This window comes from Cupressus sempervirens, chromosome 1 (assembly GCF_028749045.1).
Source record: "Cupressus sempervirens isolate cs-2001-9-10 chromosome 1, ASM2874904v1, whole genome shotgun sequence".
Classification (NCBI taxonomy): Eukaryota; Viridiplantae; Streptophyta; class Pinopsida; order Cupressales; family Cupressaceae; genus Cupressus; species Cupressus sempervirens.
Genome location: NC_143118.1, coordinates 526,181,996 through 526,242,943, shown reverse-complemented (window position 1 = coordinate 526,242,943; position 60,948 = coordinate 526,181,996). Strand labels below are relative to the sequence as shown.

The window sequence follows — 60,948 nt, the reverse complement described above, 5'->3', positions numbered from 1 at the left end:
CCCTGTGAAATTGCCTCGCCTTAGAATATCCCAAACCTTCGTCTTATTCCTCCACTCCGAGCAGCTTGTTGGATCCACACTTTTCCTTTTTCCTCCCATATTCTCTACATCAAATTCATTGGTTTTTGTTCTCTAAAAACCCCAAATCGCTCTGCAACTAAATGCCACACCACAAATGAAAAGAGGAATGGCGAAAATGGCCTGGAATCCTTGTGAAATGCTCAACTTTCTAAAAATCATAACCCAGCACACTCCAAATGAGTTCGTCTCATAATTACAAATCACTGACACCATCATACTTAAAATATTTTTGCTTAGATCTCCATTTATCATTCTTGATAAGTTGGCGACCATCTGGAGGTAAGGACTCATAAAAATCCCAAATGATTTTATGATCACTGATACAAGCCACATTAGCAGCCCAATAAATAGTATGGTTGGCTTCTCTAAAATTATGAGTTACAATGCAAGTTTGAAAAGAATTTATAATGTTAATAGCCTTGAAGATAATATTGCTGATAGTCCACGATGGATTAGTAATTTTATGTAAACAATTAATAATGTTGAGGGAGTCACCTTCCACCCATATGTTCCTCAAATTCATACTTTTGGCATATATAAGACCATGACGAGCAGTAGAGGCTTTTGCAACATGATTAGTTTGATCCCCTATTGGAATAGCCATACATCCCACATAGTCACCACTAGAGTTTCTAATAACAACTCCACATCCTGCTTTGCCCGAGTCCCCTTTCGAGGCCTTGTCAAAGTTTATCTTAAACCAATTCGCTGGAGGATAGTCTCATCTAGCATTATCCCTTGGATTAGGACCCTTAATATTCATTCCCAAACTCCTTATACTCTAGCTATTAAGCACCCCTTCTTCCCATTCATTACAAGGTTGCTGTCCAGAACCAATAATTTTACTATTTTCAATCATAAGGACCTTAATTTTATAGAACACCTGATCAGGGCTAGATTTTACTCCTCTAAATATCCTATCATTGTGCTCCTTCCAAATGCCCCAACACATATAAGAAGGGATGAAGTCCCACAAGTTGACAATCAAAGCATTCCTAGAAGGAGCCATCCAACTAGTGAAGAACAATTGGATGGTAGCATTGAAAACTCAATCCACTTTCAATAAGCTACAAACATTTTCCTAAAGCTTCTTGGTAAAAGGACAATACAACATAATATGATCCACCGATTCTTCATCATTCTTGCAAAGAACACATCAATTAATAACGATAAACCCTCTCTTCTTAAGATTATCAAGAGTCAAAATTTTATTCTACAGAAGAATCCAAAAGAAGATATTAACTTTGGGTGTCATGCCTTTCACCCAAGCCTTAGCCCAACAGGGTTCATCATGATCATCAAAAGAGTTAGCATAGGCTGAGGCAATGGAGTAATACCATTGTTGTTAGTTTTCCATATCAAAGCATCCTCTTCATGGTTTAAAAAGAATGCATTCAAACACTTTCCAAGCTCAACCAAGTTAAGTTCCACACTGTGAAGATCCACCCACATATCATCCTTCCAATGATCACCCAAAAAAGTACCAAACTAATTCGTGCATTGCTCCATATACCTATTCCACCTTGGATCATCATAAAGAGGGTGGTCCAAGATCCATATGTCTTCCCAAAAAAGAACTTTTCTACCATTACACACCTTCCATTTAACCCCTTTCCTTAAAATACATTTGAATTTCTGAGCATTCTTCTAAATTAGAGATCCCCCTTGTTCTAAATCACTATTAAGGAAATGATGAAAATCAAAGTGGTCCCTATTATACTTATCAACCCAAATATTCTTCCATTCCCCCTCTTCCTTGTACCATCTTAATAATAATTTAGTCAATAAGAATTCATTCATTATGGTAATCCTTCGCAAGCCAAGCCCTCCCTTCCCTTAGGGAATACAATCATTTTCCCAAGCAATCAGAGAGAGTCTTTTTTTAGTCTCCATACCAGTCCACAAGAAAATATTCTAAATTTTCTCAATAGCAAGAGAAAACTTTCTCAGAATTTTAAAAACACTCAAGACATAAAGTGGAACACTTTGCATGATAGACTTCAAAACAATAACCTTACCAGTCTAACTGAGGAGAGAACCTTTCCAACCTGCAAGTTTCAAGTGGATTTTATCAATCAGTGAGTTCCAAAAGCTATTAGGAGGGGCTAAACCCAAAGGTAAACCCAAATAGGTTCTAGGCAGAGAATCGCTCTCACAACCAATAATCTTTTTAATCTTATTTTGTCTTGCCTCACTAACATTAGTAAAGTAGATCACACTTTTACTCTAGTTAATGATTTGATCAGTGACCATCCCATAGTCATCCAAAGCCTTCTTAATGTTCCTAGAATTTCTCACCGAAGCCTCCCCCATAACAATATAATCATCTACAAATTGTTGATGAGAGCACACTAGAGCAAAAGATGAGGGATTAAGGCCCACAAAGTCCCCTTTCACCACCATATTATCTACAAATCTCCCCAAGCATTCAACCAAAATAACAAAAAGAATGGGAGAGATTGGGTCCTCTTGTCTAAGATCACTGAAAGCCTTAAAGAAAGAGGTAGGGGAACCATTAACAAGCACCAAGAAGGAGGCCGACGAAACTAACATGAAGATAAGGTCCCAAAATCTCTTATTAAAGCCAAATGCTTCCAATCTATGGAGGAGGAAATTCCAATCCACTCTGTCATAAGCTTTTGAGAGATCAAGCTTAAGAAGAAACCCTTCCTTCTTCGACACCACAAGAGAATGAATATTTTCATGAACATAAATAATGGAATCCAAGATTTGTCTACCAGGAACAAACCCATTTTGCTGCCTTGAGATGATAGTCGAAAGAAGGTATAAAATTATGAGAGTAAGAACTTTAGAAATAATCTTATAAAAAGAATTGCACAAGCTAATAGGTCTAAATTGATCCAATCTATCCCCACTCGACTTCTTTGGGATAAGGGCAATAAAGGTGCCATTTAACTCTCTAAGAATGTTTCTAGAACCAAAAAATTCCTTCACTCTATTACAAATATCGACACCAATGATATTCCAATATTTATGAAAGAACAAAAAAGGAAACCCATCAGGACCAGGGGCTTTGTCACCCTCAAAAGAGAAAATAGCCTTATAAATCTCATCCATGGATGAAATGGAAGTGAGGGACAAATTTTTAGCCTCAGATATACAAGTTGGGATGCACTCAAGAAACATATTATGCTTATCCAAATTCAAATCAGGGTCACCTTGAAGCAATCTGCTAATGAACTCCATAGCCTCCCTTTTGATAATCTCTTTATTATTAGTCAAACCTTCATCTGCATTAAGTCTAGAAATTCTATTAGCCATCCTATTCTTTAAAGTAGTCAAATGAAAGAACTTAGTATTTTGGTCACCTTCCTTCAAAAAGACCTTTCTAGAACACTGTCTCCAGAACATCTCCTCCTTGGTAATAAGGTCATGAAGTTCAACCAATTTGCTACTTTCCTCCTCCCTTGGGACCACCTCATAACCATCGGTCTAAATCCTATCTTGAATATCTTTAAGTTCCTCCAAAATCTTTTTTTTTTATTCTCAAAAATGTTGCCAAAGGTATGTTTAATCCATTTCTTAATATTCTTCTTTACATTTTTCAATTTGGCAACCACTCTAAACATTGTTGTACCTTCCATATTGATATCCCACCACTCCTTAATGAGGTTCTCCAAGTCCAGATGAAGAGTCCACATTTTCTCAAATTTGAAGGGGAAATTCTTATGAAAGTTAAGCTTATCAGCAATTGGGAAAATAGGGTAATGATCTTATCCCACACGAACTTGAGCATTAAGTGCACTTTTATAATTCAGGAACTAGTCATTACTAATAAGAGCACGATCCAACCTGACCTGAATATGATCCTTTCTAGCTCTTCTATTAGTCCAGTGTACTCAATCCCATGCAAGTCAAGATCATGGAGAAGATGAATATCAATAAAGTTCATTAAATCTAATCTGTGATCTAGATTGGTCTAACTGCCTCCCCATTTTTCAAAATCTTTTAAAGGGGTATTGAAGTCCCCCATCACCAACTAGTTATCCTCGGGAAAAAGCTTTCTTTGATTAGAAATTTCTTTTTATAGGGCCTTCCTTCCCCATTTGGAATTAGGGGCATAAACATTAGTAAGGACCTAGCTAAAATCATCTTTTGAATTAAAGAATCTAACATTCATCATATTTCTATTTTGAGAGATGAGCTCCCCTTGAATCCATCTATTAATCCAAAAAACCACCATCTCACTTGACGCTCCTTCTGAATCATTACCAATAATCCTCCCTCCTTTGAAAATAGGAAGACATTCACCTTATCCTTTAGCATCTTGGTTTCTTGAATAACAAAAATGTTTGGCCTATTGCCCCTAATCATATTTTTCAAAATGTCATGTTTATGAGGGTTATTTAACCCTCAGATATTCCAAGAGATAATATTCATAATTTATGAATTTTTTTTGATTCAAGGATGGTTCTTTGACTACTATTAGCAATGCCTCTATTTGCCTCAGCTGTTCTTTTCTGCAAATTGGATGGTCTTCCAACCGATGATGGAGAAGACCCAACATCACCATTCTTGAGGGTTGAACCAACATTCTTAGAAGAAGAACATCCATGTCTACCCTTAAAAGTTTTAAACTCCCCATTTTTAGAGTCCGCTTTGGGCCCTTTCTTATTATTTTTCAATGGAGCAGTCTCCTCATCTTTTTTACCACCTTTCTTCCTACCTTTAGACTATTTACCAATCAAAATCCAATTGGCATCAGAATTGTCATCTTCCCAAACTACTTCCTCATCATGAGATACAGTTAGAAGGTCCTCAACTTCACCTCTAACAAAGTTTCCAGCCTTCACAGACTCCTAGACCCTATGTTCTGTAGGCAAAAACGTATCCCTTTGGGTCCCCTCTTTGACTATATCCCTCCCCTCCTTGGTCATGATCACCTTATCTTCTTGGTTCCTCTTTAAGCTTTCACTATTAGGGATCTCTAAAAGGACCTAGGTAGAGGCATTTGAACCACTCTCCTTCTCCATAGGTGAATCAAAACTAGGATGGGGAGCCCCCACATCATAGTTTGAGCTATCAAATTGATCACAAAGAGAAGCATCCTCCTCGCAAGGTTTTGGGAGAACCTCCACACCCTCAATCACACTACCCACCACAACACCATTTGAACTCTTAAACTATTCATTTGGGGATGCAGACTCATCTAAATCTACCCCCTTACCCTTAGAGAGTTCCTTTCTTAGCCACACTTTCTTGACCTTCTTAGCCTTTCCTTTCAGAGAAGGACATTTCTTAGCCCAGTGACTAGCTTTCTTGCAATGAAAGTAGGCAAAAGGAATAGATTCATACTCAATCCGTTGGTCCCAGGTACCAAGTTTAGATTTTAAAGAGATAGATTCGGGCAAATCCACACCTCTTGAAAGTCCAACACAAAATCTGGCAAAGTTCAGTCTCCTCCTAGAAATAGTCACAGGATCTAAAGAAAGGAGCTCCCCAAAAGTATTGGCAATGCCCTTGAACACATCTTCCACCCAGAACTCAAGAGGGAGACTAGGTAATCTAACCCAAATAGGGGCTTGAATAACAGAATCATCCAAAGAGTAAAGGTTGGGGGTCCATTTCTGTAACATCAGGGTATGCCTTCCCATAACCCAAGGACTACTACAGAGGATATCCTACTTATCCTCCTCACAAGAAAAACAAAAGGAGAGACACCCTTTAGCCATCGTTGAAATGTCAACTTGACCTTTCAAAATCTATTTTTTTATAGACAAAGGCCCACACATCTTCAATATTGGGTTTGGCCCCAATGAATCTCCCCACCAAAGTCATGTCCATATATTTTGAAATGTTTTTGTCAATAGTCTGATCAAGGATTTCGATTGAGTACATACCTTTATCCCTCGCAGATATATCCCCAACTGGTAGGAAAGTAGACTTGCTAGTAGGGCGTACCCCAAATAAGCTAAACCATTTTTTAATCTACTTGGGCCCCCCTCCTGAGTCCTCCAAAAGCCTACCATCATCAGCATCCCCAAATTCAACAAGGGAATCTCCAGTTGACACAGATCGCTCACTCGGTACAGAGGAATTCAAATTCAGAATCTCGCCTGAACACTTCCCCCCACTCCCACTTGCCATTCTTCAAGTTAAAAATCCCCCAACATTTGTGATGTGTTATAAAAATTTCCAAAAATAAATCCTCTATCCATTTATAACACTCGTGTTATCACAATAAAGTATCCTAGGTTCTGTGATTTCCTCCTTCATACCTTTGAGTAGTTGTTTGGTCCATATAATATTTTTACAATTTATTATAGCATCAACATATTCAACTTCAGCAGTAGATTGAGATATGCAGTTTTTTTTCTTGCTAGTCTATGTAACAAACCTTTTTCCTTAAAAAAATGCTCTTCTACTGATGCTCTTTCTGTCATCAATATTTCTAGCCCAATCAACATCAATGTAGGCTCTTAATTCAAAATTTTCATTTTTCTTGTAGTATAGACCATAGTCTTCTATTCCTTTCAAATATCTCACTATTCTCTTAACAACCATCAAATGATTCTCCCAGGGATTAGCATATAATCTTGTAACTATCCCAATAGATAGTGCAATATCAGACTTGCTATGTACTACATATTATAGTTTTACAATCATTGACTTGTACAGTGTTTGATTTACCATAGTTGAATCATCATTCTTTGACAATTTATGTTCTTTCACCATAGGTGTGCTTACTGGCTTGGAATCTTCTAATCCAAAAGTATTCAATATCTCCTTTACATATTTTAACTGAGTAATGTATATACAATGTTTCATCTGATGTACTTGCAAACCCACAAAGAACTTGATCTCTCCAAACATAGACATCTCAAATTCTTTCTTCATTTCATTTATGAAAGCTTTACATAAAGTATCTTGACCTCCATGGATGATATTATCAACAAAAATTTTAGATAGTAAAATATCTTTTCCTTACTTTGTCTTCAAGTACAAATTGTTGTTATCATTAGTCCTCTCAAATCCAGTCCTCACAAGATAATTGTGAAGCCTTTCATACCATGCTCGTGGTGCTTTTTTCAGACCATATAAAGCTTTGTGTAGTCTAAATACCATATTTTTGTTATTAGCATCAACAAATCCTTCTGGTTGTTCTATATAAACCTCTTCTTCCAATATGCCATTAAAAAATGTAGATTTAACATCCAATTGATAAACTTTGAAACCTTTTTATGTAGAGTAAGCAAGAAGAGTTCTTTCTCCTTCCAATCTTGTAATAGGAGCAAATGGTTCTCCATAGTCTATCCCTTCTTCTTGTGCATATCCCTTGCAAACTAATCTTTCCTTATTTATTGTGACTTCACCATTTTCATCTAACTTGTTTCGGTACACCCACTTGGTGCCAATAACATTTTAATCTTCTAGTCTAGGAACTATAGTCCATGTCTTATTTTTCTCAATCTTTTCAATCTCTTCTTTTATGGTCTTACTCTAGTCCACATCTTCTAAGGCATATTTCACTGTTTTAGGTTCACGCATGCTAAAAAAACATGTATCATTTCTCAACTCATTCCTTGTCATTGGTCTTGCATCTTTATCTCCAATGATTTCTGCAATAGGGTGATGTCTCTTGACATACTTTGAAAATCATGGTCTTGCTCTATTTTCCTCATTTGGTCTCTCAACTTCTGATTCATTATGTACATCTCTATTAGGTAGTTCAACATCTCTTTCACATACACTAATCTCAAAATTAGAATGTGCCTCAACTTTATTCTATAACTCGACACCTAATTATAGCTTGATTCTTGAATGCAACTCAACATTCATAGTATGTGACTTGACAGTCACTGAAACTTGCTATTGATTTGTAACTTGACTTACAATAGCTTCACTAGTAGGCATACCTTCATAAAAGTACACAAATGATTTGTATTCCTCTAGTTCCTTCATAGGTTCAGCCTCATGTACTTTTGTATATTCATCAAATTTCACATTTGCACTTTCCACAATTTTGTTAGTGTTAGTATTTAAATACTTATAAGATTTACTTCTTATGGAATAGCCAAGGAATATACCTTCTCCAAATTTTGCATTTAGTTTACCATTCCTTAAATCTTTGAGAATATAACACTTGCTTCCAAATACCTTAAAATATTTTACATTGGGTGAGTATCCATACCATAGTTCAAAAGGTGTTGAATGAGTACATTTCTAAATTGCACATGGTTCAATGTATAGACAATTGTACTTACAACCTCTCTTGAGTATTTCAAAGGAACATTCTTCTCTATTATGAGTGTCCTAGCACAATCCATTATAGATGTGTTCCTCCTTTCAACAATTCCATTTTTGGAGGGGTCCTAGGGGCATATGTTTTTCTTCTAATTCCTCTATCATTACCAAACATATCAAACTCATTTGATGTAAATTCTCCTCCTCAGTCAGATCTCAAACATTTTAGAATTTTTCCTATTTCCTTCTCAACTCTCGCTAAGTACCACTTAAACATTTGAAAAGCATCATATTTTTGTTTCAAAAACATAATTGTCATCATCCTATACTAGTCATCAATAAATAACATAATGTACTTATCACCTTTTATAGCTTTGCACATCAATTGGTCCACACAAGTCAGTATGAACAATCTCCAAAATACTTTTAGAGGTATGAGTCTTACTCTTAAAACTTGACTTAGTCATCTTCCCTAACTAAGATTATTTGCAAATTATATTGTCAGGTTTCTTCAACTTAAGAAAACCTCTTACTCCTCTCATGTTACTGATACTAACCAAATTATCAAAATTAAAATGACATAAGCTCTTGCACCATAACCATGCATCATCAAATTCTATAATTAGACAAGTAGCATCATCTATATCAAGATAGTATATATTACCTCTAGTTTGATCACCTTTTCCAATTAGTTTTCCATTTGTATCATATATCTTAGCAATCTTGTTCTCAAACTCAACTTTACAACCTAAACTATTCCGTTGTGGCACACTCAACAAATTATAGTTATCCTTCAAAATAATAAGCATTGTCACATAGAATCTTTTTTGTGAGTTTGATAGAACCTTTTCCTCTTATCAAACGGGGTGCATCATTACCAAACCTTACACTATTTCCATCACAATAATTCAAGGTAATGAACTTACTTTTATCTCCAGTCATGTGATGTGAACACCCACTATCAATGATCCATCTTTCATTCTTGTTCACACAAGACACTAGTGTAGTTGGCTCATCCTCATCATAATCATCCTTCATTGCAACATACACCACTTCATCATCATGAATGTCAGATCTATCTTTATTTTCCTCTTTAGCAATATATCAAAACTTCTTGCCTTTACCTTTGTAATCTTTGATGTATTCATCACTTCTACTTTCGTACTCATCTCCACCTCTAAAATTCTTCATCTCTGGACATCTAATAGCAATATGACCAACCTCATTGCAATTGAAACACATGATAGGTAGCTTACCTTTGAATTTTCATTTACCTCTATGAAATCTCCTTATCAATAGTGCTTCGAGTTGTTCTACATCGTCCTCATTTGTATCACTGTCATTGGAAACATATTTTACCTTTCTCTTCTTCTTCTCATTAGGTTCCTTCAATGACAACTTAGCTTTGAAAGTATGTTCAACATTGTTAGATTTTAAGTTATTAAAATTAGATAGCTCAAAAGAAGTGAGCCTAGCTACCAAACCTTCAAGAGTTGGATTAGAACTTGGTATACATCTAAGTTCTTGTATTGCAGAAACTCTAATAGCATATATGAGTAGTAGTATTCTAAAAAAATTGCTTAGTACAATCTCATCTTCTATCTTACCAGTAGCTCCTCTTATGGAATTAACAACATCTTTTATCCAAGAGAAATATTGAGCAACATTCTCACCTTCTTGCATTCTCATATCATCAAACTTACCTCTAAGACTTTCAGATTTGGCTCTTAGAACATTTCTGTCTCCTCCATAAATGGTCTGAAGAGAATCCCACATTTTCTTTGTCTTATCACAATCCTTTATGTCATCAAACTTGAGATAACTTAGGGTAGAAGCAATCTCCAACATTGCCTAGTTGTGTTCTTTCTTCTTTTTCAAATCTTCAACAATTAGGGCTCTAGTAGGATCAACATGCTCTGTAATGATGGTAGATTGTGCATGATCTCCAAGATCTCCTAGGTGTAGCTTCATCAAAGTTTTCCATGCAGAAAAGTTTTCTCTATTAAGCTTGGGTACTTCTCTTTTTGACATCTTGATCTATTGCTTCTAGGACCTTCAAACTAGTCCTCTTAAGAAGATGACTCTAATACTAATTGTTGGAATTCTTTAGAATAACTAAGAGGGAGGTGAATCAGTTATCCAAGGTCTAGATGTACAAATAAAACTTTTCACAACTTAGTGAACCCATATCAATAAAACATATTCATCATGCATTCATCCATTAGATCATACACTCACTTAAACTTGTAGGTTACTGTGAAATCAACTTTGCAAAAATGTAAGCATGAAACATAACATATTCAATAATACATTTGACATAATAATTTTATGTGGAAACCCAATTTTGAAAAAGCCACCAATAACATGCTACTCATTCTCACTCTTTTGAAGTGATGCCCTATGAAAGACCAACCTTATTAAAGGTTATAATGCACACTGTTAAATGTGAGTTGGTTAGAGGATTTCAATCACCCTATAAGGAGTGATCCTTGTTAGAGGACTTTATATTATTCACTTGTAATGTCACCTAGTTAAAGGATTTACAAATTACTCTTAGGTCAACCTCAAGCTAGAGGATTTACCCTAGACTGGTACAATGATTAGAAAGTAATAGTAAATCTTGATCTAATAACAACTTATAACTCACTTTGCAAATTATAGATCCTTGTTTCAGTCCTTCATTCTTCTTGGCTTTCACACACTTCAGCTCTGATAGCTTGTTCACCCTTCAAGCATCCATACCTTTAAACCTTCTTGCTTTGCTTTCCAATAGTAGTCTCTTCTATTTGGTTATTCAATGAAGAAAAACCTTAGACTCCTTGTATTCCTTAGGTTCTCACATATGACAACCATTGCTTTTGACCAGTCATCTCTATAAATAGAAAATTAAGATATTTTGTCATCCAACCTCTATCTCCATTTTAGGGTTAGGTAGGATTAAATGAATCTACCCATCTTTTCATTTTATTCCCTTCTAGAAACTTCTCCTTTAATCCTCTTTGAATTTTCCTTAAAATTGTTCATCTTGAATTCTATGCCTCCAACTCATCAAGCTTATCTTCCACATGGTTCACAAAATCCAAGAAATCAAACTTGTCAACTCATATTTATCAAATTCATGATCTTTCTCATAATGTTGTCACTCAGCATTAACTTGCTTCTGATGCTCAACACATAATACTTGCTCAACATCCACTATCAAATGACTTGGCATGAACTAAAGTTTACTAGTGCTTGACATCAACTAAACTTTATTCACTTACGTTGTATCACTTGACATATACTAAATTTTGACTTTGCTCGGCACCTACTATGCAGATTGTTAAGCTTAGTAGACTTAATTCATTTTACTTTTTCTTCTGAACTTAATCAATGTATCTATCCTTTGCAACCTTATGTAGATAAAAATGCACTATGATGTCATTGTCTTAACTAATCTTTGTACTCCTTTTTCATACCATAACTCAACATTTCCTCTAGGTGCTATTGTTATCTCATTTGATCAAAACATCCTCATCAATCAAACAAATGATAGTACTTAAATCATCTAAGTAATCGTCTTAATAGCAAGTAGCAGGTTTGACATCATTGACAAAACAATGAGTAAAAGGGATTCTCATACTTGTATCAATATATTTTCAACAGCTCTTTTTTTTCCTCTATTAGAATAAGTTGTTATAATTATCATACTTGAAAGTGTTTATCTATTAGTTCTTATATGTACCTGATATAGACTTGGTTTTAAATAACTTGTTGTCAAGTTACTTGGTCTTGTCATTAATCATTCCAATCAAGTTCCCAGTTCACTATTGGGGCATTCTAACCCTTTGACATTGAAACTTATCAATAATATTGTCCTATCTCACACTTTGAAACCATGGACAAGTACAATTTAACACCTTCATGCTTAATTTAAACCTTGGGAAACTTAGAAAATATTCTTTATCATGCTTTCATGGTTAACATAAGATCCAAATTATGTGAATTCAACCAAGATTTGCTAATCAAAACTCAAAAGAACTTCCCAAACTGATTACATTCCAACAAGAAGAGACATTAAGGAGAACTGCCATATTTGGATAACCAAATTAGTATACAAAAAAAAAAACTTCCCATATGACAAATATCTCACACCACCATTATGACTGGGATGAGAATAATAACCAAGATAATCAAGGTAATCAAGGAGAATATAATAATCAATTTGATAGTGATGAAGACCTAATGGAAGATGATTATAGGAAGTTCCAAACAAATAAAAGAATTGACAAAATTATGGAGAGAACTTTGAATGAAGACAAAAAGAACTACTTATTGAAGTTGAAATCCATGATAGTCAATCCCTAAAGACTTTGATGTTGATCAACTAAAATAAAGAGAGGTGGAGACACCTATCTCCATAGTGTCCAAATAGTTACACTCCAAACTAAAGTATAAGAACAAAAGAAAAAGAAGGACCCACTAGGACAACAATACTCTATGGAGCACATCTGTCCTTTCCATTTGAAAAAGACCTGCACATGGTTCTATTTCTACCTAATGTTTAAATCTCCAAGTATGACAAGTACATGGGAAACACAGATCCTCAAGACCATGTTAGAGAATTGTGCACTCTTAGCAGGGAATCTATGCATGAGAAAACTTACTTAATGAGATTGTTTCTACAAATCTTAGGAGGAAAATCATTGGAGTGACTCTTAAAGCTACCAACTAGGATCATAACATTTAAAAATTTGGTCATGATATGGTATAGAACCAACATATCATTCCAAAAATTAAAATCTTTCTTTAGCTTCTTCTTCATAATAACATCCTTGTGATCACCTTGGAGTATGAAGGGAGCGGGAGCGCAAGTTCAAATTTCAAATCTGGAGACAGGCGAGAATTCACAGGGAGGCAGACCTCGATCACCAGGCACGTAGGAGGGGATCCAGGCAGGCATCAGGGAGGAGTCAAGTGATGGGGACCCACGTGAAGACATTCCAGGGATTCTCCCAAAGCGTTGGGCCTCACTCTTTGGAGTCAAGCCATCAGGTAAATCCTCTTTCCCTCCGGTTAAGGTTGTGTCAGGTCTGGAAAAGGGATCTTGCACGATTGCTATTCCAGATGAGATTGTTGATCACAGCATTGCCTCTACGGCCTCAACACTTGTCAAAAAGTTTATTGGCCCTAGACCAAATATTGATGTGGTCCGAGCCTATACTCTGAAAAAATGGAGCTTGAAAGGTCAAGTCTCTGTCACTACAATGGCTAAGGGTTTCCTTTCTTTTGAGTTCTCCTGTCATGAGGATATGGTTGAGATTTTGTGTGATAGTCCCTGGAGCTTTGGAAGGGCCACCCTCATGCTTCAGAGATGGTCATCCCAATTGGAATTAAATGAATCTTTCCTCCAGCAAGCTCCGGTATGGGTCAGACTCCCAGAGCTACCTTTGGAGTTTTGGAATGAGGATGTCTTCAAGGGAGTGGCCAGCTCTTTCGAAGAGCTTCTCTCCATCGACCCAATCACTGCTTCGAAGAGTAGGATGACTTATGCGAGGATATGCGTTGGAGTAAGGGAAGGGGAGGATATGCCCGAAGTGGTTTGTTTTCAGTCCAAACTTGGTACCCATATCCAGCAGCTGGACTTTGAAAGTGTTCCTTTTGGGTGTTTTCACTGTCTAAAAACCAGTCATAAGGCATTTCGGTGCCCGAAAGCTAAGATGACTAGTAAGCAGAATCCCCCTTCTTATTCGCAATAGAGGTTGAAGAAAGTTTGGAAAAAAAGGACCACAACTCAAGGCCAGAAGGACCTATCTTTGGGGACCCAGGTTGTAGTAGAAGCCCCAAAGAGGTCAGACCAAGCTCCTAAGGGAAAGACTAGTGAGGAAGAAGAGTTTCCCAATTCCTCTCTACCTTTAACTAAAACCCAATCGTTAGTCGATGATCAAGTCAAGGAAAGGACCCTTAAGCCTGGAGAAGAGGAAGTTAAGGGTGTCTCGCAGAACGATCTTCAAGAGGATGGTTTAGACCTTCCCCCTAGAGAGGAGTAGTCGGTTCTGGGCTCCATGGAGGAGATCAAGGAAAGAGATAATAGGGAAATTATTGTCTTCCAGGATCTAGAGGAAAACTTGGTCTCCACCATTGATGCACCGATCCAAATAGGAAATAAGGAGGATAAGGAGATAGATCAAAACCAAAGGGTTGATCTTCATAGCACCCCAAGGAATGCTAATAAGGCTTCTAGATCCCTGAAGTTCACAAAGAAGGAAGAGATACTAAGGAAGAATCAAATCAGAGATCCATCCAAGGCTTCTCCAGTAGCGACCAGGAGCAGTTGCAAACTAGATGTGGGCTCTACAACCAAAGCAGGCAGGAGATCAGAAAGGGAGTCCAGAGAAGAAGAGACTAGAAGATGTTTGGTGAATGGGTGCCAAAGCACCCTGAAGGAATTTTCCAAGAGTAAAAAATGAAGATCATCTCATGGAATATCAGGGTCCTAAATGATGCCAATAAACAAGAAATCATTAGGAATTTGATCAGAGACCAAAGACCAGATATTTTGATGATCCAAGAAACAAAAATGAAAAAGGATTCTTTGAGAAACATAGAGTTCAGTAACATGATGAGTGGAGAGGCTACGGACTCAGATGGAGCCTCTGGGGGCTTGCTAACTTTATACAAGTCAAATCTTTTCAGGGTGGAATCGGTTTCCAATGCTAGTAACATTCTATTTTGTAAAGTGTACAATACTCATTCTAATGAATTTTGGTTCTTGCTCAACATTTATGCCCCCAACAACAAGAGAGAAAGAAATTCCTACTGGTCCAGAGTAGTAGGGATGGTTTAGAATAACAACTTGAAAAAAGGCATCATTATGGGAGACTTCAATACCCCTCTTCTGGATAAGGAGAAGAAGGGCGGTCTACCTCAGGACTGGGAAAACAAGCATGATCTTTCAAACTTCATCAATGATTTGGCCTTTTTGGATCTGGACCTCATGGGTGGTAACTTCACTTGGTCCAATAAACGCTTAGGTAAGGAGTGTATTCAGGTTAGACTAGATAGAGTCCTCATTTCTCCTGATTTGATGCAGTCCTCTTCCTGCAAATTAGCTCTTTTGCCTAGAATTGGGTCTGATCACTCCCCCATTTCCCTCTTGATTGTCCCTTTTGACCCCTGTAGACCTCCTCCTTTCCATTTTGAGAAAATGTGGACCTCCCACCCTGACCTTCTAGAGAGATTAAAGGGTTGGTGGAGCATAGATGTGGAAGGCACTGTTATGTTCAGGGTAGCAAGGAAACTCAGTAATGTTAAAAGGATGTTAAAAGCATGGAATAAGTCAGATTTTGGTCATTTATTCTCTATGAAAGAAGATCTTTCTTCTAATCTCTCTTCCATCCAAGCCTCCATTCAGGAAAATGGGTATGATGCCTCAAGTAGAGATGTAGAGCTGTCCATCCTGTCTGATTTACATGACATCATTAGTAAAGAGGAAAAGTTTTGGAGGCATAGATCTAGAATCAACTGGCTCAAGGAAGGAGACAAGAACACAAAGTTCTTCCATTTATCCACACTTAAAAATAGAGCTAACAACAGGATTTCTAGCCTGAAAAAAGACCAGGGTGTGTTGACTAAGGAAGATGATATTTCACTTGAAGCTATCTCGTTCTTCTCCTCCCTTCTTTCTTGGGATCCTTTTTTCTCTAAGGTGGATCAAGATGATATTGTCTCTTGCATCCCTCAGATCCTCCAACCGCACCATAATAATATGATCTGGGCCATTCCTTTTGATTCTGAAGTGAGAGAAGCTCTTTTTTCTCTTTCGACGGACAAGTCACCTAGACCTGATGGTTTTCCTACCTTCTTTTTCCAAATGTACTAGCCTGTCATTATGAAGGATGTTGGTAAGGCAGTTCAGGAGTTCTTTGGAGCCAGATGCATCCTGAAGGAAATCAACTCCACTTTCTTAATTCTTATTCCCAAAGTGCTAGGGGCTGACACTCTGGATAAGTTTAGACCCATCAGGTTATGCAACTCATTTTATAAGATCATCTCAAAGGTGCTCACTTTGAGGCTGCTTAAGCTCCTCCCCTTGATCATCTCTCAACAACAATCTGGTTTTGTCCTAGGCAGAAAGATTTTAGACTCGATTATCATGGTGCATGAAGTGATTCACTCTATGGAAGCTGGTAAGAGAGAAGGGATGTTACTCAAACTTGACATATCTAAAGCTTATGACTAGGTGGATTGGTCCTTTTTAGAGTTGGTGTTGAAGGCTTTTGGCTTTGATACCAAATCTTGCAAGCTAATTTCCCAGCTGGTCACCACCCCCTCGCTAGTTGTTTTAGTGAATGGATCCCCCTCTGATTTCTTCAAACCCACTAGAGGCCTTCATCAGGGAGATCCTCTATCACAGATTCTCTTCATCATCCTGGCAGAATGTATTGGCAGATTTATGGAGAAGAAAAAGAAATATGGGAGGATCAAAGGCTTTAAACCTTCTTCCAAATGCACTCCCTTCACGCATTAGCAATTTGTTGATGACACCATTATGGGAGGTGAGGCTTCGGTCAAGGAAGCCAAGGCTTTGAAAGACACTTTGGACACCTATTCCAGAGGGTCGGGGTAGCTTATAAATTGGGAAAAAAGCTCTGTTTTCTTTATCAACACTCCACAAGGAAGACAACAAAGAATCTTTAGAATCCTGGGTTGTCAGGTGGGGAAGCTTCCTTCTTCCTACCTTGGTCTCCCCTTGGGCACGGCCCCTTCTGATTCCTTCTGGAATGACATCTTGGATAGGTTTAGTAGGTTAAATCCATCCTTCAAAACCCTCCTATATATGCCTTGAGCCTTTTCACCATACCTGGAAAATACGTCGAGAGAATGGAAAAAATCCAAAGGGATTTTTTTATGGACGGGAACTGATAGGAATAAAAGGTACCCTCTTGTTGCTTGGGACAAAGTTTGTCTCCCTAAAAAAGAACGGGGGTCTAGGGATCAGGAAGATCACTCATATCAACAAGGCCCTCCTGGCAAAGAAAATTTGGCGCATCTTTAGTAGCACAGGGGAATGGAGAGACACTGTGGTGAACAAGTATATAAAAAGGCCCTCTTTACAATTCACTCTTTTCAGTGAGGATTTACCCAGAGGCTCAGTTGTTTGGAATGGCTTCTTAAAAGCTAGGGATTTGGCTAACTCTAAGGTCTCCTGGAAGCTGGGAAATGGGGAGAACATTCTTTTCTAGTCAGATAGCTAGCTTTCTTAGGGCCCACTCATTAATAACCCCACCTATGGTGATTGGGCTAATGATTGCATCAACTTTTTTGGGCACAAAGTTTGTAACTACAGGACTGATCAGGGATGGAAGGACCTTTCTATCATCTCAGAGGAACTCAAACCAATTATGATCATGCTTAACTCCTTATCCCTCCACACCAACAAGGATGAACTGGTTTGGAGGGATAATGCCAATGGCCTCTATTTGGTTGCCTCTAGGTACTCTTCTTTATGGAGTACTAATGCATCCCCCCCTTGGTCGAGGGCTTGGCTCCCGGGCCCAACGCCAAAAGTCAACATGTTTTTTTGGTTTGCACTTCAGGACAAAAATCTCACCCAGGAAAATCTCATTAAAAGAGGTCATATCATGCCCAGCAGATGTGTTTTATGCAAAGATGAGTGAAAGACAGGCAATCATTTGTTCATTCATTGCTCTTATTCGAGAATAGTCTGGGACTTCCTCACCCAAGACCTTGACCATAGCCGGTGCATTCCTTCCAACCTCCTGGACTTCTTCTACTAATGGCAAGGAATTTTCAATGGGACTTCCTTGAAGGAAATAAGCTCCTGGCTCCTGCCCCATTTTTGTTGGAGCATATGGAAGGAGAGAAACAATCAAATTTTCAGAGATAGGGAGGAGCCGGCTTTGGTTGTTGGAAGGAAGATCTTCAGTAACATAAAGGAAAATATTTCCATGATAAAGGGGGGAGTTTTTGAGACAAGAGGTAGGAAGAAGGAGAAGGAAAAAGACAAAATGAGAAAAAGACGGCAAGCCAAATGGCACCTCCCCCCTGAAGGCTGGCACAAAGCGAACTTCAACTGAGCGTCCAAGGGCAACCCTGGATCCTTGGGTAGTGGAGGTGTGGTTAGAAATAAAAATGGTGATAGTATTGCGGCTTTCGCTCTTCCGCTGGATTTCCAAAAAAATCATTTTGTGGAAGCCAACACCGTGTGCAATGCAGTTAAGCTGGCTTTTGAAATTGGGGTCACCAATTTATGGTTGGAGGGGGACTCGAGTAACATTATTAAGTGCATTAATGGCAATTTGTATCCTTCTTGGATGATTGCAAATCTTATCAATGAGACGAGAGAGACACTTGCCAATTTCAAAAAATTCCATGTCACCCATACTTTTCGGGAAGCAAACCCGATTGCCGACAGGTTGGCAAATATAGGGGTCAACATAGACCAAAAAATGACATGGCTTCCCGAAACTTGTTTGCCGACAGATGTCAAGCGTCTGATCGACTTGGAGAAAATCCAAGGAAGTATGGAGGATATCAAGATGTAATTATGAATATGAAAGGGTTAAGATATATGGGTACTTTTCATAATAGAAAAATGAGTATTAGTAAATGTAGATATCCTACTATGATTAATTGCCACGCTTTGTGGGTTCTTCATTACAGTCATTTTAGGGGCAACAACAGAGTTATTTTTCTCTGCTCCTTGCTTAATCTTGGCGATCCTTTCCAGTCTCACAGTGAAGAGCTTATGAGTAAAATGGGTACGCAGAGTGAGGAGATGGTGGGTGAGAGATGTAGAAAGGAGCTAGCGGGGGAATTTGAGAAATGGAGAAGCAGGCCAAAAGTTTGGGAAAAGCTGGAAGAGGGTGGGGTAACCAAGTATCTCATGAAGTTGCATGGTTATGATCAGGAGGTGACTAATAGTATGGTGGAGTCATGGAAAGAAGGCAGGGTTAAGGTGAATGACATCAACTTTTGGATAACGGAGGAGGTTATCACGGCTGTCACAGAGATCCCAATTGAGGGTTTCAAATTCTTCAGGGACAAGAAGCTCTTAGCCAATGTGGTAAGGGATTTTGTGGAGAGTGAGAAGGAATTGAAGGCGTTAAAAAAGTTTGACACCTACTATGTCCCCGAGTCCATGAAGAAACGATGGAGGTATGTGTTGAAAGCTGTCATTGAATATATTACTTTGGACCCAAGATTTGATAGAGCCCGCACCCACCACTTTGTTATTTTAAATCATTTTCGAAAGAAAGCCAAAATTTCTTTGCCTTTTTATCTGTTAACCTCTATGAGTAAGGCGATGGACAACTTCAAAAAGAAGCCCATTACTAACCCAACTCTGCATGAAGGGCTGTTGCTTCTTATCCATGAGCACTTCAAAGCCTAGACCATTAGTAATGCCCCTCCTTAGACTGAGACTATGGAGTCTGGAAGTTCCAGTTACTCCTCAGACTCAGATGACATTCAGAGCCTCAGTTCTAAGAAAGGAGGAGTCTCCTCCTTAGGAAAAGTTGCGACTGTTAAAAATTCCCCCTTCCCCCATAACCCCAAGTAGAAAAAGCCCTAGGGATCTCAGGCAGAAGCAGGTTGAGAAGGTTGAGGAGGGTAGCAGTGATGATGAGGAGGATCCAGAGTTTGAGGAGGTGGTGAAGGAGACGTAGGAGGAAATAAAGGTTGATAGTGGAAGGAAGAAGCACAAGAGGGAGAGCTTGGAGGATGTGCGCTCTCATTATGAGGAGATGTCTGCGCTGCCCCTTTCTCCTGTCCATCTCCACCCTGAGGATCAAAAAGAGGAGAAAGCTAGGTATGCGGAAGGGGAAGTGCAAACTAATGACAGGAGGAAAGCATGGATTAATTTCAATGTCAAGACCGCTAAAATGGGAATCTTTAGGGAGGCCATGAATCCCCAAATCCTAGTGGATAATCAAGAAGAGTAGCGGCTAGAAGAATTAATTGATCCAGTGATTGTGGGTATTTCGGACAGAGCCAGGGAGATAGGGATGAATCTCTTAAATAATGCTCGCAACAACATGATTGATAATTTTAGATCAATCAAATGGCTCTTCCATGAGCTTGAGGAGGTTAAAGACTAGGTGAAACACATTGAGGCAACAAGGGAAGGAAAGGATGCCAATAGGAGGACAGACTCGGCCAATAGGCTCACTCTGGTAGAATAGAGGATACACAATCTGGAAAACTACAATCACAGCCTTACCAACCAGACGTTTTCCTTGTTAAGCTCCATCAACAACAACATCATCTCTCTCATGGGCTGGATCAAAGACAGAGAAACACATGAGGATGAGGATGGAAATGACAGAGATGAGGCCAGAACGAAGGACGACCCTGCAAAGGACAACTCCACTCCTACACAGGACCAGGGGAATCAAAGAGGGCAACAGATGGAAATAGAGGAGAATCAACAGGCCTTTCAGGCTACTCAGGTGATGCAAGATCCGGAGCAAAAGAACGAGGAATAACTCTTGCCTGTTCCTTTGTTTTTCACTGTATTTTGGCTTTTTGTGCTGGCTTTTGGCTGTGGCTTTGTCTGTTTCCTTTTCCTGGTCTTTTCTCATAACTTTTTCCTTTGGCCGGGCTTAATGCTTATTATCAGCCTTTGAACTTAAACTTTTTTCGCTGGGCTATCACGCTTATTATCAGCCTTCTTATGTACTAACTTTCGAGTTTTAGGTTCCCTATAAAACCTGTTTATCTAATCAAAAACATTTAAAAAGTTGGTCAAGAAATTCATTCAACAATACTCATACAATATCCAACATATAGTAATGATGATTGACCTATGCATCACAAAGGAAAGAAGTGGAGAACCATTTGTTTCTTTCTTACAAAGACATATTTTTTTTGCAATATATGCAAGGAAAATACCTAAAAATGAGAAGATGGATATCTTCATTGACAATCTAGTTCCTGAACTAAATTTTCCAATTCAACTTCAATATCCTACAAGCTTTAACAAAATGATAGAAAGTGTAATCAAAATTGAGGAAGTCCTAATCAAAAAAGTGGAAATAACCATTTATAGGGATGATAAGTTTTCAAACAACCCCAACAACAAAGACAAATACAAAGTATGAAGAAAAAAAAATGTGGTCCATGATGGAGTTGTAGAAGGTACCAATGGAGAAAAAATAAATTCAACATTTCCACAAGTTTACAAGCGAACAAAACTACCAATACAAAAATATCTCCAAGAGCATAATGAATCAAGCAAAAAAGATAAACTTTTGTTATCTAAACCAATATGTAACTTCACTCCATTGGGAAACTTACTTGAGGTAGTGTTGAAATCACTCTTAGAAATCAACATTATCACACTGCCTGAATCAAAACCATGGGAGCCAATAGTTACAACTTAAATGGTGGAATGATGGTGATTACCATGAATTCCATAAAAAAAAAAAGTACAAAAAACCAACATTTTCATGAAATTTAAATATATCATCCAAGATCCCAACGATGATGGAAAAGTAAGGGTAGATATCCACCAAACAAATAGCAATCACAAGGCATTTAAATAATTGTTGCCTAAATATGAAAAAGGTGAATCATCAAACACAATAGGTAAGATCAATTACTCATACACAAATGACAAAAACATGATGAACATGTTGGAAATGTGAACACAATCAATCAACACAATTACCCTAAAAGGTTTGAAAGAAAAATAGGAATTTTCCAAAATAGTAATGAGAAGTCAGGCTAAACTCACCATCAAGGAGGCTTCTTCATCAAAAAAATTGGTAGTAACAATTCTAAAACCATCAAAATCAAAATAACTGACACCATCATCATCAACTAATTATATATTGGTGGACCAACTACAATGGACTCCCACTCAAATTTCTATTTGGGAATTGCTAAAAATCTCTTTGATTCATCAATAGATCTTTATTCAAGATCTACTTGCAACCAACATTCTAAAATACCCATATGTTGATAGATTTCAAGCTATGGCCGGTCACATGACTTCCACACACTACCTGTAATCACCTAAAAATGGTCATCTAGACTATTAGCTCCCTTCTTAACATTTTGGCTACTTTAATTAAGCATTTACCTAGGTCAAATTGCTAATAATAATTAATTTGATTATAACCTATAGTTTGACTATGCTATCGTAAGTTCATTATTTGATTAAAAGAACACGTCCCCTTTTAATTAAATAAAAGGCCCCATTCTTCTAACCCACTTAAAGTGCACACATAAAGTCCTTTTTCTATTTTGCAATTAAAAGAAAAGACTTGTGAGACTTTTGTCTTATATGACAAGTCAACTTATTTTCTATTAGCTGACTTGTGTGCGCACATGGATCCCTCCCATTTTTGATTTCAACCATTGATCATCCACCCTCTCAATCTTAATCTCTACCGTTCGTACAACTTTTAAAAGGAAGAGAGCTTCTCCGCTCAAAGGATCCACACTCTTGAGTATTGCTATGCTACATGATTTCCATTTGAATGCTTGAGAGCTTTTGTGGAGAATTACATTTTCTTGTCTACATTCCTTGCATTCATAGCATTTTATTACATGGCACCATAGTTTAGTTTGTATATAGTGTAGTTCTTTTTGTAAGTAGCTTAGATCACATAGTCTAATTAGTATGGTTGTAATATTTTCATTTGTGTAGCTTAGTTGCATTGTGCATCTCATTTTAGCATAGTTGCATTCTTGCATTGCATGCATCAAGAGTTCTTTGAAACTAGAATTCTTTCTCTTGCTCAAAGAATCTCCCATTTCATGGTTTACTAGCAAGGGTTTCATTTCTATGGCTCAGCTGAGAGCCATTCTATGCATATTTGTATGCTTTTGCATTCCATGACTAGGGAGCTCCAAGCCGGCATTCAAGCTTTCCAATCCATGGAAAACTTTGGATAGAAGGGTTTAGGGAAGTACACTCTTTTTAGTGTACATTTTTTGTGCCCATTGTGGGGTAGAACATCTTAGTTTTGCTCTACTTTTAGCTATATTTTTTTGCATTTTTTGCATTCTATCTGCAAGTTTCTTTTTTTTAGGCATAGTTTTTTGGTGACATTTTTCCAGTTTCATATGACAGTTCTTATAATTGTTGGGTGATACTTTTTTTGGAAACAATGTCACATAGATATACTAAAAACTGTCGCCTCGATATAGTAAATTCTATTGCCTGGCTTAAGCAAAAATATCGCACGAATAAAAACTATTGCATGGGTATACTAAGAAGTATTGTAGGACAGTCTTCTAGCACATACTATCGTCTGGCCTAAATTTGCTGGTTATTTGGGTAATTTTGTCAGTTTTTTAGTTGATACTTACTACTTATTGGTTTTTATAGGTCTATGATTGTTTGATAGAGGTCTCTTTACAGTTTTTTTTTGCTCTTATCTTGGGACTAACTTGTGGTATACTAAAAAAAAGAGAGTATTAAATGAAATTTGACTTTTGATGGTTCCGTGGGATTTGGCCTTTTCTAAGTTGTTTTACATGTATAAAAAATGACAATTTCCACCCCCCCCATTTAAGCTCTCATGTTTATTATTTAGTTTCATGCACTCTAACTTGTCATTTTTGTAGGGAATGCATGTCAAAGGCAAAAAAATAAAAACCTAGCAAAAAAGAACTCATGTCAAAGCTTCAAATGCACAAGGGTTACTAATGTTTTGTTGTAGGGTTGCCCAATGCATAAAAACCAAAATTTCTTGCTTTTTTCTTTTATTCCATGTGCGACATCTGCTAGTTATTTCATTTCCTAGGCACATTAAACTTGCAATTGAGATTCCTCAGTGATAGGAGAGTATGCTCTTCACCCTTGCGGTGAATCAAAAATCTTGACCCACCTTTGGATTTCAAAAGAAAGTAGATAATTCAATCTTCTTGGCATGTTTGGGGGAAGCAATCGAGGTAGGAGAGTATGCTCTTCACCCTTGAGGTGAATTAGAAATCTTGACCGTTGAGAGTGGATCCATTTTGTGGTAGTTAGGATCCTTTAGAGGGCCTGCTCTTGGACAACCTAAGAGGAAAGACCCAAGTGGGGACAAATAAATTACCTGGCTATTCCAACCCACTATAATCTCAAGGCTATTAAGGACACAAAACCTTGGTAGACATAACACTTGTCTTACCTAGTGTGATTGCTTATGGGATTGCAACCATGAGGAGATCACTAGGGAAGAATGCTTAAGGTACTCTTATGGTCACAAGATCTGTTACTCATCGCAAGGTGAGGTGTCCTGAATCAAGAGCAAGAGGAGTGCTATGAATGGAAACCCTTTCTAGACACCCTAGGTTAGTATCTACCCTATTTTTCTGCTCAACTTCTTGGTCCAAGGATCGATCCTAGTGGACTACAAGATCTACACTCACAATATGTGTTCCCTTAGTTGTGCTTATGTAACTTCCATGAAAAAGCCAATATCTCTTGTGGGAAACCACTTGGTGTGAGGTAAAGGAGCATCAAGTGCGAGCCAAGTTATTGAGTAATGAACCATGACTTCTAGGTAGATATTGCTTGATGTGTTCTTGAATGTGCTAGGCCTATGCAAATCTTTTGAACATACACATGAAGATAGTTCTAGGGATTTCTTTTGAGACCTCACATATGCTTGTATCATGCAAGGTTGCTTTGTCCCTTGCTTGATTGTTTGATTACTACTCCATGTGTCACTATCTTTCTTGGAAAGAAATTTATTTTGAACATCAAATTTTCTATGCTATGAAATATTGTCAAACTTTTTCAACCAAGTCAAAACATCAAGTGCAAGCATTTTATTGTTTTGCTTACTAAGGGGAGTTTCATCATTTGGCTTTGATTTTTGATGTCTCTAGTGCTTAAACATGCTTAAAGTGGTTCTTTGGTCTTACTGCTCTTGGTCTTTCTATCTTCATGGTCTATGTCTGCTTGCTAGTTATCCTTTTGCTAAAATGGTTACCTTAATTTCTTGACTACACTCTTAGGTTGGGAAAGTTGTTCACTTGTCACCCTGCTTGCTCTATCTACTTTTGGACATTTTCTTGACAAGTCGCTTTACTCTATCTTTACTATTTTGGCAAGTGAACACTCTACCTTTCTAGTTTGGACATCAAGTTATCTTGTGTCACCTTCTAAGCTTCCTCTAGTCTCCTTCATGATTGATTATCTATCTACCACTATGGGATTCAAAGCTTGTGCTACCAAATCTCAACCAAATCTAGATTATCATGATATCCTTCATGCCATTAAAGAGTTTCAAGATCTATATGCTCAATACTAAAAACTAGAAGAGACAAATGATCTTTCTTACCTTCATCTCTCTAAGCGCATGACATAAATGAAGTCTAAACTTGAGAAAAGGTTAGAGGAGAAGATTGCATCATTACATGAATCTTCCTTAAGGTCTTTACATGCATGTGCGTCACCTTCTTTAAGGTCATCCTCTTCATCTAGGTCTACATGCTCTACTTCAAGACATCAAATGTCTTCATCTTCTAGATCTAAAGACCTCTTTAGAGAACAAGCAAGTGATACCTCCTTTGAGCCTATGCCAAAATTTCATGATAAAACTATCTTTGGCCAAGAAAATGATGAAGACATAGATGCATTCTATTCACTTGAGAAGCAACAAAATGACTCTAGACATACTTTTGATAGAACTTTTGTTCCCTTGGAAGATTCTTATGATGACACTTTGTAAACACTTCTTGGCACCAAGCTCATCACATTACCTAAGTCTAGCTCCTATGGAAATCCTTTCTTGGATGATTATTATGCTTATCATCGATCTAATGACCATACTACTTCTGATTGCATTGAGCTAAAACATAAAATCCAAGATCTCATTGATGATGAGATTGTTGATCTTGGAACCTCTAGTGACTCATGTGGTGAGGATACTTATCTTGAGCAATATTACATTGATGAACCTATGTCTAGTAGTGGCTCTATTAAATCTTCCACTTCTTTCAACACTCATGCATCTCCCAACACTTCAAAGCTTTCCAACATGCCTCCATCAAATAAAGAACCTAATGCTTTCCACATTGACTACACGTATCCTCAAGGGCTACCTCTAAAAGAAACTCAAGCTAACCTTCACTTGGCTACAAACCTTTTCCATGCTACTAATCCTAAATATCCTCAACCTTCATGCACTATTGTTCCTACTCTAAACACTACTCCATTCACTCTTCATTCTCCCTTGTCCTTAGAAGTGGCCCCATGTTAAGAGGACTCTCAAAAAGAAAAAACTATAAATATCAAGAAAGATCAAGATCAAGCACCCTTTTATCTCCTTCAAAATTTCACCCGTCCGCATCCTATTTCCTTTCCATCCCCCAAGTATGATGAAGATACCACTTCCATTATCTCCCTCAAGCTTACTAAAAATTATGAGAAAAGTTCTCTTCCTATGCTATCCGAAGCTACTTGTCAAGATCAAAGTGTCTCCTCATGTTCCACTTCTCCATATTCACTTCAAAATTGTGCTCAAGCTTCAAGTGCTCCTATTAAAAATGTTGTTCCTATCAAAGCTACTCATGAGTCTATTGATGGATTTGACCATGTTGCTCACTCTAAAGATGTTGATATTCCTTTCCACTATCCATTTGCATCTCCTAAGTCTATCCTTGGTCCTCATCCATCAAAGCTAAATTTTTCAAACATTCCTTCCATATTGGGACCTTATGTTCCTTTGTCTCCTACATTTTCCATTCTTAGCTCTCCTATCACACCTCAAGATCAACAAAGGCACTCATCCTTGATGAATTTTCACTCATCTATCCATCTAAACCAGTCATATCAGCCTTATTCATCCACAAATCCTAGGTCCTTTGGGAGTGAGAATACACATAAGAATCCATTGAAAAATGAAGATCACTATGTCCCATCTAATTGACATGTGAATTGTAAGAAAGATAAAATATTCAAGAGACTGCAAAGGTCTACTACCCAGAGAGCTAAATCAAAGAAAATATGGGTTCCTAAATCCATCACTGAAGAAATATGCTCTCAAGCATCCAAAGAAAAAGAAAAATATAAAGCTATATGGATTCCCAAGTCTCTTTTGAAGGACTTGAATATTGAAAACAAATCAAAGTTGACATTCAAGCTTCCAAAGGCTTCCACTCCATCTTCTTCCAAACATTTTCCTCAAATGCTTTCAAAAATTTCTACTCCATCTTCTTCTAAAATTCTCCTACCACCTCATACATCTAAACCTCAAGCTATTTCATCCATAATTCCTCCATCATTACATCACCCTTCAAGGTGTGTGTCAATGTTGATCTTGCCCACTTTTTCACCTACCCTCATGAAATTCTCTAAAAATTACACTTACTTGCTATCCATGCTCATTTAGTTCTTCCAAGACATGAACTCTTATCCTCCATATACTCTTCCTACTATTATCTCCCTTCCATTACCCTATCAACATCTTTGAGCATACCTTTCTATGGTCTTGGATTATCATGACTTATTCTTCCTATAGGAGCACTATCTAAATTGACAAAGCTTGAGCTCTTTCTAAAAATTCAAAAAAAAGAAGAAGAAAAAAGAAAGAAAATAAAAATAAAAATGTGCCTTGGTGAAAACCACTTCTTGTGGTGCCTTGGTAGCAAAAGTAAAGCGAAATAAATTCATCCTATGGTGAAAACCACTTCTTGTGGCACCATGGATAAGTACCATGATGAAAACCTAGTAAATAGGCATCATGCATAATTCTTCCATCATCCATCTATTCCCTCTTCTCTCTTTGATCTTGACAATGTTGAGCTATCCTTGCATATTGGCTATCTTATCCACAAGATTCTCTATTGTGATTTCTCATTCACTCATAGCCTCCATCTTGAGCTTTATTCTTATTGCTCTATTCCATTACTATCCTATCTAGTTGACCCCTTAGTCTTGATCACAATATATAAAATATGGTTCTCATAGGTCTCTTGACATGGCTACTCTTTTAGACTACGCACTTTCATGCTATCTCGCTTATGAGCTTCCATTGCTTATGCCATATGCTATCTCACTTGTTGGCTTCACTAATTATCCTACATGATATCTTTCTTATTTGCTTCCATCAATTATTCTATATGCTATCTTTCTCATTGCTTCCATTTCTTATCAAAAACCAACTTCCTATGACTATCTTTCCGTAGCTTGGGTACACTTGAGGAGCCAGTCCTTAAGGATCACTTTCACTTGCTTCATACTCCTTTCTTATCCATCTTTACTTATCTACTTGCTTTCTACTCCATATTCTACACCTTGCTAGACATTGGGACAAATGATGTGGTCTTGCTTGAGAACTAGTAATCTCTAAATCATGCTAAAAATTCCCAAAAAAATCATATATGATGCTGAAAAAAATCCTAAAAATCATAAATTTTTTTGAAAAAATGATCATCTTAGTGAAAACCTAACAATAGACACTTTGATGTATCACCAAAAAAAAATAAAAAAATAGAAAAATTTGAAAAAAAGTCCTAACAAAATCTTTCAAGTGGTGAAAACATGGAAACAAGTGCTACTTGAGACCCTTGCACCTATGTCTATCAATCTCAATTACCCATTTTGCAACACATTTCCTAGCTTGGGATTGTTTCTTGTCCCTTTCTTAGGGACACCTCTACTTAGCCTATTCTAGGTCTCCTTGTGCATTAGGGTTTCTTTAGAAACTCACAAAATAGTGTTTCTCAACACTACTCCCCCAACTTGACATGAAGTGTTTCTTAACACTTTTCAGATAGTTTACCTATGGTCTTTGATGTCGTGATATTTATCACTATCAGAGTTAAGTCTTGAAGAAATGGCCAAGTAACTTACACACACACACACACACACACACACACACACACACACACACACACACACACACACACACACACACACACACACACACACACACACACACACACACCTAAATGATTGAGCTATGTTGATCTTTATTTACTTTGTGTGTTGTCTATGACAATTTCTTTACTATCTGTTCCCTCCCTAATAGTTTCTCGAGGATGTCATTGACTAGAAGACAGGGGTCATGTGGCACATTTTCTTGATTTCTGCTTATGGGTATACTTTATTTGTCTATAGTGTTTTAAGAATTCATGCTTTTCCTATTTGACACTTTGACTTATAGATGTATCATCCTTGACTATTTTTTACAAGACTGCACTCGGGGGTTATCCTAGCGCTTATGCCTTGATACAGGTGTAGTCTTGCTATACTAAACTTAGGGAATCTAATCGTGTAGTCATCTTGACTTCTATGTCTTTGATGCTTAGATTGGATTTCCACATACCTATATGATATTGATCATATTAATATCCTCATAGTTATACTAGTGATGGTTGTATGATCTCACGATGTCCCTAATAAATGCCCAATGATGAAATTAGAGTCTAAATATTATGCATCCCTTTCTGTAAAACACTTTGCATGTTAGCTTGCATTATAGGTTCATTTTCTAGCTTAGTCTTCCATTCCTACATATGGGGAGAGCTCTCTCTTCATCTTTTTTTTTGACATATTGACTAACTGCTTTCATATCTTTCTTTGCTTTCTTCTTTGTCATGTCTTTTCACCTTCTTTATCTTTCACTTCATCTCTATTCTTTGCTATCCTATCATCACCTTTTGACCTCTTGCATAATTTTGACGTCCTGGATCCATTTTTTAGGATCAAAATTGAAATCTTAGTTCATCTCGATGGTCAAAATCATATTTTAAAATTCTACCTTCTTCGGAGCAGTTAGTTGACCTTTTGAGGTCTAATCTATGAATCATTGTTGGGGCATCTTCATTTCTTCATATCTTCACCATTTCTATGCTTTATATCTCCTTCTATTCACCTTTTCATGCTTAAAATCACTTTTCTACTTGATTTGACCTAATTTTTATGCTTTATCCTTTGTGGTCAACTTTGTTCAAATTGGGGCATTCTATCAGTTTCTTATAGTCACTCTTTGGTTCTAATCATTTATCCATTATCTTGGAAATTGCTATATCTCAATTTATTCATATCTAGCTCATTTCTGCATCCCCCTTATCTCATTTTGATTTCAATCTTGAGGGGGGTAGAAATACTCTATCATCGCTTGCTACAACTGTCTATTTCTAAGGAGCATATGATTGATCTTTTCACTTGCTCTTGATCTATCTACTTTTTTAGGTGTTAGGATCCTTCTTGGATTCTAACATTATCTTTATTTTCCTAGTGTTAAGTACTATCACTATCAGGCTGTACATTCAGGATTTGCTATCTCTTTCTTCATTTCATTCTCTGGAATTAGATATCTATATCTATTGCTACCTACTTAGCTTCTGTTTTATTTGACATAATGTGTTTAGAAATCAATCACACATTAGTCAAAGAGGAGAAAATGTAATCACCTAAAAATAGTCATCTAGACTATTAGCCCCCTTCTCAACATTTTGACTTATTTAATTAATCATTTAACTAGACCAAATTGCTAATAATCAATTAATTTGATTATAACCTATAGTTTGACTATGCTATCCTAAGTTCATTATTTGATTAAAAGAACATGTCCTCTTTTAATTAAATAAAAGGCCCCATTCTTCTAACCCACTTAAAGTGCACACATAAAGTCCTTCTTCTATTTTGCAATTAAAAGAAAAGGCTTGTGAGACTTTTGTCTTATATGACAAGTCAACTTATTTTTTATTGGCTGACTTGTGTGTGCACATGGATCCCTCCCATTTTAAATTTTAACCATTGATCATCCACCCTCTCAATCTTGATCTCTATCATCTGTACGACTTGTAAAAGAAAGAGAGCTTCTGCCCTCAAAGGATCCACACTCTTGCGTATTGTTATGCTGTAGGATTTCCATTTGAATGCTTGAGAGCTTTTGTGGAGAATTCCATTTTCTTGTTTACATTCCTTGTATCCATAGCATTTTGTTACATGACATCATAGTTTAGTTTGCATATAGTGTAGTTATTTTTGCAAGTAGCTAAGATCACATAGTCTAATTAGTATGGCTGTAATACTTTCACTTGTGTAGCTTAGTTACATTGTGCATCTCATTCTAACATAGTTACATTCTTGCATTGCATGCATCAAGAGTTCTTTGACACTAGCATTCTTGCTCTTGCTCAAAGAATCTCCCATTTCATGGTTTACTAGCAAGGGCTGCATTTCTAAGGCTCAGCTAAGAGCCATTTTATGCTTATTTGTATGCTTTTGCACTCCATGACTAGGGAGCCCTAAGCCAACATTCAAGCTTTCCAATCCATGGAAAAACTTGGATAGAAGGGTTGTAGGGAAGTGCACTCTTTTCAGTGCACACTACCTATCATTTTAAGAAAAAAATTACAAGTTATTAAATCACCCATACAATAAAACTTTTCATACTAAAGTGATTATATATAAGCATAGAGGAAAAGATCTCTTGATACATAGAGGCACCAATTTGAATATTTGTACATTCAACTTAGTGAAATAATTGGATTCTTTAGATATGCAATTGATCCTAATAGGAAGAAAATAATAAAAGCATATGATGAAGATGAGAGATCATCTAAATTATTGGTGATTTTTGCAATTAGGATAGGTCTAATTAAAATAGATGTGATTTGTCAAGTTCTTAATCTCCCTCTTGTATATAAAATTCTTCTATGAAGGCCATGTATTTTATGTCATGCAAGCAATTCCTTCTACTCACCATCAATGCATAAAGCTCCCACATAATGGATAGAAGTTTTAACGTGAACTAATAATAGTTACTCTTGTAACAACCTTAAGAAAGATGAAAACATGATGCTCTACAACAAATAAATCTCTAATAAGTTAACTTTCAATTAAATAGTCCTAAGGAGCTTTACAAAGAAATTGATAATCCAAGATAATAACATTGGGAAATACAAACTAGTCACAACCCCATCTTTGGCTAACCTCCCCTATCTCCAAGGTCATATGGCAAACCATTAACATTTTTCAAACCATCAAGTTCAAAATCCCCAATTATAAATGAAGCAACTAGCCTTGTAAAAGTTAAAGTGTTCTTAGTTGATCAAAATAAGAAAAAATATATTTTAGCATGGTTATGAATAATAATAAGATATCAAACATGTTATCTCTCCTAATAAATATGGAAAATGATACGACTTCCTCAATAAATGGGTTATTCATGTAAATAACACATTGGAAATAACAAAGATGGATTAGTTGAACCCATGGATGTAGAGTTTAGGAATTCCAAAGTCAAGATATGGTTGGGCTTCAAAGAATAAAGGTTTCACCCTAAGGTGGCTATAAATGACAATCCCATTGTTGATGAAGAAGAAAGTGAGATTGAAGAGGGATTTAATCTCTCCCACCTAACATATTAGAGATTTTTACACTTATAAACAAATGATCCTGAATATCAAGGAGAACTTTATAAACCAACACATTTAGTGAGATAGAAAGCAACAACAACACACCTATTAACTTCACAAGGAGATTCCACTCAAAGACAAGAATCTAAAAATCCAAGCAATCCAAGCAATTAAGAACAACAACCTCATCATGGATCTAAAGAGGATAATGATAAAGCTAATCAAGAAATTGAATAACCTCAAGAAGAACTTAATAAGTTCTAAGGGGAGGAGGAAGAAGAAGAAAGTGTTGGAAATATGAGAGGAGTAATTGAGAGGGGAGGGGTGAATCATTTACAATTAAAATAAATCCCAGATCCCTTAGATGTCAGTACATAACATAAACTTCACTAAAATTACTAATGCTTAGTAAACACATAGGCACTTAGTTTACACTAGTAAATGTTGTAACACAATAAGCATTGAAATAGAAATTGTAACTCAGAAAATGCTTAATATGAAAATCTTAAGATATTATCTATGATTGAACTTACTTAACTTACTTTCATACACATAGAAGTAATAACATGAACACAAGTGACACCAAGATTTAACGTGGAAACCCAATTTGGGAAAAATCACCAATTGTAACTAGTTACTGATTTTCACTCTTCTGAAGTGAGCCCTGTTAGGAGCCAACCCTATTAAAGGTTACAAAACACACTGTTAGGTGTGACCCTATTAGAGGATTTAATCACTCTGTTAGGAGTGGCCTTGTTAGAGGTCTTTAGAAACTTCAATCTAGAAATGCCACCTTGTTAGAGGATTTACAAATAGTTGTTAAGCCAACTCTATCAAGAGATTTAGATCACTACTACAATGGTTAGGGAGTAATAATGAGATGACCTTATTTCTAATACAACTGAATTGCTAATTATAGATCTTAATTCTGGCTTGTATACTCAATCCTTTCTAATCAAATGTATCTTTGCAACTCCTTAAGGATATTCTTCTTATCCTTCTAATTGTCTTCTTCTAAGCATCTTCAAATCTTCTATTCACTTGCTCACATTCAATCCTTAACTTGACCTTATATTTATATCATATACATTTTCAAGTCGGCTTAAATACAACTTAGAATACTTAATATTCATATCCTTAGTCGGCTAGGACCAATAAACAAAACTATTGAATTCAATATGCCAAAACAAGAATATCCTTTGTTAGCTAACCCTGCTTAGTAGACATTAACTTAGAAATGATTTTCCTATGTTAACCCAGTGAACTTGGTTAACACTACATTTTTACAAAGTTTCTTTGGTAATCGGGTGAGCTCGGTTAACACTAGTTCCATCCAACTTTTTCTTCATTAACTGAGTGAGCTCGGTTAACACTCAACTTTTGTAAACTTCTCTTTGTCGCTCAAGTGAACTCGGTAGACACTGTCTTTTGAACTTGGCAAACTCTGGAATGCTCGACTGACATAGAAAACTGTCTTCAATACCTGAGTGAGCTTGACATACACTGACTAGTAAAGATATGACATTTTGTGTAACATCAAAGATAATACACAATTAATCAACTATGTTCAACAATCTCCATCTTTGGTATTGATGGGAACACAACATATCATAATATAATGAAATTTTTAGAGCAAGAATAAAGTAAGCATCATGTCCTTAGTTTCATTCTAATTCTCATCTATGAGAACTCCCTCTATCACTATGAACTCCCTCTGCCAACAAACTTTGGCTTCAATATCTTCTTTTGATAGCAAACTCTCCTGCTTCAATATCATACCAAGTTCGTCTTCTTTCTCTAACATCTTCAAACAATTTTTTTGTGAAATGTGTACTATTCCTCTTTAGAAAATTTATGTGATATGACATCAAACTCTCCCTCTTTGATATCTCATACCAAAGGTAATATTTAGAGAATATCAACATACCTCATGTATCAATTCATATGCAATGTTCCCTTTTCAACACTACATCAACTTAACTGATGTTCAACATGCTATGGTTGATGCATCAGTAAATTTCATATAGTGAGCTTCAGTTAGGAGAATGACCCTTAACTTACCTCTTAGATACAAAAATGCATCCTTAGGTAATGACTTAGTGAATATGTCTGCAATTTGTTCTTTAGTATTCACATATTCCAACCTTACCTTTTTATCTTGCACCAATTCTCTCATAAAATGATACTTTATAGAAATGTGCTTGGTTTTGGTATGTATCATAGGATTCTTTGATATATGAATTGCGCTGGTGTTATTACAAAAGATAATCACTAGATCCTTTATTTCTATCTTCATACCTGCCAATAGTTGTTTGAACCAAACAACATTGGAGCAATCACTTGTTGCTACCATATACTCGGCTTCTCTTGTCACTAATAAATACAATTTTACTTCTTGCTTTTTCAAGACACTAATCTTTTACCAAGAAAGAATGCTCCACCACTAGTGCTCTTCTTGTCATCAACACTTCCTGCCCAATCAGCATTTGTGAATGCTTTCAAATCCAAATTGCCTCCTTTTTTGTACCATAATCTAAAGTCTTCAGTACACTTTAGATACCTCATGATTCTCTTGATTGCCATCATATGGTTTTCTTTAGGATTCACTGAGAATCTTGCCACCATACCAACTACTAATGTAATATCAGATCTTGTATGTACTACATATTGCAGTTTTCCAATCATTGATCTGTATGTGGTTTTATCTACCTGGAGACACTTAAAATTATCCTAAACACTATATTAATTTATTTAATATTTCTCTTGATATTATAATTAATTATATTTTTCATATTCTTCTACTTATTTAATTAAATAGGTTCACTTTCTTAATGTGTTTAAATTTAATTTAAATACTTTCATCCCTAATGTATTAAATTTATTTAATATATGATCTCCCATAAATCCCCTTTTGAATAAATCTCATTTATTTAATTCCCTCCATCTCCATTAAATTCTCTAAACTCATGATTAAATTAAATCCTATTTAATTTAATCTTAAACCTATCCTAAAACCTAGTCTACACCCATCACTTTCATCCTTCTAAGCCTACCCACTACTTAATCTCACTTATTTATCCTAAACACCTTTCTAAACCCCTTTTAGTTCCTAAGTGTGTGCTCACACATGTGTGAGGAACCCTTCACACTTCTCACACCTCTCACATCTTCCACACTTCTTACACCTTTTTCCCCCACTCCTTCCTTCAAGTTTGCTCATACATGTGTGCAAACTTTGAATGTTGACTCTTGCAGGACTTGTCTCCATGTCCCCCTTGTGGAACCTATATGGATGCTACATAGATGCCACCTCACCAAGGCCTCTCTCAAGCCTATAAATAGAGCCCTTATTTCAAGCATTCTACATCTCCCTCATTTGCATTGTTATCATGCTAGTTTGTTATTAGAGCTTTTAGTGATTTTTAGAGTTGCATTTGTTACTAACCTTTGGTAGTTGTTAGATTTTCATCTTATTTGCATTGTTAGCTTAGTTTGTCTCTTGCATTTCCATACTCATATCCTTTGAATGCTCTCAAGCATGGTTGGTTCCATAGCCATTGTTTGAAGCATTCTCCACTCATTTAGCATAGTATCATTTTTACATTGCATTTAATATCAAGGGATTCACATAGTTGTGTTTTAGGAGAGCACATCATATTCCTCCAATCTAAAGTACACCAACAGGGCCTCTCATGGGTGTCTTCGTTGAGCTACTTTGAGGTTGCATGAGGACTTTGCTTTTTGGTTGCATTGAGTTGGAAAACCCAAGCATAACATTAGTTGTGTTCTGTTTTGTTTTGAATATTTGATATATCCATGCAACTAATGTGTGTTTGTTTACTCTTGCTCCCAATAGGTTAGGTTTTCATGTATACATTTTGACACACCCAGTGGGACCCATATCCCTTTTCCATTTCAAAAATTGATAAAAAATATGACATTTTTGGTAAAAAACTATGCATTGTTGTCTCTGTTAGGATGCAGTGTCGTCTGCACGGACAATATGTCATCTCCATGTTTTGGTGTCTCCGCCAGACTCAACTCACAAAAAGTTGCAAAAAAAAATCAAATTTTGTTGCTGTTTTGTTGTCTCCGTAGTTTTTTCGTCTGCACCTACTAAACTGCCATCTGTGCCTACTAAACTGTAGTCTCTGATGTTTTGTTGTCTGCACCTACTAAACTGTCATCTTTGATATTTTGTCATATGCATTGTGGATGGCCAATTTTTTTTAGTATTTGTTAACTGTCGTGCTCAAAATTTAGTGTTCTGTTGTCTCCATAGCTTGGTGTCTCTACTTGTTTAAAGTTTAAAAAAAAATTCTCTTCTGTCGTGTTCATAGTTTTTTTGTCTTTGAGTTATAGTTTACATCTCCACAATTTCATTACTTTGTCATCTGCATTGTGGGTGACCAAAAACTAGTAATTTTGATAGACTGTCATCTCTGTAGTTTTCATACTCTATCATCTACATAGTTTGACATCTCCAATCTACATTCTGTCATCTACGATCTACAAGTATAAGTATCAGGTATATTATAGTACTTTTGATTCTATCATCTCTAATTTTTTTCAACTCTATTATCTATCATCTCTACCTGCATTTTGTCACCTGCGATTTAAACAATTTTTTTTTTTTTAAAGTGTATAAATCAAATTTTGACTTTTGGTGGTTCCATAGGATTGGAGTCATTTTAAGCTCATTTATGTATAGAAAAAATAACAAAAAAAGTTAAAATAATTTTTTTCATAGTAAGCCCTTCATTTTGGAGATTTTTTTTTGTGAGGCTAATCAAGTTTTTTTTGTAGATTGGAGCATTTTAGAAACACCTAACCATGTTCTCTTGCAGGTTTTTCTTAATATTTTATTTCTCTTAGGAATGAAATTGAATGCTTAATCATTTATATTTGAATGAATGTTTCACTTAATAGGATAAGTCAAACACACTCTTGAATGGCTAAACATAAAACAAGCAAATTCAATCTTGAATGCATAATTGATTGAAAAAAACCTTTCATTGAATGTTGTTAAAACACAATATTGAATGCCTTAAGGAAATTCACAAACATTTTTTGGAATGAATGCTTAGAAGTCAAATACACTCTTGAATGCATAAAGGTCAAAGAACAATGCTATGATACACATTTCAATTTGGGTTTAAAATGAATCTCATCAAGTCTTGAATGCTTAACGATCAAAGAACATTGTAATGAATATTTGGTTTTGGTTCTTAAAACAAACACTCACTCAATCTTGAATGCATAAAGGAATTGACTCTTTTCTTATCAAATTTCTTATGTTGATGATGCTCAATTTTTTTATGTTGGCAAACTCTTGATTTTTATTATATTGATGACATTGTTAAGTTGGAAATAAAATTGTATGCTATAAACATGAGTGTCTTCAAGAATAGATTAGAAAATCTAAGCTTCAATTGGTAAAGAACAAGTGTCTTTTAACCCCAAGGCCACTTACATATTCTCTCCTCTCGCACCTTTAGGTGATCTTGAGTGCACAAGAAATAAGTGGTCTTGTTTAATTTTTTGGAGACCTGCTTGGGGATTTTATCATCCCTTGGGATGACCTCAACTCTAGAATTTTGGTAGAGTATAAAATTAGGAGGTGAATCAAAAGACACCTCTCTTGGAAGAAAAATCTTGTCACTCTTGGCTAAGCCCCAAAGAACTTTATACCTTTGGGAAGTGAAAGTGGAGATTTGGGTTACTGTCTCCTCCTAGCTATGTGGCATTATTTTCTTTCATCTACAAATTTGGGCCTCACATACCTTGTGTATATTGAAGACACCCTTAGCTGAGCTTATATATCCTAGTCAAAACCTTATAGGATTGTTGGTGTGTTCAACGTGCTAAGTGTTCAAAAACCTCCCCATTTGAAGGGGACACACCATCTAAGATTTTCTTGTATATATATTTCATTGTATGTTTTGCATGTTATGTTTCAAAAAATCCAACAAACATCATAAAAGTTCAAAAATAAAAAATCAAAAAAAATCTCAAAAACAACAAAACAAGTTTTGTTTTAAGTCCTCTTAATCAAGTTGTCCAAATCAATTCCACATCACTTCTTCTATCCATCAAATTCATCACCATCATGCATCTCTTGTCATAATCATTCAAACCATTCCTCAAAGTCTTAATTATCTCTATTTGTCCAAATTATTTCCTCATCTTCCTATTCATTCAATCAAATTCCTAATCTTCATTCTAGTCATAATTCATAAGCCACATCAAGATCCAATTTTATTAGCCAATCTCATCATTCATCCTTAATTACATCCTTTAAATCACCATCCTTCCAATCCAATCCCTTGTCAAACTCATTAATTTCTAATCAATTCTTAATTCAATCTATTTACATCTTCATCCAAAATCAATCTTTCTAACTTCATCTATTCAAATATTTTTCTAATTCAAATTTTCATAAAATCTTCTACTTTAGACTTAGGAGCACCATCATCAATATCAAGTCAAATTCAATTCAAATCAAGTCAAGAAAAAGTCCAAAATTGCTCCTATTCCTAAGGTCATATTTCATCTGTCATCAAATCTTTGATCACTCTTTGTCTAAGTTCCATGGATACAAATTGGCTTAATCAAATGGTTAAAGATCTTCAAAGGAAATATGGATTTATACCTCCCATTCAACCTACATATCAAATCACTCTAAAAAACTTCATATCCAATTCTAATCCATCTCACATTTTCTATTCTTCCTCTACCTTTGACAAGGGAAATCCACCTCATTATCCTTCATCCACATACAATTCCATTCATAGCCCACACAATTCCTCAAACATAAATGTCATTGCCAAAGAAATTGAGAAACTGAAGAATTCCATCTTGAGCCTAGCAAATCAAAAAGAAAAGTACACCTTCCATGACATATGTCCTCTTCCCCCATGTTTCAAAGACCATAATCCTCATGTCCCATCCAATCCAAATCTTCCATGTAGTTCCCCATACTTCCATCTTAATGTCCAAAACCATCATCCCAATCCCCTACCCATACCTCCACCTCTACAAAATCCTACAATCCTAATCCTCCAAAATCAACATTATCTCAACCTTGTAATAAGTATGTCTTTGTCCCACAATCATTGGTAGAAAGCTTGTCTAAATACAAAACTAAAAATGAAGCAATCCAATCACCCAAAGTCATACATCTAATGCCATCTCAAGAACTTGTTCCAAAGCATGTCATTATAGATTCCTCTTCTCCTCTAGATCTGAGCATTTCTCCATTCTATTATTCCCTTATTGCTCAAGATCCATTTATCCCTCTTAGTTCATCTCATGATTCCCTTCCTAGTCAAGATCAAGACATCCCATGTACCATGCACAGTACTGATTCCATTTCATCTCAAGAGTTGGCATCCATATATTCTGCACATCATGAAGATGCCCCTTCTATAGAATCCACTAGATCTCCTCCATGTCAAGATCAAATCACTCCATCTCATGGTTCCATTCCATCCACTCTATTATATGATCCTATTCCACTAGATGGTCCAATAATTCCTTCTATCCCACTACATGATCCTCCTTTAAGTCAAGATCAAAGTAACCCTTCATTTTCAATTCATGATCCCAATCCATATCAAGATCCTATTATTCCTCATAATCCCCCTCATAATCCTAATCCTCTGCATGATCCTATCATACCTATCCAATCCACTCATGAACCCCATATACATGGACTCGCATCTTGTATTAAAAATGATAAGTATCCCATTAAAGAAATAATGTCTCAAGATGTTGGTACACCTTCCACTCCTTCCAAATCTGAAATTCCTCCTTCCCAACCTAAATATTCCCATCATCTATATTCCAAGTCCATTTTGGGCCCTTATATCCATATTCCCATTCCTTCCTTATTTCCATCCATTTTGGGACCTTATATCCATCATTTGCTTCCTTCCTCAGTTCCATTCATTTTGGGTCCTTATTTTCCAAAGCCAAACCCTTCATCCCTTCCATCCATTTTGGGTCCTTGCATACATCCATCCATCATATCCAATTCTTCCACTTCATCCCCTCATATACCTATTAAAGATCAACACAGGCATACATCCTTAAATTCCTTCCAATATTCACCATCCATAAGCTCTCCATCCCATTTATCTTCATGCACCCATACCATGGCCAATGGAAGCAAATTGGATACCAAAGATAAAGTGAATCAAGCCAAAAATCCACAAAAATCCAAGGATCAACATGTTCCCTCTAAAAGACATGTTCAAGAAAAGAAAAATATGATCCAAAACAAAATATCAGAAGGCTACAAAGGCTGAAAATAAAAAATGCAAAAATTATGTGGATCCCAAAGCTACTTAATGAAGCAATGAATCTCAAAGAAAGATTCAAAAGGGCATCCAATTTTACTAACCCAAAGGTTTCTCTCATTCATAAATCATCCAAGCTTCCATTTTCCAAATCCATTTTGGGTCCTTACATACCCAAATCCACCATCCTAAATCCATCATCTCCTTCATCCATTTTGGGTCCCTATATCCCAAAATTCAAACTTTCTCCTACATATCCTCCAAAATTTCCTCCTTTCCATGACCCTTCAAGGTGTGTGTCAATGATGATGTTTCCACCTCCTTCATCCACTCATTCACAAGTCTTCCAACCTATCATCCATCAACCATATCTTCCTCCCAACCAGTCCACCCCCTTAATCTAAACCTTTTCATAAGTCCTTGACCTCTATTTCCCAACCCATTTCATCCTTATTTTCACCATCCTACCAAAATCTATGAGAAAATAGTAAAAATTCCTTGAAAATAACAAAGAATGAGAAATAGATATCAAGGGATCCCATCCATGCAACTAGATGCTTGAATCCTCTCTTTGTTTTCCTTATGATGTATCCATTATCTTCCAATTCGACTTATCCTTCCATTCACTTATCCTCTTCCACTTGCACTCTACACTATAAGCAAGCTCCATCCATATCATACTACCTTACATATTTCCATATACCATCCATCATCATTTTCCATCTTTCATCTTGACTATCCTATTTCTTTCATATCTTCATGCTCACTTTTCATATCCATCCATTATCCTACATATTTCCATCCACTTTTTTGTATTTGATCTTGACATCCTATCCATGTCTTGCATCCCATAGTCCTTGTCATGTTCATTTCATCCATTTTCCAATCCATACTCCTACATACTTCCATCCTTCTTTCATATGTCCTTGATCTTGGTTATCCCATCCATCCAATCCATTTCATATCCCACATTTCATCCCTATCCTTCATATCATTACCCGTATCATATTCATACCCTCCCTCCCATATCCCATATTCATTCCCTTTTCATGCCCATGCTCGTGATCCATACTAGAGGCACAACAACGAACTGTTCATCCATGCTTTGGACATCCACTTGCTTTCCCTTCCTCCATATAAGAGCCTTTACACCATCTTTCCATTTCCACACATCGTTTCCCACATATTTTCTTTAATTTTTCTATCCTTAGTATGGGGCATTTGAACTCCTTTGAAACATGGTCCTTGGGTCCCCATTTTCCTATACCAGATCCAATGGTCCCCCATATTATTCCTCCATTTAGATATCCCCACCCTTTTTATCCATTTACCATTTGTTAGATCTCCCTTGTAACTGGTCCCAATCTAGTCATTTTCATCAATTCAATCAGCTCATTTTTCCTCTAATCTAATCAAATCCCCTTCTTCTCGTCATTTCCTACAAATCAATTTACATCTTATCTAAGTATCCTTTTTCTTCTAATCACCATTATTCAACTCATTCAATCAAATTCATCCACCATCTTATCATATCTTATCCAAATTCTTCTAGTTCATCATCCAATCTCATGACATTGAGCTTCTACCCATCAAACTGAGCTTATCAACATAGTGATTGCAAACAAACTTACACAAATTCACACTAAGACTAAATGATTTGAGAACATCATTCTTTTCATCGTAATTGCCAGCCAACAATCACACACTTTTCAATCCAATTCAATCAAACAATCAATATTTTCCTTACAAGATGCATCCTTCCTACACAGGCTTAATAAATTTCACTATCAGAATCAGGTTCATGGCAAGCACTGTGAACTGAATGACTACTTGGTCATAAGGTCTTTTGTTGATTTTTGTGTGTCAGTGATAGTCTCCCCATGTGTGCCTCAATCTTCAATATCTAGGTATCACTTGAATGACTTGACTTGATTACATGTATCATTTTGCAATATGATTTATTTTCATGATTCTTTAGCACATCTATGCCAATTTCAAGTTATGATTATGCATTGCTCACTGGGGGCAACAGGTTAGCACATTTTCCACCAAGATCCCTAAAGAGAATTTGGGTGTGCCCAAACCTCTCCAGTGTGTATCTGTCATTTGTTCCATCATGACTCTAAAACCTACATCTATTGTGTGGAGAGTCTATTCCACACAAATGAATCTTGTCATATATGCTACTATAGCATTTGATGCATAACTCCTCTTCCAATATCAAACTAGGGTGGGCTCTCCCATATGAACATAAGTGAATCCCATGCATTCATATAGTTAAGCTACATTTAGATTAATCATTATCCAATTCACCTTGCTTCATTCCACTTTTACCAACAAGTCATGCCAAGTCATTTTTTTAAAGCCTTTTCTCTTTCCCTTTTCCTTCCTATGTCTATTTTCGAGAAAATGGGGCAAAATATATTCCTTTTTCACCCCATTTCCTCGAGGGGGCACCCTCCTCCCTTGTCGTCACTTCGACACCACTCCTAGGACTCCTATCCTTTTTGGGGCAACCTATATTTTCTTTTCTTTGATATAATGTCGTCCCGACATCACATCAAAGAGGGGCAAAATGTAAACACTTAAAAAATTGTCTTAAAAACTATATTAATTTATTTAATATTTTCCTTGAAATTATAATTAATTATTTCCTAATTAATTACATTTGTCATATTCTTCTACCTATTTAATTAAATTTATTTAATTAATAGGTTCACTTTCTTAATGTATTTAAATTTATTTTAAATACTTCCATCCCTAATGTATTAAATTTTTTTAATGTATGATCCCCCATAAATCTCCTTTTAAATAAATCTCATTTATTTAATTCCCTCCACCTCCATTAAATTCTCTAAACTCATGATTAAGTTAAATCTTATTTAATTTAGTCTTAAACCTATCCTAAAACCTAGTCTACACCCATCACTTTCATCCTTCTAAGCCTACCCACTACTTACTCCCACTTATTTATCCTAAACACCTTGCTAAACCCCTTTTAGTTCTTAAGTGTGTGCTCACACATGTGTGAGGAACCCTTTATACTTCTCAAACCTCTCACACCTTCCACACTTCTTACACCTTTTTCCCCCACTCCTTCCTTCAAATTTGCTCATACATGTGTGAGCAAACTTTGAATGTTGACTCTTGCATGACTTGTCTCCATGTCTCCCTTGTGAAACTTATGTGGATGCCACATTGATGCCACCTCACCAAGGCCTCTCTCAAGCCTATAAATAGAGCCCTTGTCTCAAGCATTTTACATATCTCTCATTTGCATTGTTATCATGCTAGTTTGTTATTAGAGCTTTTAGTGATTTCTAGAGTTGTATTTGTTACTAACCTTTAGTAGTTGTTAGATTTTTATCTCATTTGCATTGTTAACTTAGTCTGTTTCTTGCATTTCCATACTCATATCCTTTGAATGCTCTTAAGCATGGTTGATTCCATAGCCATTGTTTGAAGCATTCTCCACTCATTTAGCATAGTATCATTTTCACATTACATTTCATATCAAGGGATTCACATAGTTGTGTTTTGGGAGAGCCCACCATATTCCTCCAATCTAAAGAAAACCAACAAGGCCTCTCATGGGTGCCTTTGTTGAGTTACTTTGAGGTTGCATGAGGAATTTTCTTTTTGGTTGCATTGAGTTACAAAAATCAAGCATAACATTAGTTGTGTTTTATTTTATTTTGAATATTTGATATACCCATGCAACTAATGTGTGCTTGTTTACTCTTGCTCTCAACAGGTTAGGTTTTCTTGCATACACTACCTCCTTTGTATCATCATTTTTGGAAAGCTTATGTCCAATAGACATAGGTATTCTAATTGGTCTTGAGTCCTCCATTCCAAACTTCTTTAGTATCTCCATGATATATTTGGATTGAGTAATGTAGATACCATATTTCTTCTTTTGAGTCTATAATCCAACAAAGAATTTTGTCTCTCCAAACATGGACATCTCAAATTCTTTACTCATCTCTTCTAAAAAATGCTTTGCATAAGTCATCATTTTTAGTAAATAATCTGTCATCCACAAAGATATCTGCCAACAAAATCTTTTTGTCTAGTCCTTGTTTGATATACAGGCTATTGTTATCATTTGTTCTTTAAAATCCAATCTTCATCAAGTAGTTATGAAGTCTTTCATACCAAGCTCTAGGATATTGTTTGAGACCATACAATGCTTTGTGAAATATACAAACCATACGCCTTTTTCTAGTATCCACAAAACCTTCAAGTTGTTCTATGTAGACTTCCTCTTCAAGAATTTCATTCAAGAATATAGATTTCACATTCATTTGATAAAATTTAAATCCTTTATGTGCAACATAAGCATGTAAAGTTCTTAACACCTTGTAATCTTGCAAAAAGAGAAAAAGTTTCACCATAATCAATACCTTCTTCTTGATAATAGCCTTTGCATACTAACTTGTCTTTATTTTTGGAAACTTCTCCATCTTCATTCAACTTATTTCTAAAAACCCACTTTGTGCCAATTATATTTTTATCCTTGGGTCTAGGAACAAAAGTCCAAGTCTTATTCCTCTCTATTTCTTCTATCTCTTTATTCATAGCTTCAATCCAACTTTCATTATCCAAAGCATCTTTTACTGATCTAAGTTCAAATTCAGTAAGCAAACATGTACCTTTCAATTTGTTTCTTGTCATTGTTCCATCTGACTTGTCTCCAATGATCTAATCAAGTGCATGGTGCCTTCTGAAATATCTTGCTAACATAGGTACTGTGGATTTAGAAATTGCTCCACTTGCCTCTTCATGATCTTCTATATCAATCTCATGTCCTACTATCTGTGACTCAGGTCCATTAGAGTTTGTTTGCTCTGGAAACAACTTGATAGCTTCTAGCTATGGCTTAGGTCCTTTAGACTATGACTTAGGTTATAGTGGTTGCAACTTGGTAGCCTTTGGAGATTTTGGGGACTCAAAAGGTGAAGTCTTCTGACTTCCAATTGGATTTGGCAATGGATCAGGTTCATAGTAGAAAAACTTTATGTAATCCTCAAGTTCTTTGCTGCTTTCTTCTTCACTCTTTTCTACAAACTCATCAATTCTGATATGTGCACTTTCTATGATCTTATGACTTGATAAGTTCAAACATTTATATGCTTTACTTTTGTAGGAGTATCCTAGGAATATGCCTTTATCACCTTTACCTTTCCTAGACTCTTTCAGAATATAACATTTTCTACCAAATGCTTTCAAGTAACTTACATTAGGTTTGTACCCATACCATAGTTCATAAGGAGTTTGATTTGAGTCTTTCTTCAATTGTACTCTATTTAAGCTATGCATTGGAGTATTGATTGCTTCCTTCCAGTATTTGATTACATCACTCTTTTCTATCATCAAAGTTCTTGCACAATCCATGATGGATCTATTCCTTCTTTTAGCTATACCATTCTACTATGGTGTACTAGGTGCTAATACTTGTCTCTTAATTCCTTTTTCAATGTAGAATTCATTGAACTCATTGGAAATGAATTCACCACCTTTGTCTGACCTCAAACATTTTAGCTTCTTTCTAGATCCTTTCTCTACTCTTGCTAGATACCATTTAAACTTTTGAAATGCTTCAGACTTATCTTTCAGATACATTACAGTCATCATTCTAGAATAATCATCAACAAAAAGAATAAAATACTTATCACCACTATAGCTTTCTATTCCAATAGGTTCACATAAGTATGTATGTACTAGCTCTAAGACTTCTTTAGAATGATAGTCCTTTCTTTTGAAACTTATCTTGCCCATCTTACCAATTTGATAATTTTTGCATAGGTCCATATTAGGTTTCCTAAGACTAGGAATACCTCTTACTCTTTTGTTCTTGCTTATCTTGATTAGATTATCAAAGTTCATATGACATATCCTTTTATGCCATAACTAACTTTCTTCTACTTGAGTAGTAAAACATGAACTTTCACTGAGATCTAGGTAGAATAGGTTACTTTTTGTTTGTTTATCAGAACAAACCAAATTTCCTTTTCCATCTAGCAGCTTGGCCTTCCCATTCAAGAATTCCACCTTGAATCCAATGTTAGTCAATTGTGCCATACTCAATAGATTATGGTTTAGTCCTTCAACCCAATAAGCATTATCACATCTAAGTTCATTGGTTAGTGAGATACAACCTTTTCCTTTTATGCAACATGGTTCATTGTTTCCAAATGTCAAACTTCCACCATCATAATGTTCCATATGTTCAAAATTTGTTATATCATAGTCATATGATGTAAGAAAACACTATCAATAATCTATGTATCATTTTTTCTAACATGAAAGATAAGTGCCATTTTATGTCCTTGATCATTAGATTAATTTTTACAACAATATAAACCATTTCATCATCTTCACTACTATCTAAATCTTTAACCATGATACAATATTTCTTTCCTTTGTCCTTGTAATCCTTGAAGTTCTTGAAATCCTTCTTGCCTTTGTACTTGTTCTTCTTCTTTTCATCTTTGTCTTCTCTATTTGAGCATCTTGCAACAATGCGTCCAACTTCTTCACAAGTGAAATAGATTAAAGGAATTTTAGTTTTGTACTTTCCTTTGCCTTTGGGATACCTTCTTGCAAGCAATGCTTCAATGGCTTCAAGATCACTATCAGAACTGTCTTCCTCTTCACTTTTAGATTGTTTGCTTTTAAACCTTCTAGCTTTCTTCTTGAGTGTTTCCTTGGCTTCAAATGCAAACTCAAGATCACTAGAACTTGGAGTATAATTATCATAGTTATCTAATTCAAATGTAATCAATCTTTCAACTAGAGCATCTAAAGTTATCTTGATATTTGGATCACATCTCATCTCTTTAATAGCAGATAGTCTGAATGTATAGATAAGAAGAAGGGTTCTAAGTACCTTGCTTACCATTGTTACATCTTTAATTGCTTCTCCAGAGGCTTTGATAGCACTGACACTGGCTTTGATTCTCTCAACATATTTTGTAATGTTTTCATCCTCTTTCATTTTCATTTGATCAAACTGACCTCTCAAGATTTCTACCTTAGCTCTTTTTACATTATCATCACCTCCATAAATATCCTTTAGTTTGGTCCACATGTCATGAGTAGTAGCACATCCTTTGACCTCATCAAACTCAACATAGTTAAGAGCTGATGCAATGTCAATCATCATGATGTTATGATTTTTCTTTTCAACAGTCTCTTCCATAGTCAGTGTTCCAATGATAACCTTGTAAGAATTTTCCAAGTATTCAAACTTGAATCACTGATGGTTTTTAAGCGTAACTTCATGAGTTCTTTCAATGCTTGGAAGTTATCTTTTTTTAGCTTGGGAATATCTCTCATGTAAGACATCCTGATCATTTCCAAGTACAACTTCATAAGTTCTTTCCATGCCTGGAAGTTACCTTTGTTTAGCTTGGGAATCTCTCTCCTGTAAGACATCCTGATCTTTAGCTTAGGTCCTTGAAACCTTTCTCTACAAGCACCAAGAAGATATGATACCAATTGTTGGAAATATGAGAGGAGTAACTAAGAGGGAGGGGTGAATTAGTTACCACTAAGATAAATCCTAGGTCCCTTAGATGTTAGTTTATAACATAAACTTCACTGAAATTACTGATGCTTAGTAAACACATAGGCACTCGGTTTACACTAGTAAATGTTGTAACTCGGTAAGCATTGAAATAGCAACTATAACTCAATAAATGCTTAATATGAAAATATTAAGCTATTATCTATGATTAACCTTACTTAGTCACATAAACATAAAATAAATAGCATGAACACAAGTGACACTAAGATTTAATATGGAAACCCAATTTGGAAAAAACTACCAATTGCAACTAGTTAAAAATTTTCACTCTTCTGAAGTGAGCCCTATTAGGAGCCAACCCTATTAAAGGTTACAACCACACTATTATATGTGACCTTGTTAAAGGATTTAATCACCTTATTAGGAGTGGCCTTGTTAGAGGTACTTAGACGCTTCAATCTAGAAATGCCACCTTGTTAGAGGATTTACAAATAGCTGTTAAGCTAACTCTATTAAGAGATTTAGATCACTACTACAATGGTTAGAGAATAATAATGAGATGACCTAATTTTTGATACAACTGAATTTCTAATTACAAATCTCCATTTGGGCTTGTATACTTGATCTTTTCTTATTGAATGTATCTTTGTAGCTCCATAAGGATAATCTTCTTATCCTTCTAATTCACTTCCTCTAAGAATCTTCAAATCTTCTATTCAATTGCTCACATTCAATTCTCAACTTGACCTTATATTTATATCATATACATTGTCAAGTCAACTTGAATACAACATAGAATACTTAATATTCATCTCCTCAATTGGCTAGAACCAACAAACAAAACTATTGAATTCAATATGCCAAAATAAGAAAATCCTTCATTAGCTGACCTTGCTCGGTAAACACTAACTTAGAAATGATTTTCCTATGTTAACCAAGTGAACTCAGTTAAAACTACATTTTCACAAAGTTCCTTTTGTAATCAAGTGAGCTCAGTTAATACTAGTTCCATCCAACTTTTCCTTCATTAACCAAGTGAGCTTGGTTAACACTCAACTTCTATGAGCTTCTCTTTGTTGCCTAAGTGAACTCGGTAGACACTATCTTCTCAACTTGGCAAACTCTAGAATGCTCGACTGACATAGAAAACTATCTTCAATGCCTGAGTGAGGTCAACATACAATGACTAGTAAAGATATGACATTCTGTGTAACATCAAAGACAATAGACAATTAATCAATTATTTTCAATAGAAAGTAGACCCATAACTATTATTGAGCACTTTACATAGTCCATTTATAGTTAAATAAACTCTCACAAGTATGAATTTGGGCAGGGAATACAAAGAGATGAAGATGAGAGACATCCATATTGAGGGTAATTGGTCAATTTCACACATGTGGTACATATGCCTCATACTCCTATTTCAATTTCAAATGAGTATGAAAGGGAATAATCTTCTAATAATACCATTGCCATAGAAGTTGACATGATACACAAGTATGCTTCTAGAGCTCAAGTGGAAGAAGAAGAAAGATCCAATAGTAGGTCACTTTAGTTAGCTTCTCATAATAATAACAATAACTCTAGTGAGATCTATTAGATTTCTACAATCCATGCTAATGCTTTCAAATTTTTGGATTTGATTGTTAAAAAAATTATATATAATCAAATCTAGAAATTTGAAAGCAATAACTCTAGTGATGATGATCATAGATTTGATTCTTTGAATAACTCTTTAGAAGAGAACTTGATAGAAATTGTCCCTCTAGTTCTTTACTTTGATGATAACACACTATTTTTTCTTGAACCTCACGAGTCCTTATCCTTAACTTCTTTGGACTAAAAATGAGCCTAAAAACTACTATTCTTTTTTAATGACTACATATTACCTCTACCAAAATGCTTATGACCACCTCACATATTCCACAAGTGCAACAAGTGTAAACATTATATAAGGGGATACCAAGTTTCTTAATCTCAAATAGAAAAAGAAAAAGAAAAAGAATTATGATTGTGAAAACCACATTGTGGTAGTGTTGGACAACAAAATAGTAAAAATAAAAGATGTATCCAATGGTGAAGACCTCCCAAAAGTGCCAAAGGATGAGACTCTTGATATCCTCCCTAATCATTTTAAAGAAAGCTGTTTAGTGCTTATTGAACCTAATAAAATAATAAATCATGGGACAGCTAAAACTCCACAGATTTCACACATTGCTTAACCCCCATTAGAGGAAGAAAATTAATAGTTCATAGAGTTTTTCCAAGAGAAGAAGATTAACTTTGCATGGTCGTATTCTGACATGCCTAGTTTAGACAAAAATTTGATAATGCATCATCTCTCCATTAGTCTTGGAGTAAAACTAGTTAAACAAAAAAATACAAAGAGGCATCTACATGTGGCATTTCTAGTCAATGTAGAGCTAGAAAAATTATAAAAATATGGATCCATAAGAGCTATTGACTATGTAGGGTGGATGTCTAGTATTGTCTTAGTATTAAAGAAATACAACTCAATCAAAGTTTGCATTAATTTAAGAGATTCGAATACAACGTGTTTGAAAGATAAATTTCCACTCCCCGATATAGACCTGATTCTAGATCTCAATGCAAGCTATGAGATGTACTCAATGATAGATAAAATATTTGGTTATAACCAAATAAATTTTTCTGAAGAGGACCAAGAGAAAACTTCCTTGACATATGCATGAGGCAGATTCTGATGTCCATTTAGTCTCAAGAATATAGGTGCAACTTATCAAACAGAAATAACTTCCATATTCTATGACATGATGCACACGAATATGGAGGATTATGTAGGTGACACCATAGAAAATTAAATAAGTAGAACGACCCATATTGAAGATCTCAAAATAATATTCGATAGAATGGAACATTTACATTTGAAACCCAATCCCAAGAAATACACATTTAGTGTATCATTTGGAAAGCTATTAGGATTTAAAGCTTTAGATAAGGGGATTAATGTTGATTCAACTAAGGTCAAAGCAATATTAGAGATGCAACTTGAAAGAAAAATTAGTCAAATGAGGAAAATACAAAGAAAATAAAAAATCTACCAGACTATTCATATCTCAATTAGATGATAAGACTCAACTATTCACCAAGTTATTGTATAGTAATCACCTTCACATGGGATGAAAAATGTGAGAAAAACTTCAACTAAATCAAGAAATATCTAGTGAATGTGTTTATTCTAATGGCTTTGGTTCAAGGAAACCCACTCTTTTTGTATTATTCAATAATTGATATATCATTGGTTGTCCTACAAGCACAAGATGAAAACAAAAAGGAAAGCACATGAAATTTACAAGAAAAAATAGTCAAATGAGGACATTACAAAGAAAATAAAAAATCTACCAGAATATTCATATCTCAATTGGATGATAAGACTCAACCATTCACCAATTTATTGCATAGTAATCACCTTCACATGGGACGAACAATGTGAGAAAAACTTCAACTAAATCAAGAAATATCTAGTGAATGTTCTTATTCTAATGGCTTTGGTTCAAGGAAACCCACTCTTTTTGTATTATTCAACAATTGATATATCATTAGTTGTCCTACATGCACAAGAAGATGAAAACAAAAAGGAAAGCACAATTTACTACACAAGCATTAGATTGGTATCTTATGAGCTAAATTATATTATGATTTAAAAATCATGTTTATCAGTAGTGTTTGTGTCTCAAAAACTTAGACACTATATGATATCATGTAAACAAAATCTAATTATGAAGAATGTTACACTCAAGTATCTCTTGAATTAAGTAGCACTAACAAGATGATTGTAAACTTGGTCCCTTAAACTTAATGAGTTTAACATTGAGTACATTGATTGAAAGTCCATCAAAGGACAAGTGATAGTGGACCATCTAGAAGAATCACCTCTACAAGATAATGAGCCTTTACATATTAAATTTCCTGATGAAGCAATCATCATCTCACTAAATATCCATGGAAACTATACATTGATGGTGCATTCATGCAGCAAGGATTAGAAGATAATGTTTCTTTCATTAAAACTCATAGATAAAATATACCAAATCTTGTAAAATGATTTTTCTTTATATGAACAACAAAGCAGTGTATGAGCTTTGGTTAATGTATTTAAACTTTCCATTGAGTGGAAAATTGTTGAGGTGTACATAAATGGTGACTGGTAGTTGGTTATCAACTAGGTTAGTGATAGTTATCAAACAAAAGATGGCACATTGATGCCTTACAAGAGGATGGTTGATGATCTCAAGAGTTGTTTTGTCTATATCACCTTTTAACAAGTTCCAAGAATAAAGAATAGATTAGATGATGCAATGACTACCTTAGCATCCATGTTACAACTTGAAGAGCACCAATTTTGATATGACTACCTAGTTAAGAACTACCCTTTCTAGCACATGATTCCCTTGATTTCTATCTTTATTTGTACCATTGTAGCCCAATGTCCTTCCCGATATAGCCATATTTATGCTTATGTTAAAAATTAAATCTTTTGTAAAGACTCTTAAAATAAATGAGAACATGTGCCTATTTTGAGAAACATCATGCTATTTAATAATTGTGAATGACCTATATAGACGTAGTCTCAACAAGATGTTACTTAGGTGTTTAGAATGTGAAGGGTCTGATTGTACACTATGAGGGGTCCACAAATTTGTATGTAGATCTCATTCAAATGGATTTTTGTTGCCTCAAAAATTCCTAAGGGTGGGATATTATTGGCCCATGATGGAAAAAGATGCCAGACAATAAAAACCATTGAAGAAATGCCAAGTCTATGGAAATATCACACTTCATCCAAGGAGTTAATACCTTTTATAATACATTGGCTACTCCAATAATAGGCCTTTGACCTCGCTAGTCATACATATCCAAACTCATCAAGTGGGAATAAATACATCATCACTACCACTAAGTGTTTTACGAAGTAGTTGAAAGTTGTTCCCTTGACCAATGCAATAGGGAAATAAGCATCAGTCTTCATCCTCATCTATATCATTTTTAGGTATGGGGTACCCTCTTCAATTGTAAACGACGATGAAGGAAAATTTAAGAACAAAGATGTGGATGAATTGTAGCTACATTTTTGCATCAAACAAAGTTTTTCACCAATCTATTACCCTAAAGGTAATGGATAGGTTGAAGCTTATAACAAAAAAATCCTAAAAAATATTACACAAAATAATGAGAAAATCAAGACATGATTGGCATTTGTACCTAAATCCCACACTATGGACATATCATACAAGCATAAGGACATCAAGAGGTGAAACACATCGTGCACTAGTCTATGGGTTAGAGTAAGTGCTACCTAGTGAGGTTTAGATTCTATCATTGAGGGTATAATTTATAAGGACTACAAAATTGTACATATAAAATAGCTTGAATTTCTAGATGAGCATAGAAAATAGATATTTGATCATCTTCAAGTACACCAAAAGATAGTTTCAAGAGGATACAACAAAAAAGTAAAACCTACAAAAAAATTGGATGAGAGACCTTGTTTTATGAAAAACAATCGCAAAAATTAACAATATCTAGAGCAAAAAGGAAAATTTGAACCCAACTAGTTGGCTTCCTTTCTTATAACAAATTCCAATGGATAAAGTGCATATTAGTTGGATACACCTAAAGGAGATATACATTCATATCCTGACAAAAATATTCACCTTAAATAGTTTTATTCTTGACATTCTTGGGGATGTAACTCTTGCATAACAAAACTTGATCACGAAGAAAATAAAAAAAGTAGTGAAAACTGATCTTGAAAAAAAAGCTGGAAAAACATTTTGGCATAGGGGCACATAGGTAGGCTCATGGAAGACTTAGGGCTCCTACAATATTTTGGCTTGTAGTTGTTCTAGCCACACCACTAGGATAATTTTAGGTCTAACCTAGTCCTAAGGTGAAGTGTGTTAAGTTTGAAAAACCTTATGAGGTCTTATTTGCTCATAGTTGCATGACTAGGTCAAATAGGGCATTTTTGTGTTTTGGAGGTTTAGATGGCCAAATAGGTGATATACGATCCTTTTTAAATATATTGATTAAATTTGAGGCTTTTGGCAAAGCTTTGTAACCTTTGGAGCAAGGTTGAGGGTCAAACTCCAAAAGATATAAAAGTTGGTAAAAAATTGTAAATTTTGTCATTGACAACATTGACAACTTTTTGTTGCATTCAAGAAAATTTGAAGTTAGGGATTGATAAATATATGAAACAATTAGGATTGAATTTTGAATGTGTATTTAAGGCCATCCTTGACCTTTTGGAAGGGTTGGAAGTTTTAGCCATTTTAGTGTGTACGGACTATCAAGAAAGATATAGTTACAATTTATGTTTTCTAAGGTTTTTGGAATTTACATGGATTGAACTTGGATCTGTAGTATTTGGAAGTATTAAAGGAGTTCAATTTAAGATTCTGTATAAATTTAGTTAGTGATTTTGTAAGGTTCTTGTTAGTTCTAAAATTATTTTGTTTTCTATTTGCCTGCTGTCCTGAATCAAGGAATTTTGTAAAATGGAGTCATAACTCCTCTTCCCATTGTAGGTTCTATATAGTCTCTTGGGATTAGGATAATGGCTCCTTGTACATAGTGTATAGTAAAGGAGGGGCCCTAAGAAGAAAAGAAAGAATTTTTGTGGTGATGCCCCAGGCAAGCCAAAGATGCATGGCTAGGGATCAAAGTCAAGTGCATAGTTGATGAGAGGGATTGAATGCTTGGATTGCTTCAATAAAAACTTGGAATGTGATAGTAGAATGTGTGGTGGAGTCCCAACTATAAGGGGAGTCATTGGTGAAATTTTTAAGGAGGGTAAAACTCATTTCTTGCCAGACAACTTCAATATCCTTGCAAACCCTAATTTCTAGGCATGAAAGTAGGCCATACTATACAAATATTTTGAGAACTTGAGGCCTCAAGAATCCCTTAGTACTCTAAAAAGGGTGTTTGAATTCATGATTGGTTTACCCCCTTATTAAGGATTTTTGCAAGATAATCCATTTTTCATCAAATGGAGGGCTAATTACTTGTAACCTTTTTGCAAGCAATTTTGTGCAACGTTACATATTTCTTGGGACTTGATTAGGGTTTTAGTTCCAATTGTAGTAGGAATTCTTGGAGAGTATCCTAGTGCCTTCTAAGATGCTCATACTTTCACTTGGGGTGTTAATTATGAAGTGGATTGTTTTTGAAGTTAATGAAGAGGAAGTAATAAGGTCAAAGCAAGCCTAGGAAGTCATAAAGGAAAGTTTGTTCTACCTTGTTGGTGTGCACTGGTTGAATGGAATAGGACCTCATAGATAGCATCCTATGGAGATTAGGGTAACTAGAAACCCTAACAGGTTAAAAGAAAGACCTAAGAAGAACATAGAGGGAACTAGAGTGGGGAAAAACTGGTTATCACATCAAAGTCATATTAGAGCAAGTTAAAGACTTAAGAACTTCGTGTATGTCTGTAGCTATTGGAGAGTCAATGGATGAGTCAAGTATGGTGACAAATGTAGAACTATTCAAAGAGGTTGATGAGAAAAAGGAGAAGAATAGATTCCTTGAAGAATCCTTGGAAGAGGTGAAGATAAAGTTGGATATAGTTGCTAATGCAACCAAGAAAAAGGAAGAAGAAAGCAATGTTAGGGGTAAGGATATAGTAGAAGAAGATGTTGTCCCTAAGTTAGATGTTGTCTTGAATGAAGATCCTTTCTTGAAAAACATAAAAGCCCTAGGATGGAAGGCTTTGGAAGGTGTGCCTCTATTTAGTGGGAAGATGGACATAGATGTAGTCATGGGTTATTTATATGGGATGGAGAATCACTTTGAATGTAAAGGGGTGTCAGAGGCACAAAAGATCAAAGTAGCCAAGTCAAGACCCAAAGGATCAACATTTACATGGTGGAAATATGTCCAAGATGAGAGGATTAGGATGGACAAGAAGCCTATAGCCAATTGGAATGCCATGGTAACCAAACTTAAGGAGAATTTCCTACCATAAGATTTTAAAATTCAACTTCACAAGAAGAGACAAGGACTGAAACAAAGAGACTTGGATGTGGCCTCTTATATAGAGGAGTTTAAGAGGTTATGTCTTAGGTCCAAGAAGAAAGAAGAAGAGCCAATAAAAGTGGCTAGGTATTTGGGTAGTTTAAAGTGGAATCCAAGAGGAACTAAGCTTATGGACAACTACTATTGTTCAAAGGTGCCATCAACTAGCCCTATGGGTGGAAGAGAAGTCTAGAAAGAAAGGTGATTCTAACTTTAAGGACAAAGCAAGGGAGGAAATTAGAGGGGAAAAAGAGGAGGATATAAAGGTAGAGATAATGAGTAGAGAAACCAAGGTCAAAGCAAGCTCCCTGAGTAAACCACTGAAGACACTCCTAGAGGAGGTTATAGTAGAGGAAGAGGTAACCAAGGAGGTTGTAGTAGAGGTAGAGGTAACTCTTTGCTAGCATGAAGTGTTATAACTATTGTTAATTAGGCCATCTATTATATAGATGCCTTGAAAATATTTCTTCTTCAACCCATGACAAAAGAGTGGCATAACCACAAGAGGATAACTCTAGTGGCAAGGAAAATGAAATAGATCACTTAGAATCCAAAAAGGGTGAGAAACTCATGTTTAGGAGGGTATTGATCAAGCAACCAGCCCAAGATGAACCTAATTATTGGAGGGCTCTATTTAGGATTAGATGCAAGATTCTTGGAAAGATATGCAAGGTCGTGGTGGAATCAGGATCTATTGATAACATAATATCAAAGTAGGCAATCAACAAGCTCAAATTGACCAAGATACCCCATGTGAATCCATACAAGGTGACTTGGCTCAACAAGGGTCTAAGTATACTGGTGATTGAACATACTTGGGTTGATTTCTCCATAGTAGGGTACAACAATAGGTTATTATGTGACATATTACCCATGGGTGCTTGTCATCTACTATTAGGAAAGCCTTAGAAATTTGATAGAAAAGTAGTATATGATGGGAAGGAAAACTCCATATCATTCAAGAAAGGAGGCAAAACTTTCAAAATCCAATCTTTGTTGGAGTGAGATTAACCATGGTCTAAGGTACCTAGTGTATTATTATGCAATGGAAAAGAATTTTTCAAGGTTCTCAAGGATGATGAGAGCCAAATCTATATAGTGGTACTAAAGTCTACGAGAGAAGACAAGATAGTTAAGGAGCCATTGCTTGTAGAGGTAGACACATTTCTTGAAAATTACAAAGACATTGTGAGTTATGGAACTCCTCCTCCAAGAAGGGTGATAAGCCATCAAATAGACATTGTTCCTAGTTCATCCCTACCAAACAAAGTAGCATATAAGCTTACTCCAAACCAAAACTTGGAAGTAGCAAGACAAGTATAAGAACTTTTGGATCAAGGCTTGATCAAGAAAAGTAACAGATCATGTGTAGTCCCCTGTTGTACTAGCATCCAAGAAGGGAGGAAAATGGAGGCTATGCATAGACTCAAATGCTATAAACATGATCACAATAAGGTATAGGTTTCCCATACCTAGGATTAAGGATCTTATGGATTGTCTTGGAGGGGCAATGTACTTCATAAAGTTGGACTTGAAGAGTGGATATCACCAAATTATGCTTAAGGAGGGAGATGAATAGAAGAAAACATTCAAGACAAAAAATATGTTGTATGAATAGCTTGTGATGCCATTTGGTCTATCAAATGCTCCAAGCACATTCATGAGGCTCATGAATGAAGTGCTTAAAGACCTGACTGGAAGATTTGTGTTTATGTATCTAGATGATATACTAATCTTCAACAAGACAAAGGAAGAGAACATCAAACATGTGGAAGTAGTATTGTAGAGACTTCATGAGGAGAAGCTCGCTATAAACCTTTAAAAGTGTGACTTCTTCAAACAAGAGCTAGTGTATCCAGGATTTGTGGTGTCAAAAGGGTCCTTAAAGATGGATCAAGAGAAGGTAGCAACTATCCTCAACTGGCCACCACCTACTACATCTACTAAGGTAAGAAGTTTTATGGTCTACCTCAATTTTATAGAAAGTTCATTAGGAATTTTAGTAGCATCTGTGCACCTTTTGTAGATACCATTAAGGGTGGAATCAAGTCTAAGTTCAAGTGGCCTCTAGAAGTAGAGAAATCCTTTGAGATGTTAAAGAAAAAAGTAGCTACCCAACCTATTTTGCAATTGCCTAGTTTTGAGAAACTTTTCACCATAGAGTGTGATGCAAGTGGCTTAGTAGTAGGAGGAGTGTTGAGTTAGGAAGGTGGCCTAGTAGCCTTCTTTAGTGAAAAAATAAATGAAGCTAAAAAGAAGTATTCTTCATATGACCAAGAACTCTATGCCCTAGTTCACTCTCTTAGGAAGTGGAGACATTACCTATTGCCCAAGGAATTTGTTGTATTTACTGATAATTAAGCTCTTAGATATATCAATACTCAAGAAAAGTTGAGCAACAAGCACTTGAAATGGATGGAGTACCTAAAAGCTTTCACTTTCATAATCAAGCATAAGAAAGGGTAGATGAACAAAGTGGTAGTTGTGTTGAGTAGGAGATTGCTAATTGTCCAAGAGGTTTAGTTGCATAGCATTGGGATAAAGATCTTCAAGAGTCTTTATAAGGAGGATAAAAATTTGGTAGAGGCATATAAGGTATGTTTTGACTTTGAGAAACATTTCCATAGCAAGTTCTCTGAATTTACCTTATAGAACAAATTGCTATTTAAGGGAAATCGGTTGCATTTACCAAGGGGATCAATAAGGGAGAACCTAATCCTAGAAAAGCACAATGGGAGTCTAAGTGGTCACTTTGATGTGAGAAAAAAATTAGAATTAGTGCAAAGATTTTATTATTGGCCAAAACTAGTAAGGGATGTGATTAAGCAAGTTGAGAAATGCATGGTATTAATGAAAGCCAAGGGTGGAATGAGTAATGCAAGTCTCTATCAACCCTTACCAGTTCTAAATAGACCATGGGAGTGTGTGAGCATAGAATTCATAGTAGGTCTTCCCAAGAAAAAATAGGGGTATGATAGTATCTATTTAGTGGTTGATAGATTCAGTAAGATGTGGCACTTCATTCCATGCAAGACTACCAATGATGCTAGTCACATTGCACATCTATTATTTAAAGAGGTTGTGAGGATTCATGGACTTCCATTTGAAATTGTGTATGGAATGCATCCAAGGGGTGTATGTCAGTTGAGGGATCTTAGGGACTGGACTATAGAAGTGGACATGCTAAAGATTTTGCCCAAACCATGAAGGAAATCCAAGACCAAGTGAAGAAAACTATCCAAGATTGTATCCAACAATTGAAAGCCTAGGTAGATTAAAAGAGGAAGGAAATTCCTTTTATTGTTGGAGATTATGTCATGGTGAATTTGAACAAGTCCAGGTTATGAAATGGTGTGCCAACTAAGCTCTGAATGAAAAGAGTGGGGCCTTGCAAAATCATAGCCAAATATGGAGCCAATTCTTATAAGATTGATTTGCAATCATATTTAGGAATCTCTCCTATTCTCAATGTTCAAGATTTTTTTGAATTCAAGGGTACACTACCTCAGAGTAGTCAAGGAGTTAGTGTTTATCTAGAACCTATAGAAGTACCTTCATCAAGCAAGTTGGAGGCTGAAAAAGTGGACTGAAAAGTCAAGAAGGCCACTAGACACAAGGTGTGCATGAAGAACCTCATCAAGTGGAAAGACAATCTAGATTTAAAAGAAACATGAACTATTGAGGTAGACTTTGACAAGGCAGGCATCCCCCAAGATCTATTGTCCACAAGAGTGACATAGTTTTCTTTTGTGGGGGAGTATGGTGCAGGGGCACCTAGGTAGGCTCATGGAAGACCTATAGATCCTAGGATATTTTGGATTGTAGTGGTGCTAGACACACTACTAGGATAATAATAGGGATAATGTAGTTCTAAGGTGAAATGTGTCAAGTTTGGAAAGTCTTATGAGGCCTTAGTTGCTCATAGTTGCGTGACTAGGTCAAATAGGGAATTTTTGTATTTTGGAGGCTAGGATGGCCAAATAGGTGATATAAGGTCCTTTTTACATATATTGAGTCTATTAAAGGATTTTAGAAAAGTTTGGTAACCTTTGGAGCAAGGTTGAGGATTAAATTCCAAAAGACGTAAAAGTTGCTAAAAATTTGTCAATGTTGTCAATGACAACATTGACAAATTTTTGTTACATTCGAGTAACTTTGTAGTTAGGACTTGATAACTATATAAAATAGTTAGGATGGGGGTTGGGATGTGTATTCAAGGCCATCCTTGACCTTTTGGAAGGGTTGGAAGTTTCAGCCATTTTGGTGTATATGAATTGTTAAAAAAGATATAGTTATAGTTTTATGTTTTCTGAGGTTTTTGGCATTTACATGGATAGAACTTGGATCTACAGTATTTGGAAGTATTAGAAGAGTTCAATTTAAGATTCCATATAAATTTAGTTAGTGATTTTGTAAGGTTCGCATTAGTTTTAATTTTTTTTTTTTGTC

The 60,948-nt window shown here is 35.8% G+C and overlaps 1 protein-coding gene across 1 annotated transcript; it reads left to right on the top strand.

Annotated features, from left to right (window-relative positions):
- Positions 1 to 13,118: 13,118 nt before the first annotated feature.
- On the top strand, positions 13,119 to 14,024 carry LOC149578536 (uncharacterized). Its single transcript, XM_089800727.1, has 2 exons — positions 13,119 to 13,200; positions 13,357 to 14,024. Exons 1-2 carry the CDS (start codon positions 13,119 to 13,121, stop codon positions 14,022 to 14,024), a joined length of 750 nt encoding a protein of 249 aa, XP_089656853.1.
- Positions 14,025 to 60,948: the final 46,924 nt, after the last annotated feature.

Coding starts and splice junctions, on each gene's coding strand:
- LOC149578536 (XM_089800727.1), top strand. CDS start 13,119: ATGAAGGGAGCGGGAGCGCAAGTTCAAATTTCAAATCTGGAGACAGGC. Junction 13,201..13,356: donor AGGCAGACCTCGATCACCAG/GCACGTAGGAGG, acceptor AGGTTGTGTCAG/GTCTGGAAAAGGGATCTTGC.